The sequence below is a fragment of the Aegilops tauschii genome, chromosome 1 (assembly GCF_002575655.3).
Source record: "Aegilops tauschii subsp. strangulata cultivar AL8/78 chromosome 1, Aet v6.0, whole genome shotgun sequence".
NCBI classification, from domain to species: domain Eukaryota; kingdom Viridiplantae; phylum Streptophyta; class Magnoliopsida; order Poales; family Poaceae; genus Aegilops; species Aegilops tauschii.
The window spans coordinates 446,827,629-446,888,576 of NC_053035.3; the positions used below are offsets into that span (position 1 = coordinate 446,827,629).

The 60,948-nt window shown below is 45.2% G+C and overlaps 5 protein-coding genes and 1 pseudogene across 5 annotated transcripts in view; all 6 read left to right on the forward strand.

Annotated features, from left to right (window-relative positions):
- LOC109749351 (putative leucine-rich repeat receptor-like protein kinase At2g19210) overlaps positions 1-1,874 on the forward strand; it is a 5,816-nt gene extending 3,942 nt beyond the window's left edge. The window contains exons 13-14 of the mRNA XM_020308309.4: positions 34-226; positions 679-1,874. Coding sequence (XP_020163898.1) covers positions 34-226; positions 679-814 — 329 coding nt within the window. The 3' untranslated portion in view covers positions 815-1,874. The remainder of the gene's footprint in view (positions 1-33; positions 227-678) is intronic.
- LOC141038201 (probable LRR receptor-like serine/threonine-protein kinase At1g51880) lies at positions 857-1,168 on the forward strand. Its single transcript, XM_073506407.1, has one exon. It carries the CDS (start codon positions 857-859, stop codon positions 1,166-1,168), a length of 312 nt encoding a protein of 103 aa, XP_073362508.1.
- Positions 1,875-14,338: 12,464 nt separating the features above from the next.
- Positions 14,339-16,131, forward strand: LOC109749342 (F-box protein At5g03100). The gene is made up of 3 exons (XM_020308301.4): positions 14,339-15,217; positions 15,315-15,449; positions 15,593-16,131. Exons 1-3 carry the CDS (start codon positions 14,393-14,395, stop codon positions 15,905-15,907), a joined length of 1,275 nt encoding a protein of 424 aa, XP_020163890.1. The 5' UTR covers positions 14,339-14,392; the 3' UTR covers positions 15,908-16,131.
- Positions 16,132-20,875: 4,744 nt separating this feature from the next.
- Positions 20,876-25,669, forward strand: LOC109749352 (probable LRR receptor-like serine/threonine-protein kinase At1g05700). The gene is made up of 12 exons (XM_020308310.4): positions 20,876-20,993; positions 21,075-22,130; positions 22,267-22,405; positions 22,524-22,595; positions 22,745-22,816; positions 22,896-22,976; positions 23,116-23,279; positions 23,449-23,693; positions 23,776-23,902; positions 24,081-24,149; positions 24,248-24,440; positions 24,901-25,669. Exons 1-12 carry the CDS (start codon positions 20,882-20,884, stop codon positions 25,388-25,390), a joined length of 2,820 nt encoding a protein of 939 aa, XP_020163899.1. The 5' UTR covers positions 20,876-20,881; the 3' UTR covers positions 25,391-25,669.
- A 1,543-nt stretch (positions 25,670-27,212) lies between these two features.
- On the forward strand, positions 27,213-32,620 carry LOC109749347 (putative leucine-rich repeat receptor-like protein kinase At2g19210). Its single transcript, XM_073506408.1, has 13 exons — positions 27,213-27,442; positions 28,208-28,371; positions 28,532-29,087; positions 29,281-29,768; positions 30,026-30,167; positions 30,356-30,427; positions 30,512-30,583; positions 30,673-30,753; positions 30,858-31,021; positions 31,110-31,384; positions 31,481-31,611; positions 31,694-31,758; positions 31,844-32,620. Exons 1-13 carry the CDS (start codon positions 27,213-27,215, stop codon positions 32,521-32,523), a joined length of 3,120 nt encoding a protein of 1,039 aa, XP_073362509.1. The 3' UTR covers positions 32,524-32,620.
- A 20,247-nt stretch (positions 32,621-52,867) lies between these two features.
- Positions 52,868-59,134, forward strand: LOC109749324 (putative leucine-rich repeat receptor-like protein kinase At2g19210; annotated as a pseudogene).
- Positions 59,135-60,948: the final 1,814 nt, after the last annotated feature.

Below are 60,948 nucleotides of genomic sequence, written 5' to 3' on the forward strand. Positions count from 1 at the left end.
GTGGCGTTGAGAGCGTGTGATGTGGATGTGTAGGGCTTGAGTATTTGCACAAGGGGTGCAATCCGCCCCTCATTCACAGGGACGTGAAGACGTCCAACATTCTGCTGAATACAAGGTTGGAGGCCAAGATCGCCGATTTTGGCTTGCTTAAGGCTTTCAATAACGATGGTGATACACATGTGTCCACAGCCAGGTTGGTTAGGACACATGGTTACCTTGACCCTGAGTAAGTGCATTGTTCTAAATTCTTGTTGATTATGCTTTGAAAACCATCTTGTCGATTATTAATTTTTCTTTTTAGTAAAGCGGACTACCTAGGCCTCTACATCACATGATGCACACATGCACATCCAATCTTGCCGATTATTAATAACTAAAGTAATATACTTTGATTGTCTCAAAAGTAGTATGACTCACCTATATGTTCATAATGTATGCTCTACCTTTCCTCCTAGGGTGATCAAATTCATAACATGCTCCCTTAAGTTTGACAGTTGACCTACAAGTGAGTGGTTCAAACCTAAGGATAAAAACCTTTGATTTATGCGAAATCATATTGATTTTTGTCAATTTTCTGCTAATTCTTGTAAGATTTGCTGAATATAAGATATCCCAAACAAACCCATGTTACATGACTGTTCTTGAGACTGGACTCGCTGATGCATTTCATACTCACAGGTACCACGCTACGCTTCAGCTGACCAACAAGAGTGACGTGTTCAGCTTCGGCGTAGTGCTACTTGAGATAGTCACAGGGCAACCACCTATCCTGAATGGTCCAGAGCCGACGAGCATCATCCAGTGGACGCGTTAGCGCCTTGCCCGTGGCAATATTGAGGGTGTAGTGGACACACGCATGCACGGCGACCATGATGTAAACGGCGTATGGAAAGTCGCTGACACCGCACTCAAGTGCACTGCCCAGGCGGCGGAGCAGCGACCCTCGATGACTGAGGTGGTGGCGTTGTTGCATGAGTGCCTTGAGCTTGAGGCTGCGCGTAACCACATGAATGTTGGATTCTACACAGCTGGGAGCAGTGGTAACGTGGATGGCTACGATAGGTACGCCACTGACATGTCTAGTGATGTGAGCCAAAGCAGCTCTGCATTTCAGATGGAACATTTGGGCAGAGTACCAACAATGTCTACAGGTCCAGCTGTGAGGTGAGAAGAGACTGTGATACCGAATGGCCGCCACCTCCCATCCATAATTTATTTTCATTTTCTCTCAAGGGGATTCAAGTCTTTTTGATGATTATTGTTATTATAGATGCAACGTCTGAAATTGTTCACACATGTAACGTGTTTTGTTGGCTTTTCTATACATCTGAATGAGAACGAGATAATGCTTGATAACAGTGTGATAAAAAAAGCTCGTTTTCCCTTTTCTTTTTTGAAAAAACCTGATTAGAATATGACTTCTAACGATGATGGTGATTCTCAATTTATTTCTCTATGAGACGAAGATGAAGTTTCTCTACTCACTAGTCTATATTATATTATTCACAACTATACGTGACAACTTTGTTTTGTCGCTCTAGTGTTTTGCCCACTTTGCTTATGCCATTGTAGAATTTGACATTTCACTTTTGCCTCTCCTAGCTTTTGATAATATATCACAAATGTCAGTCCCTGAAAAAAGCAATAATTTTTCATTTCACCTTTGCCACTTTTAGTTTTTGACAATGTATCACAACTGTCACTCAGGAAAATTTGACTTGTAAAGAGGTGCGCCCCCAACTACTCATATAGAGAAGTTCAACCGGATCCGCTCCTGCAAGCGCAATACCATAGAGAGAACTTTAGGTGTCTGGAAGATGAAATGGCAAATCTTGCTCAAGATGCCAAACTACTCGATAAAAAATACAAAAGATGATTGTTACGACTAATATGACAATACACAACTACGTCCGCCTCCATGACAAGGAGGATCTCCACTTTCTTCGGCGTGAGAGGTATCCGGATTATGTTCCAACTATTCCAGATAGATACAAGAAGTACATTATTCCCCCAAATGCGGTGGATGCTTCAACACAGGCGCAAAGTGCCCCTAACATGGATTTGCTTAGGCATGAACTAGCTACCGCCATTGGCCCCGATCCACTATCGGCGTCTCTGAAAGCACAAGTGCTCCCTGGGTGATTTTGGTAATTAATGTCAACATATCTCTTGTTGGACTAATGCTTCTATCTAGTATGTTTCAGATAAGTTCAACAATGGAGTGGCATGGACTAGAGGATGTGGAATCCCTTCAAAATGCTAAGGACAAAGGATTGGCTCAAGCTCAAAGCTCAGGACTCTACATTTTCTATTTTAGTGATCCAAGATCACATTGAGTCCATAGGAAAGCCAATACTATTAAGAAGGGATGAGGTGTTGCTTAATGGCTTGCTTGCTCAAAGTGCTTAGTGATATGCTCCAAAGCCCTGAACCACTTTCTCACATCCACATATGTCCCAAACCAAAAGTCAAACTCGGACCCACCGAAACTTTCTATCCGGCGCCACCGAGTTCAATTGACATAGCCACTGCCAGAAACCCTAATCAATTCGGTCTCACCAATAGGGATCTCGGTCTCACCGAGATGGGATTGCAAACTCTCTGTTGCCTATTGCAATAATTTCGGTCTCACCGAAATATGCAATCGGTCCCACCGAGATTGCAATGCAAACTCTCTGTCACCCCTTCGTAACGTTTCGGTCCAACCGAGATGAGCGAATCGGTCACACCGAGTTTGCCTGACCAACTCTCTGTTTGTCTATTACCAAAATCGGTCTCACCGAGTTTGTGTAATCGGTCTCACCGAGATTACATTATGCCCTAACCCTAATGAAATCGGTCCCACCGAGTTGATCCATTCGGTCCCACTGAAATACCTAACGGTCACATTATGAACCAAATCGGTCTGACCGAGTTCTCTGAATCGGTCCCACCGAGTTTGGTGATTTGTGTGTAACGGTTAGATTTTGTGTGGAGGCTATATATACCCCTCCTTCCACTCTTCATTCGTGGAGAGAGCCATCAGAACATGCCTACACTTCCAACACATATTTTCTGATAGAGAACCACCTACACTTGTGTTGAGGTCAAGATATCCCATTCCAACCACATAAATCTTGATCTCTAGCCTTCCCCAAGTTGCTTTCCACTCAAATCATCTTTCCATCAAATCCTATCCTATGAGAGAGAGTTGAGTGTTGGGGAGACTATCATTTGAAGCACAAGAGCAAGGAGTTCATCATCAACACACCATTTGTTACTTCTTGGAGAGTGGTGTCTCCTAGATTGGCTAGGTGTCACTTGGGAGCCTCCGTCAAGATTGTGGAGTTGAACCAAGGAGTTTGTAAGGGCAAGGAGATCGCCTACTTCGTGAAGATCTACCCGAGTGAGGAAAGTCCTTCGTGGGCGACGGCCATGGTGGGATAGACAAGGTTGCTTCTTCGTGGACCCTTCGTAGGTGGAGCCTCCATGGACTCGCGCAACCGTTACCCTTCGTGGGTTGAAGTCTTCATCAACGTGGATGTACGATAGCACCACCTATCGGAACCACGGATAAAAAATCTCCGTGTCTCCAAATTGTGTTTGCACACTCCAATCCCATCCCTTTACATTCTTGCAACTAGCATGCTTTACTTTTTGCTGCTCATACACTCTTGTCATGCTTGCTTGATATGTATTGTGAATGCTTAAACTTGTGCTAAAACTCCACATCAACTTAAGGAAACTAAAAACTGCAACTTTTCTTGATTAGAGTCTATTCACCCCCCTCTAGACACCACTTCTCGATCCTTTCAATTGGTATCAGAGCATTGGTCTCCATTGCTTTGGTTTAAACACCTTTGGAGGAAGATGGATGTGTCTACTTTGGGGAGTCTTAGACATAGAGTGCCTATTCTTGATGGAGAGTTCTTCTATCAGTGGAAAAATGAAATGCTTGAGATTTTTAATGAATATCATTTGAACAAGTACATTACTAGCCCTTGTGCACCTCATATTGATCCTTTGCATCCTACACCCGAAGAGGATCTTGACATGATTCGCAATCTTAGAACTATCAATCTTATCATTAGAGGATTGCCCAAAAATTTGATTGCTAGTTTACCAACTCGATTGTGCCTATACTATATGGAGATTTCTTGAGGAACGATTTCCAAATTATTCCTTGAAAAATTTAGACGAAATTCTCCATAAGTCTATTGCCTTGAGTAAGATGAATTCCAGTGATCCTATGTTTGGTGATTGTCTATTTGAGCTCACAAATCTCATGCGTACCAAAGGAGATGTTGGAATCATTAGCAATTTCATTTCCGAAGCTATTAGAATTCATAAAGATAACCATTGTAATGATCATTTATCTAATGAATTACCCTCTCTAGGAGTTGATCAATCACAAGACGATGTTGAACATGGATACTATGATGAGGATGATGATAGTGACTATGACCTTGATGATGCGATGAGACACTTTGGTCTTATGGCTAATCTTCGCGGCTACATGGCTGGAGGAAAAGAATGGGTCCTTGATAGTGGATGTACTGATCATATGACCGGAGACAAAGATATGTTTCGTGAGCTTGCTGAAAACGACGGCCCTCGAAAGTATGTCACCTTTGGTGATAACTCAAAGGGTAAGGTGGTTGGCCTAGGTAAGGTGGCCATCTCACATGATAGCTCCATACAAAATGTCATGCTCATTGAATCTCTTGGATACAATTTACTTTCAGTATCTAGACTTGCTGATTTCAGTTTCAATGTTCTATTTACTGAGGTAGATTGCCAAGTGTTTCGAAGAGACAATCATAAAATGGTCTTTACCGGTATACGTAGAGGTGATCTTTACATTGTTGATTTCACTAAAAAGGCTCAACCTAGAACTTGCTTAATTGCTAAATCTTCTAAAGGCTGGTTGTGGCATAGAAGGCTAGGTCATGTGGGCATGCGAAATCTTGATAAGCTTATTAAAGGTGATCATATCCTTGGAGTAAAAGATGTCATATTTGACAAGGATAGACTTTGTAGTGCTTGTCAGGCAGGAAAACAAGTTGGAGGGAGTCATCGCGTGAAGAACACCATGACCACGAGAAGACCACTCGAGCTACATCACATGGATCTCTTTGGTCCCAATGCCTACAAGAGTCTCGGTGGTAACTCATTTGGTCTAGTCATAGTCGATGATTTTTCAAGATTTACGTGGGTGTTCTTTCTTGATGACAAATCACAGGTCCAAAAGATCTTCAAAAACTTCGCTAGGAAGGCCCAAAATCAATTTGACGTGAAGATCAAGAAGGTTCGGAGCGACAACGGAACGGAGTTCAAGAACGCAAATGTGGATACCTTTCTTGAGGAAGAAGGGATTTCACACGAGTTCTCGGCTACGTACACGCCTCAACAAAATGGAGTTGTTGAGAGGAAGAACCGAACTCTTATTGAGATGGCAGGAACGATGCTTGATGAGTACAAGACTCCAAAACACTTTTGGGCGGAAGCGGTTGAGACAGCTTGTCATGCAACAAATCGCTTGTATCTTCACAAGCTACTCGGCAAGACGGCATACGAGCTCCTTAATGGTAACAAACCCCAAGTTGGATACTTTCGAGTATTCGGATGAAAGTGCTACATTCTTGATAAGCATCGTCATTCTAAATTTGCTCCTAAATCTCATGAAGGTTTCCTACTTGGTTATGGCTCAAACTCTCACACTTACCGTGTCTACAACAATTTCACCCGAAAGGTTGAAGAGACCGTAGATGTGAAGTTTGATGAATCTAACGGCTCGCAAGTAGAGCAATTGCCAATTGATGTAGGAGACAAAGACCCTTCGGAAGCAATCCAAGACTTGTCTATTGGCAAGATTTGTCCAACAGAGGTGAAGGAGAGTACCTCGTCCGTCCAAGTGGAAGCTTCTACCTCACGACAGGGTGAACCAAGAATTGATACGGAAGCATCCACAAGTGGGACACACCAAGACGAAGAAAATGAGGAAGTACACCAAGATGAACATCAACAACCTCCATCTCCACCACGACAAGAGAATGTCAACGTCAACAATGAAGAAGGCCAAGAAGAAGAACAAGATGAAGAATATGTTCCACCCCGAGCCAAGCCAAAGCTCCCACGAGTTCGAGCAAGAATCGCCAAAGACCATCCCGTCGAGCAAATCTACAATGATATCCAAACTGGGAGAATCACTCGCTCTAAAACTCGTTTGGCTAACTTTTGTGAAAATTATTCATTCATCTCTAGCATTGAACCTATGAAGGTTGAAGAAGCATTGGAAGATCCGGATTGGATAAACGCTATGCATGAAGAGCTACACAACTTTGAGAGAAACCAAGTGTGGACATTGGTCGAGAAGCCCGACAACAACCACAACATCATTGGTACCAAATGGGTGTTTCGCAACAAGCAAGATGAAGATGGTCAAGTCATCCGCAACAAAGCACGCCTAGTCGCCCAAGGCTACACTCAAGTCGAAGGTATGGACTATGGTGAGACATATGCTCCCGTTGCTAGACTTGAGTCCATTCGCATCTTACTTGCTTATGCTAATCACCATGATATCACCTTGTACCAAATGGACATTAAAAGTGCTTTTCTAAATGGTGAAATTGAGGAGGAAGTTTATGTTAAGCAACCTCCCGGCTTTGTCAATCCTAAGAAACCTAATCATGTTTACAAACTTCACAAAGCTCTTTATGGTCTTAAACAAGCTCCTAGAGCGTGGTATAAATGCTTGACCAAGTTCCTCATTGAAAAAGGCTTTGAAATTGGAAAAATAGATTCTACTCTTTTTACTAAAAGGGTTAATGGAGAACTATTTGTGTGCCAAATTTATGTTGATGATATTATATTTGGTTCGACTAACCCTCATTTTAGTGAGAAGTTTGGAAAGCTAATGTCGGAGAAGTTTGAGATGTCTATGATGAGTGAACTCAAATTCTTTCTCGGTTTGCAAATCAAGCAAACTAAAGAAGGTACCTTTGTCTCTCAAACAAAGTACACTAAGGACTTACTCAAGAAGTTCAATATGCAAGAATGCAAAGGTATGACTACACCCATGCCTACTAGTGGACATCTTGATTTGACCAAAGATGGTGAACCGGTTGATCAAAAGGTTTACCACTTCATGTTTGGTTCATTGTTATATCTATGTGCCTCTTGTCCCGATATTATGCTAAGTGTGTGCATGTGTGCACGATATCAAGCGGCCCCTAAGGAGTGTCATCTTAAGGCTGTGAAATGGATAGTGAGATACTTAATAAACACACCAAATTTTGGCATTTGGTATCCTAAGAGGTCTTCTTTTGATCTTGTTGGTTACTCCGATTCGGACTATGCCGGAGACAAGGTTGATAGAAAGTCCACTTCGGGTACTTGTCAATTTCTTGGTGGATCTCTTGTGTCTTGGTCCTCCAAGAAACAAAACTCGGTATCCTTATCCACCGCCGAAGCAGAATACATTGCCGCTGGTTCATGTTGTGCACAATTACTTTGGATGACCCAAACTCTTAAAAATTATGGGATATATGTGAAACATGTTCCATTTCTTTGTGACAATCAAAGTGCTATCAAGATTGCTCACAATCCCGTGCAACATTCTCGAACTAAGCATATTGAAGTTCGTCATCATTTCATTCGAGATCACATTGCCAAAGGGGACATTGATCTTAAGCATGTTCGCACCGATGAGCAATTGGTGGATATATTCACCAAACCGCTTGATGAGAAAGTCTTTTGCCGTTTGAGAGGAGAATTGAACATCATTGATGCTTCAAACTTGGAGTAGGAACTCCATTTGGATACATGAAAGGCATGAGCCTTTGACTAATCCTTGATATTTCCTTCATGATGCTATCCATATGTCTTGGATATACTTGCACCCTTGCATGCTATCTAACCCTTGTAGGTACTTGGATGAATCTAAATCCATGAAATTGCAACTCACTCATATCTTGAGCAATTTCTACATCACCAAGTCTCTACACAATGGTGGTTGAAGACAAGGAAGCACAAAACCCTTCAAACATATCATTTGACAAATTCTATGTTAAGTTTTATGATCGTCATTTTGGATACACAAGTGCTCTTCCTTGCAAAACTAACCCATGTAGGTAGATGAACTCAAATTCCAAGTGGTGCTCCCAACTCTTGATGAGCTACATCAACCTTGAGCAACCCACACAAGTTCAACTACATGATCAAGATCAACACCACCACACAAGGTATGTTATTCCATCTTAGAGAAGCTTTACTCCAAGTCATGGGTCAAAGCAACTCCACAAGATGTGAATACATCAAAATGCTTAAACAAAAAATGGTAACCCCATTTTGAGCTTAAACGATGAGTATGACCTATGATCAAGTGACCTCACTTGACTCCTAAGTCAATATACTCTAACATAGCTGACTTTGTCACCGCCCAATTCTAGATGAAGTTCTCTTGTGTTTCTCCGTGCTCTTGCATTTGTCTCATGCATATTTATTTCCCCTTTCAAAAAAACTTCATCTAGATTCTTTTTCTGTTTATTTTGTGTTCTGCATTCTCTACATCCAATTCATTGCAAATCTTTTAGCTAATTCCTTGCAAATCCTTATGAGATCTTAATTGTCTAGTGAGCTGAGGTGACAAGTGTTTTCACTGTGATGAACTCGGTCACACCGGTTTGTTTTCTTCGGTCCAACCGAATTCTTCCGGTGCCACCGAAGCACACAACTCGGTGCTACCGATTTCACTGCAAAAAAGATAGCTTGCCACTTGTTCCTGTATTCTTTTTACTCCAGCTCCACTCAATGATTCTTGTCCTCTACCAGCATCACATTCGACTTGCTGCTTTGCTTTGTGACTCAAGGACCAAACCCATTGTGACAAAAAAACCAGAAGAACCCTTCTTGGAAATTGATGTCAAAGGGGAGAGAGAGATCACATCAAAGCTTAATTATTTCTATAGGGGGAGAGAATACTCAGGGGGAGAGTGTAAGAAACCCCAGATGCTTGGTGTTCAAGAGGAGAGAAGTCACATGTCTTTAAGAGGGGAAAGACATGTTCATATTTGATTGTTTGCATTAGCTCTGTTTCTTTTCTTTGCTCTGATTTTCTGTTCCCTATCTTCTCCCAATATACCATGCAAGATTCAGGGGGAGTAAGACATCTAAGGGAAGGAAATCCTTGAATTCATTGCACATCTTTATCTTTGGGGACATGTCTATATCCAATAGAGTACTCAGTACTCACTCTCTACATGTTATCCCAGTCTTGGTACTCTTGTGGTGTCTTTTGTTTGCTCTGGTTAGTAGGTGTATCTGTGTTATCTAATCTTGTTTACTCAGGTTCATTTCTTCCTAAGCCAACTCAAGACCACAAGGTAAGTATATGCATCACAGTCATGTGCATGAGGATTTCTTGCTGATGTACATATTGTTTGCAAGAAGGACTCATGGGCATGAAGGTACATTTCCTATATTCACATCATTTGCTCTCATGCATATAGCCAAGATACATGTAACACATGGCTTACTCTGTCATGCTTATGCATTCACATGCTCCTATGTTCCATATTTATATGATTGCATACATGTAGGGGAGCCTATGCATGTTATATGTCTTTCCAAAGCTTTACTTGTTATTCTCTATATCTTTATCTAAAGCTTTGATGTATGTTGTCATCAATTACCAAAAAGGGGGAGATTGAAAGCACAAGTGCTCCCTGGGTGATTTTGGTAATTAATGTCAACATATCTCTTGTTGGACTAATGGTTCTATCTAGTATGTTTCAGATAATTTCAACAATGGAGTGGCATGGACTAGAGGATGTGGAATCCCTTCAAAATGCTAAGGACAAAGGATTGGCTCAAGCTCAAAGCTCAGGACTCTACATTTTCTATTTTAGTGATCCAAGATCACATTGAGTCCATAGGAAAGCCAATACTATTAAGAAGGGATGAGGTGTTGCTTAATGGCTTGCTTGCTCAAAGTGCTTAGTGATATGCTCCAAAGCCCTGAACCACTTTCTCACATCCACATATGTCCCAAACCAAAAGTCAAACTCGGACCCACCGAAACTTTCTATCCGGCGCCACCGAGTTCAATTGACATAGTCACTGCCAGAAACCCTAATCAATTCGGTCTCACCGATAGGGATCTCGGTCTCACCGATATGGGATTGCAAACTCTCTGTTGCCTATTGCAATAATTTTGGTCTCACCAAAATATGCAATTGGTCCCACCGAGATTGCAATGCAAACTCTCAGTCACCCCTTCGTAACGTTTCGGTCCAACCGAGTGAGCGAATCGGTCCCATCGAGTTTGCCTGACCAACTTGTTGTTTGTCTATTACCAAAATCGGTCTCACCGAGTTTGTGTAATCGGTCTCACCAAGATTACGTTATGCCCTAACCATAATGAAATCGGTCCCACCGAGTTGATCCATTCGGTCCCACCGAAATACCTAACGGTCACATTATGAACCAAATCGGTCTCACCGAGTTCTCTGAATCGGTCCCACCGAGTTTGGTGATTTGTGTGTAACGGTTAGATTTTGTGTGGAGGCTATATATACCCCTCCACCCACTCTTCATTCGTGGAGAGAGCCATCAGAACATGCCTACACTTCCAACACATATTTTCTGAGAGAGAACCACCTACACTTGTGTTGAGGTCAAGATATCTCATTCCAACCACATAAATCTTGATCTCTAACCTTCCCCAAGTTGCTTTCCACTCAAATCATCTTTCCACCAAATCCTATCCTATGAGAGAGAGTTGAGTGTTGGGGAGACTATCATTTGAAGCACAAGAGCAAGGAGTTCATCATCAACACACCATTTGTTACTTCTTGGAGAGTGGTGTCTCCTAGATTGGCTAGGTGTCACTTGGGAGCCTCCGTCAAGATTGTGGAGTTGAACCAAGGAGTTTGTAAGGGCAAGGAGATCGCCTACTTTGTGAAGATCTACCCGAGTGAGGCAAGTCCTTCGTGGGCGACGACCATGGTGGGATAGACAAGGTTGCTTCTTCGTGGACCCTTCGTGGGTGGAGCCCTTCGTGGACTCGCACAACCGTTACCCTTCGTGGGTTGAAGTCTTCATCAACGTGGATGTACGATAGCACCACCTATCGGAACCACGGATAAAAAATCTCCGTGTCTCCAAATTGCGTTTGCACACTCCAATCCCATCCCTTTACATTCTTGCAACTAGCATGCTTTACTTTCCGCTGCTCATACACTCTTGTCATGCTTGCTTGATATGTATTGTGAATGCTTAAACTTGTGCTAAAACTCCACATCAACTTAAGGAAACTAAAAACTGCAACTTTTCTTGATTAGAGTCTATTCACCCCCTCTAGACACCACTTCTCGATCCTTTCAGTCTAGCCATTGCAGAGTGGAAGCATGTAGAGGAGCGTCTAGAGAAACGATTGAGCAGTTGGAAAGGCAAGCTGTTGTCAGTTGGAGGACGGCTGGTTTTGATTAACTCCATCCTCACAAATATGGTTCTCTATATGCTTTCTTTCTTCCAACTCCCAAAAGGGGTCCTGCAAAGACTGGACTATTTTAGATCTAGATTCTTTTGGCAAGGAGATGGAGAAAAGAAAAAAAATATAAGTTAGCCAAATGGAGCATGGTTTGTAGGCCAAAAGACCAAGGCAGCCTTGGAATTCATGACCTGCAGGTTCAGAATGAGGCCCTGCTCAGTAAATGGTTGTTCGAACTTCTTACTGAGGATGGTGTTTGGCAAACCATGTTGCGAACAAGTATCTAGGCCAAAAGGCGGTGTCCCAGGCATATTGGAAACCTGGTGACTTGCACTTCTGGGCTGGCTTAATGGCGGCAAAGAAACATCTCTTTCACTTTGGGTCATTCGCTATAAAGGACGAGTCGGAGATTCATTTCTGGGAAGACATCTGGCTAGGCAATGCCAGTCTCAGAACAATATCCAGCCTTATATAACATTGCTCGCGATAAGAACAATACTATTACGCACGTGCTCAGTTCATCCCCGCCAAACATTTCGTCCAGGCGGGATTTTATTGGCCCCAGGCTTCTGTCATGGCATAATCTTTTGTCCCGGTTGGATTCGATTAACCTAACACAAGGTCAGGATGTGTTTCGCTGGAACCTTACTACATCAGCGTCTTTCACAGTAGACTCTATGTACCGTGCGCTCACACATTCTGAGGTAGCAGTGAGTAATAACAAAAAAATTTGGAAGTCCAAGATTCCACTAAGAGTGAAAATCTTCATGTGGTATCTTCATAAGGGAGTTGTGTTAGCCAAAGACAAGCTCGCACGGTGCAAGTGGCCAAGGAGTAAGAAGTGTTGTTTTTGTACTCATGACGAGACAATCAAACACCTCTTTTTTCCAATACAAGTTTGCACGTTCTACGTGGTCAGTCATCCAAATAGCGTCAAATTTATATCCGCCCACAAGTGTTGCCAATATATTTGGTCATTGGTTGGATGGTATTCCTAATAGGTTTAAAGCGTTTATAAGGGTGGGAGCGTATGCCTTAATTTGGTCGCTCTGGCTATGTAGAAACGATTTGGTTTTTTAATGGAAAAAATGCTTCTCCTATGCAGGTTATTTTTCGTTGTAGGCACTCGCTTCATACGTGGTCTATGCTACAACGACCGGAGCACCAATCGTTGTTCAAGGTGGTGTGTACGCGGTTGGAGCAGGTGGCTATGGAGGTTTTTCCCCAACATGGGTGGCAACATAACCTCCGATCGATCCACCACCACCTTCGACATAGGCGTAGTATCGGTCTATAGGACCCTACTGTTGCCGATATGTTGGTTTTTATTTCATGATTTTTGTCAGACTTTTGGCTTTGGCCGTGTGCATCTTAGTAATGCAGAGGCCAGGTGTTACTCATAATGTTTTGTATCCCCTTGATGCTACATTCTGAGATAATAAAATCGCCCTTTATCGAAAAAGCTACCGCCATTGCCCTTAGTTAGTGAAGTAATCATGTTCATATCTTTTGATGTGTGATCATTTTGATTTGCAAACTTATATGCAAAGGAAGCTTTTGCTGTATGATGACACATGACAAAACTAGTTTTTCTTCTAAATTATAGGGGGATTTGATTTTTTTGCCACCACTTTCTTTGGACTTTGATAATTTGCCACCCTTTACTTGTAATTGATCTGATGACACTCTTTTGTTTGGGCTTTGATCTTTTGCCACTTTTCAACATAAAAACAAACTTTGGAAATAATAGGCAACATAAGTGAACAAAATAGAGGCCCATTATGCCCTTGTGCATGTTTGACCGAAACATAACACAGGGGAAGGGATGAACTCGTGCTGCACTCCTCTCCTGCACCTTCCTGCTACTCCTCGCCGGCCCTTGCTGCTCCTAGCCTGCCCTTCCTTCCCTACTGCCGCCACCCCCTCTTGCTCCCTAGCAGTAGGGTCAGCAGCACAAGCAGCAGCGGCGGCGACACTCAAGTAGATGCACGCAACAGCAGGGGCAGCACAAGCAGCGGGTGGCGGCGCACAAGCAGCGGCGGCGACGCTCCCCTATGACGGCAGCACACAAGCAGCAGCGGCGGCGGCGCTTCCCCCGCGGTGGCGGACAAGCAGCGGCGGCGGCGCTTCCCCCGTGGCGTCACACAAGCAGTAGCGGCGGCGGCGGCGCCCGGGCCCAGATCGCGTAACCCTATGGGACGAGAGAGAGAGAGAGAGAGAGAGAGAGAGAGAGAGAGAGAGAGAGAGAGAGAGAGAGAGAGAGAGAGAGCCTCACCTTCCTGGGATGGATCCGGCCGCGAGCGTTGAGGACCACCAAGTGCAAGTCGCGGCCGCCGTCGAGAAGCACGGACCGCAACTCGCTGTCGCTGCCGTCTTCGTGAGCCCTCGTGAGTTCTTGACGTCGAAGGGGAACGAGGACGAGCGACTGGAGACATCCCAGTTCATAGTCCAGGGAGAGGGGTATGTTGGACATTTGTTGCAGGACCCATCTGGCAGAGGGCAAAATAACAAAGTTGAATGTAATAGATGGCAATGGATCAATTACAATCTAAGGGGTGGCAAATTGTCAAAGCCCAAAGAAAATGGTGGCAAAAAATCAAATCCCCTAAATTATAACTTGTGTTAACTGAGAAAATTTGTGATCTTTTCTAAAAAAAATTGCTGCATATTCGGCGCTCCATGTACCATAGAAAAGCTCTCTGTACAGTAAAAATCGCAGCAATAGCTCCAGGAAAAAAAAACTGTGCCTGCTTTTTTTTAGGAAAACTGTGCCTGCTTTGAACCCAAACTAACACCACGTCCTGCAGCCCAGCCCATTATTGTGCTCCGTGCCGGCCTCTTTAGAGCCCGGAGCCGAACTGGGCTGCTCTGTGAAGTCTGCTCAGTGTCACTCCTCGGGTCATCTCTCGTGTGCCCTAGACAATGGCGGCGGCGGCGGCGCTTCCTGTAGCCAAGACGGCACCGGATCTGCCAGAAATGGATCTGATTAGCTCTCTCCCCGGTGAGATCCTCAGCATAATCATATCCCTCCTCCCCATAGGCTCCGCCGTGCGCACTACATCCCTCTCCCGCCGCTGGCGCCCTCTATGGCGCTCCTCCCCGCTCAACCTCGACATCTCCCACATCGACGGGTGCGGCCGCGACCGCGCCGCCGCCGTGTCCAAGATCCTCTCCGATCACCCGGGCCCTGCACGCCGCTTCCTGACCGCCTGCCTCCAGATCACCGACCCCGACGGCTGGCTCGGCTCCCCCGCCCTCCGAGACCTCCAGGAGATCGACTTCTGGCTCCCTCGGTACGAAATTCCGATGCCACTGTCCATTCTCCGCTTCGCGGCGACCCTGCGCGTGGCCCGCTTCGGCAATTGCAGGTTCTTTGAGTACGACGCGCCACCGTCGTTTAACTTCCCTTGCCTTGAGAAGCTCACCATGAGATTTATTTTCGTACGGGAAGACACCCTCCACTGCCTGCTCGATGGCTGCCCTGTCCTCGAGAGCCTGCTGCTGGACAGGTGCCACGGCTTCTACTATATGGTCATCAATTCACTAACTCTTAAGAGAATCGGCACAAATGGCGGTCGGCATGGCTGTCAACTAGTTATAGAAAATGCCCCCAGACTAGAAAAATTGATCAGGACTGACCTTCATCCAGAGTCAACCATCCGGCTAATCAAGGCACCGAAACTTGAGATCTTTGGCTTCATGACAGACGACTTTACTAAACTCAAGCTTGGGTATGAAATTTCTCAGGTAGCTGTAACCATCTAATCTAAGATTCAGTATTAAGCGTCACATCATTAGGCTTCTTTCTGATCCTGTTGTATGTTTATGCCTTCTCTGTTATTAGGGAATGGTTGCTGGCAACTTGAAAGCTCTGATGCGCAGCGTCAAGGTTTTGCATCTCACGTCTAGTGGCCCTAATCTTGATGCAGCTATAGCCTTCCTCAAAATATTTCCTTGCTTGGAGAAGCTCTACATCACGGTGACTCATCTTTCTTCGATAGTTTTTAGTGTTAAAAATAGCTTCATGGTCATTTCATACATTTTCCAATGAGTAATTCCTTGTTTTAATTGTCAGGTGGGGGTCAGTTTTTCTATCGTCTAACTGTTTTTATTTTGTTTCAGTCATGTCCAGGAAATGATATGGAGAATGTGCATCACCTTCAACCACAAGATCCTATTGAATGCCTCGATCATCTCAGAGAAGTAGAGTTGAATTTTTATGTTGGCAGCAGATCGGATGTCAACTTTGCCAAGTTCTTTCTCCTGAATGGTAAAGTGCTCGAGTCAATGATATTTGGTGTCAAGGACCAATATACTGAGGAATGGGTAGCTAATCAACACAGTCAGCTACATGTTGATAGCAGGCCTTCTCCAAATGCTCAACTTGAATTTACAGCTGCTGATGGTGGCAACCTTTTGACCATATTCCGTTCTTGACGGATCCCTCCAGTCACCTTGTGGACATTGTGGACAAGGTTGACTAGATTGTTGTGCCCCTTCAGGTTTTTTGGCGCCTGTCCTGTCACTGTGCAAAACTGGAAACATGGCACTTTGTGACTTTATGTGTAATGCTTTAGAGATTGTCATGCAACTATGTTACTTGTCATGTTATTGTGATGTGGCATGTCTTGGCATTCTAAATTGCGACTGATTGCAAGCTAGTTGTTCATTTTGATTCAGCACTTAATGTATGGCTTTTAAATCTTGCATTGTTTGGGGGAAAAAGACTATTTGGTTCTTCCAAAAAAAAAAACTAGCAAGTAAGCTTAATGAAGGACATTTATGTCTCATAGTCCTTTTCTGTGAGGAGCATAGCCTATGCTTTCAGTAACAAGGTGAAGGAGTAAAAGTTAACATAGTTTACCAAAAATGATGGGATGTTTGTTCTTAAAATCCCTATTTGCTCCCTAGTGTTTTGGGATATCAAATTTACTGCTTGAGGGTCCTGTAGCAATACTTGGCTCGTGATGCTCAAAGGAAAGGCTTCATGGGATGTATGTTGGTTGACATACTTCATTCCCTATTACACCAGCTTACTTGCAAAGTTAATCTCCTTTTTTTATTTGAATTAGTATTTGGCACACATATTATTGCATTTCTTCGTATCGGAGGTCCAAATGATGATAACTTTGAAAAAGCTGGAAAATCTGTATGTTCAGCGATACTGCTTTGAATCCTGTAGCAGAGCAACTGCATCTTGAATTCTTGATACTCATTCCTCCTGGTCATACACGGGCAAAAATTATCAAATATTTCTAGTATGGTAGTTTAAGGACCCAGTTGATATTCGATTTATTGTCGTACTCAAATCAAGATTTTTTCTACTTGTGTAATATTCTGAAACGGAGGGAGTAGGTATGATACATTATCCTTTTGCATTCTGACAGAACCAAGTTCCTTTTAAACAACTGTAGAATCGCCTTCATGTAATTTCAGCGGCAGGTGCGTCTAAAAATAATGCATGTCACAGGCACCAATACATATCAACGTGGCCACGCAGCTGAATTTTATTTCCATTTTTTATGAAAACTTCAGGACTTCATTCATTCAGCAGACAATAATGTTTCTGAAGAGGTTCTACAGATTGGTCAAGGCCGTGATCACCGGCGCAGCGAAGCGTGCCTGTCTATTTGCTCGCTCATCCTAGAACGACGCCTCTTGCCCTAGAAATTGCGCCCCTGATTCCCCTCACGCCAGCCGCCACAAGCTGCGTCGCCCGTATGGTAAGGCTTTATTTTGTGAACCAAGCCATTTTTATGCCTACGAGGTATATAATTTGTTGTTGTTTTACTTCAAATGATCCATTTTTGTACTACCTCCGTTTTAGCCTACCAAAACGTCTTATATTTTGGGACGAAGGAATATTTAAGTACAGGTTTATTTTCTGTGTGTTAATTATGGAGTTATACATTGGCTGCCTGCTACGCGTGAGCAATGGGTGTGTTCAGAGATGAACTGAAGACAAACTTGTTCACTCTACTATTGTATAATGTAGTATTGGAATAAAGGAACATTCTTTTCTCTAGACTGCGGAATTGACGCGGATTTTTCATTGTTTTGTCTGTCGTTCTTGGGATATAACTATGCACTTTTAAATCGCTTTCCTAAACCATTAATTCTTGAATGAGAAACAAAGCTCATATAGGTCAATCATAGGTGGACTCATAGTGAGCTTTTGTAGTTTCTTGCATTCGATCTTAGTAGTCAACCCGGATTGGACGGTGCCCTGCATGGCATACCTGACGAACAAGGAGTTGCCAGCTGATGAGGTCGAGCCACGACAGATTGTCTGTCGGGCCAAGGCATACACCATCATCAATGTCAGCTATACAAGCATATCACTTCAGGCATACTCCAACATTGCGTCTCTCCATGTGAAGGGGGGACGATTTTGCAGGAAATCCATTCACGCGACTCTGGACACCATGCTTCTGCTAGATAGCTCGTCTCCAAAGCCTTCCGGCATGATTTCTTCTGGCTAACATCACCAATGACGCGGAGCTTTTGGTTGAACTGTGTCAAATGCCAACTTAACTCCAGGCAGCCCCATATGCCGGCTCAAGCTTTGAGGACCATCCCTATCACCTGGCCCTTTGTTGTATGGGGACTTTGATATGGTTGGACCATTCAAGCTGGCTACTGGCAGAGCACACATATTCTAGTTATGGTCGATAAGTTCACAAAGTGCATTGAAGCCAAGCCCATCAGGATACTTGATGGAGCAACGACCCTATAGCTGACATTGGATCCAACCTCTTGCAAGGAGAATTAGCTGAATACTACCAGGAGGAAGGAATCCGTCTCGATGTTGTGTCAGTGGCTCATCTGCAGTCCAATGGGCAAGTCGAACGGATCAATGGGCTCATCTTGCAAGGCCTCAAGCCTAGACTTCAGGTACATTTGGAGAGCAGTCGGCCGCTGGGTTGAAGAGCTACCTTCTGTTCTTTGGAGTCTACTGACTATTCCCAATAGATCGACGGGTTACACACCTTTCTTCTTGGTGTATGGAGCAGAAGCTGTCTTGCCGAGTGACATTGTTCATGACTCTCCATGCATTGCCGCCTACACAGAAGTTGAAGTTGAGGAGGCAAGACAAGACGACATTGACCTCCTCGAGGAACAAGAGCTCACAATCTCCAGATCCGTTATCTACTTGTAAAACTTGAGTCACTACCATAGCCGCCGGGTCAGAGGCCATTATGTTAAGGAAGGTGACCTGGTGCTCCACCTCATCCAGAAGAATAACGCCATGACAAGCTTTCCCCACCTTGGGAAGGACCCTTTGATGTTAGCAAGGCATAACACAACGGGTCATACTACTTGGTCGACATACATGAGCCAGAGTGGTTCGCGAAGAAGAAACATGATACTTCGGAAGAAGAAACAGAGCACACTTGGTACGTAGCACTATTGCGTCCTTTTTATAATTAGCAAATTTGTAATATTTCGACTATAATCATGAAATAAAGTTGTGGTTCGCTCAAATTGATTTAAGTTTTTGTCCTCGCTCTTTATCTTCTATGATCATTTTTAATGGATTACCAAAGATGATCCGGCTACCTGACGAGGTCCGGGTCAACCACTAGGTTTCTTGCCTTGAGGCTTAAAGTTCTGTTATTTTGACTAACAATTATCTACACTTACTCACAAACCGTCTAAGTAATTTGCATTGGTTCTAAAAGCCTGCTCTATGTTCCGAACGCAGTTTCACATTGAGCACTGTTTGATTTGGCTAGTGTTTTGTTGCTACTCACATTGAGCACATTCCTGCAAATGAAATATAGATTCAAGTTAATTGAGCCAGACTCTGATGGATTAAACAACATAAATTTATATTACACGCCATAAGCTCAAAGCTAAGTTTAATATCGCATTTAGTTCAACTTCAACACACACAGATTCAATTAATACATTTATGAGTTGTTCATGCTTCAGGCTCATCATCGCCAGACGGCTTCAGAGAATTTCCGGCGTCATTCACCTCTTCGGATTATGACTTGTCCTTCCTCCGAAGTTGCTCCTTCTGGCGCAGGCGGAAGAGTTTTCGTATCTCGACAGCTAGATGATGTGTCATGACCATTGGAAAGTGCGGTCTGGCACCTCCCTCACGCATGATTGCCGCCATGGCTTAATGTCTTCTGGGGCTCCGGTAAGTCTTTTGGCCAGCTCGGAGGAATCTTCTACAGTTTCTTCCCTAATTCATATGGTGTGGAGAACTGCTTTTCCGGCGGCCATAAAATCCCTAAATAGTTTGCCGGCTTTTTGAGATCAGCTCATGCATGCATGGAGTCGAAGGTCCGCCTTCGCCACGACCAACCGGCTCTGAAATTATAAGTAAAGATGACTTTGCAAATTTAAAGGAAACCAAGAAAAACTGGAAATATTGCCGACTTACCAAGAATTTCCCGTATTGAGCACTGTCTGCTCCTCGGTTAACACTTCAAGCTCTTCTTGAAAAGATCCGCACAGCCTCTGCGTCCTTGGACTGCTGCTCAGCCGATTTAGTCACCAAGGCATCAAAAGCTTTGCCTTTGATGTCCAGTTCTTTCGCGAGCCGGCAGATTTCTTTTGTCGGCAACATATTTGTCTTTCTCCTTGGCTGCCTTTACCCACAAGTTGCTTCTTTAATTTGTCAACTTGTTCTAGTAGCTCCTTGATGTTGGATATCTGGGCCATAATCTCCTTTGCCTTCTCAATTTTATCTCCAAAGAGAGATGATTTAGCAGCCGACTCGGAGTGGGCGTCATATTTCAAGGTGTTAATCAGATGTCGGTCCACCTCCATGATTTGGAAGTTTAACCCAACCTGGGTTTGCACTTTGCAGCATAATCTCCGGTTGGGTGCACCGCCCTGCCACTTGGACATAGGCATAATGTTGGTCTTCTATGGTTTACCTATTTCCGTTATGCCGTTTTTATTTTCTAGCCAGACTGTTGGGTGTGCACCTTAACTCTGCAGGGGCCTGTTGCTCAATTGTTTTGTAGTATCTGATTGATACTACATTTTAAGTTAATAAAAGTGCCTTTATCGGAGAAGAAAAACAGAGCTGCCACGGATATCAGAAATTCAGAATTCAGAAGTCAACTATATAAGAGCCCGCTGGCATGATTAATGGAGCTGGCTGTCGCGACAATCGCGCAGGGAAAAGGTGAGAAGTCTAGTCACCAAGCTTGGGGCATCCATGCACGTCCAACCAGACCCAGCAGGGCGGTTGACTGACTCAGGATGCAAGTCAACTCATAACCCATGTGATCAGCCCCAACTGGCCGGGTAATTAAGTTGTACAACACCCATTTCTATGAACTGATTGACATGTGGTGTTTGAATTATTAGTCCTAGACAAGATGGTTAGACTTACGTTTGTACCTGCATATAATCTATGTCCTGTGTATAGCTGCTGGCACATGCACCATGGAAGGACAGCGGCGGAGAGCAATGGCGGCCCGGTGGCTGTGGCCGCTTCTTCTCGGCATCGCCGGCCTCGGCGGCGTTCTTCAAGTCCATGGGCAGGTCGATAACTTAGGTGAGCCCATCGTACATGCTTGCGACGTTTCATGGCATTACCTTCACAAACTGCTAAGCTTATTTTTGCGTCCGCGTGCAGGTTTCATAAACTTGGACTGCGGTTTACCAGAGAGCGCCGCGGGCTACGTGGACAGCGTCACCAAGCTGCGCTTCACCTCGGACGCAGGATTCATCGACGCCGGCACCAACTACAACATGTCATCTGAGTACATCACGCCGACGATGGGCAGGAGCTGGCACAACGTGCGCAGCTTCGGCGGTGGCGCCGGCACGCGCAGCTGCTACACGCTCCGCTCCCTCGTGGCCGGGCTCAAGTACCTCATCCGGGCCAAGTTCTGGTACGGCAACTACGACGGCCTAGACAGGGCGCCCGTTTTCGACCTGCACATCGGCGTCAACTATTGGACGACCGTCAACATCTCGAACGCCAACACGCCGGTGATCTACGAGGTCATCGCCGTCGTCCCCGGCGAGTCCGTGCAGGTGTGCCTCGTGAACACCGGCTCCGGGACACCGTTCATCTCGGCCCTCGACCTGAGGCCCCTCAAGAACGGGCTCTACCCGATGGCCAACGCAACGCAGGGGCTGGTTCTTCACACCAGAGCCAACTTTGGCCGGGACGACGGCGTGATCCTCAGGTACCCTGACGACCCGCACGACCGCTTCTGGATCCCGCAGAGCAAGCGGGCGGAGTGGTTGGAGGTTTCGACGGCCAAGAAGGTGCAGAACATCGACGATGACAGCTTCGACGCGCCGTCCGCTGTGATGCAGACGGCCATCACCCCCGTCAACTCCTCCAGCCCCGTCGTGTTCAGCTGGGATGCCGAGCCCAGCGCCAGCAATCCGGATCCCGGGTACGTCTGCATCCTGCACTTCTCTGAGCTGCAGCCCCTCCCCGTCAGCGCCGTGCGGCAGTTCTACGTCACCCTTAACGGCCAGCTCTGGCTCGGCAAGGGCTTCACACCGCAGTACCTCTACACTAACGCCGTCTTCAACTCCATCCCCAACCACGGGTACCACCAGTACAACGTCTCGCTCAACGCCACCGGCAACTCCACGCTGCCGCCCATCCTCAACGCCCTCGAGATCTTCTCCGTCCTGCCCACCACCGGCATAACCACGGCCACTCAGGATGGTAAGCAAGCAGTTATGTTCTTCAGATGCATTTGCTAAGAAAAAGTTTTCTTCAGATGCAACTGTAGGATCAATGAAGTAGTTAATTATACTCAGCTGACAGATTTTTGTGTTGCTGCTGCTGAGAAATGTAACAGTGTCTGCCATCGCGGCGATCAGAGGCAAGTACCAGGTGAAGAAGAACTGGATGGGCGATCCCTGCGTGCCCAAGAATTTCGCGTGGAAAGGATTGGGTTGCAGCTATGCTGTTTCCAGCCCACCAACTGTCACAGGCTTGTGAGTTATATGTTTCGGTTCTGTTTCCTGTTAAAAGTCTTGCGAGTTATAAGTTTCCGAATGTTCTGTTTCCTGTTAAAAGTATATATGTTGAGCTGCAGTTATATATATGTTGCAGGAATCTATCTTCCAGTGGCCTCAGCGGCAACTTGTCATCTTCGTTTGCCGGCCTCAAAGGTCTACAGTACTTGTAAGTACTTTTTGAGCAAATAGAGTACTTGTAAGTATTTATTGAGTAAATACAGTACTTGTAAGTAAGAGATCGTTAAGCTAGTCATTGCAATGCTAATTTTATTGTGAAGAAATCAAAATGCTTAACCGGTTTTTGCAAATTCATAGGGATTTGTCACGCAATAATCTTACGGGCTCAATTCCCGACACCCTGTCGCAGTTGTCGTCGCTCACACTTCTGTAAGTAATCCATGGTATGTGCTTTCCAAATCCATTCGTAGTAAACGTGGCATAAAAAAAACTGTTGTGTTTCTTTCAGAGATCTGACAGACAATCAACTCAGTGGATCAATTCCTCCTGGCCTTGTGAAAAGAACTCAAGATGGCTCCCTAACACTCAGGTTAGTACCCTCTAGCATCAGAATTTTTTCAATGATATGGAGTAGTTCTAAGATCTTATTTGACCTTTTTGTTCAACATACATTTTATATATCTTAATTCATCAGCATGATTTACTCATCCTTCTCTTTGTTTTGCTAGATATGGTAACAATCCAAACCTCTGCAGCAGCGGCGACTACTGTCAGCCTCCAAAAAAGAAGAGAAGCTCTATGGTTGCCGTCTATGTTGTTGTTCCCGTAGTTGCAGTACTAGTGATTCTGCTACTGTCAGTTCTTCTCATTTGCATGAGAAGGAGAAGGCAAGGTAAGAAACCATGCAAAAATACAATACACTGAACTCAAGAATGCAAGTGTTCTTAGAAAATAAAAATTTTCATTATCCCGGGCCTCTCCATCAAAGATGCATATGGCACCTCATGAATGCAAGTGTGAAGTGATTAACTAATATCAGTTAGTGTGATTGCTTTATGAAGGAAGAACAAGCGATAATATCAAGCGGCTGGATGAGGCGAATATCAAGGGACACAACTCGTTGCGATTCGATAACCGCCGGTTCACATATAGTGAATTAGTGGCCATCACAAATGGCTTCGAGCGAGTAATTGGTAAAGGGGGGTTTGGGAAAGTTTACCATGGTTCGTTGGAGGATAGCACACAAGTGGCTGTCAAACTGCGGTCTGAATCTTCAGATCAAGGTGAACAAGAATTTTTGGCAGAGGTGAGAATTAATGTGATTGTTCAAGGTTAAGTATACTAATGCAATTCAGCTTGGTAATGTGCACAGATGTTTTTGGTTTCAGGCTCAGACGTTGGCGAAAATTCACCACAAGAATCTTGTGTCCTTGATTGGCTACTGCAAGGACATGAAATACATGGCTCTTGTCTACGAGTACATGTCTGAAGGAGCCCTAGACGAACATCTTAGAGGTATTAAATTTAATCAAATCATCAGCAACAAGCCCGCAGCAACATAAATAATATTTTTATGTAATATCAATATATAGTTGCAAAAGTGATAAGCATCTTAGAAAAATACTAGTACATGTGATTCATCTTATCCTTTTCAGAATATTTTTTGATTCATCTTATTATATTTGCATTGCAGGGAAAGATAACACCATGAAAACTTTAACCTGGAGACAGAGACTTCGTATTGCCTTGGAATCTGCACAAGGTAAGCTTTTCATTAAGTTTCTCCACATGTCGTTACATAAAGAAGGTGCAAATTTGGATTGTGATGTAGTTGATGATCTGTTATGTGGATGCATGCAGGGCTTGAGTATCTGCACAAGGGGTGTAACCCGCCCCTCGTTCACAGGGACGTGAAGACGTCAAACATCTTGCTGAATGCAAACCTGGAGGCAAAGATTGCTGATTTTGGCCTACTCAAGGCTTTCAATAGCAACAACGATACACACGTTTCCACAGCAAGGGTGGTTGGCACACTCGGTTACCTTGACCCTGAGTAAGTGCACAACTGTCTATTACTCCCTCTGTAAACTAATATAAGAGCGTTTAGAACACTACTTTAGTATTCTAAACGCTCTTATATTAGTTTACGGAGGGATTATTTCAGATTATTTCTATAAAACTTCTCATCTATTATGAACAACTAGAGTAACATATTTTGATTGTCTAAAAGTTAGTACAATTCAACATACATGCAGGGTCGCAATGTAAGATCTACCTTTTTCTCCTAGCTAGGGTGAACAAAATTTCAAAACTCAGTTCCTTAAATTTAAAATTTTGACATTCAACTTAGTCACTTAAACAAAATCCTGATTTCCACAAGAATCAAATTGATTTCTGAATTATCTGCAAATTATTGTGAAATTCGTTTGAGCCAAACATGTCCTGAAGAACTCGACCTGCACGATTGTTCTTGAAACCAGACCCGTTGACGTATCTCACACATACTTTACTAGGTACCATGCTACATTTCAGCTGACCAACAAGAGTGACGTCTTTAGCTTTGGCGTAGTGCTATTGGAGATAGTCACAGGGCAACGACACATCCTGAATGACCCCGAGCCAACGAGCATTGTTCAGTGGGTGCGGCAGCGCCTAGCCCGTGGTAACATCGAGGATGTGGTGGATGCGCGCATGCGTGGCGACCACGATGTCAATAGCGTGTGGAAAATTGCGGACACCGCATTGAAGTGTACGGCACAAAAGCCCGGAGAGCGGCCCACGATGATTGACGTGGTAGCGGTGCTACATGAGTGCCTTGAGCTAGAGGCTGCACACGACAATGTGAATGCAGGGTTTTACACACCCGGGAGTGGTGGCATCATGAACGACTATGGTCGGTATGACACTGGCATGTCTACTGATCTGAGCCAGAGCAGCACTGCATATGAGCAAGAGCATTTGGGCAGTGTGTCTATACTGTCTACTGGTCCAGCTGTTACGTGAGGATCTAGACAATGATTACCTCCACCTCTCTTCTGCGAGCATTCTTTGTTTTCACTCAAGGGAATTCAAACTATTTTACACAATAACTGTCGTTATTATTAGAGGAAGTGTGAATGTACAAATGTTCAGACATTTAATGTGTTCTGTTGGCTTTTCTAGACATTTATTATTAGATGGAGTATATAATACTTGATGTATCTTGATTTTTCAAGTTTAGAAGATGACTTAACGAGGATGAAGATTCTCTATTATATTGGCTGAACCGTACTATATCATCGATAAAGTGTGACCTTTTTTTGATTCAGATGATAGTGTTACATGAAGATGTGATGGCAAAATAATCTTCGTCGAGAAAGCACAATATGATTTGCTAAGAGAAAATACAACCTGAAATAGTGACAATCCTCACGTGTTTTGATGCATAAAGGTAACTAGATCCTCAGATAAAGGAGACGCACTCACCTTGTTGGCTTTTAATGGGATCTGTATGCTGATTCTTCTTCCTGTTGGCGTGGTTAGGACGAAGGCGTAGTGGCCTCAACAACAGAGCAGCGACAACAGCCGACTTAGTCGAGATAGGCAACTTTTTTTTTTTTTTTGCGAATAAGTCGAGATAGGCATCTTCTTCGGAGTGGTTACAACAATACATAATTGACATCGGTGATAGGCAAGGAATTAGGTTCGGGGGAGGGGGGGTGGGGTGGGTAACCTGTGTGCCTCTCAGTAAGGCCGGAAATGACGGCACACCTGGAGTAGGGGAAAGGGGCTTGGTGGAAAACAGAGTTGCAAAGTGGAAGGATTATTTAGATAAAAATTCTTTGACACACTCAGAGAGGCCTTATTTTCATCTGACTGATCAGCGTCAAGGGTGCCCCAAGGCTCTTGCTTATCAGGGACCCTTAGCTTTTGATTCAGAACATAAGAGTTGCTTCGGACTGCAAGAAGGTAATTAGGGACACACACGAAGGAATGAATGGGAAGTATATCGACATCACGCGGGAGATTAGCTTGCTTCGGACCTTGATGTCATCAACCTCAAGTTCCTCCATCTATGCTTTGAGGCCATGTCTGGTCTTAAGATCAACTTCAACAAGAGTGAAGTTGTGGTTTTAGGCCTGCTCAGATGACGATCAACAACGGATTTGGACAACTTGAACTGCAAGTTGTCCTCCTTCCCCATTATGTACTTAGGGATGCCGCTGTCTAATTCGAGGGTACCTTGAGTGAGTTCAGACCGCTTATCGGTCGGGTCGTGTCTAGGCCGGAGCCATGGTGTGGTCATTTTATGTCCAAAGGGAGTAAGACAGTTCGTGTTGACTCCTCCCTATCTAGTCTCCCCATGTATATGGGGTTGTATATCCTGCCGGAAGGGGTTCATAACTAGACCTTTCCCGGTACTTCTAGCAAGTGACGGATGGCCGATAGAAATACCATATGGTCACTAGGCTGATGTCTGCATGCGAAAGGACTTGGGAGGGATAGGCATTATTGCGTCTCATTGCATGAACATGGCTCTTATGCTGAGATGGGTCTAGCGAACACTTCATGGGGATGGAGGATCATGGCTACAACTTGCTCAAGCAAAGTATCTGCAGGGCTGACCCTTCCTTGCCTGTGAGTGTAGGGAGGGGTCCCAATTCTGAAAGTCCATCCAACGGATCAAGCATGATCTGCAATGGGCTCTTTGTCTCCATTGGCAATAGAGAGTTGGACCTCTTTTGGCTTGACCCGTGGGTGGGCGGGTTTCCGTTGTGTATCGAGTTCCCAAACATGTTTACTATCTGCTCAGATCCAATTGTGTTGACTTCCATGAGAGCCCACAATGGATATTGGAACATCTTGTTCTAAAGGACATTTGGTCCGTGGAGACCGTGGACTGTGCCAACTTGTCGGCTGCCCTCCCGCCAATGCTCGCGGACTATCTGGACACCATTTCTTGGCAGCTGTCATCTCTTTCATGAATCTTTCTGTTACGGAAAACACCCTTGTAGCTGAGGATCAAAATCTTTTGTTTGGCAACTGCTATGAAATCGCCTCCCATCTGGGATGGAGGTGATCAAACGACGTGACCCTGGGAATGGGTTGTGTCCCATTTATGAAGTTCTGAAGACGGGGACACATATTTCTCGTCCACGTCGGCGAGATTTCTTTGGAGCTTTGTCCGTGAGGCTCTGGGGCCAGACTGGGAGGCACTAGACCAGTCTGGGTTCCTACAAATCTGTGCGAACCAGACCGGGAGGAGGAGACGCTTCTTCTGGCTTTGTGTTCGCGGCGCTAACTTGAACCCTGTGAACAACATGCAACAAAATGTTGATTGTGTGGATCTTTCTTAGGCGGGCATCTCACTCTATCTTCAAATTCCTTACATTTTTGCAGTACTGTAACCCGCTTTCTAGATAGCGGGATTACGGCCGGTTTGGCTACATGATGAACGTGATGATTGCTGCCTCACGCCGTCTTGCTTCGCTGCCAACTACTTGTGGTTTTTTCTTCTCTTTCTTTTATGTTTCTTTTTCGTGTGTTTGTGCTGTTGCCCTGAAAGACTATTTTATTTTGATACGACACTTAATTTTGTTGTATGAACGTGATGATTGCTTTATTTATAAACCTTGTTTCAAGAGAAGGCAGTGTCAACTCTCCAGCCCCATGTCAACTAAAGTTTAGTTTTTTGTGAGCCGATCGAGTCGTGGCCTCCTCGTGGGTACAAAGTGGTGGCGAGAGAATTCAGGCTAGAGCAGGGCCCACTCTTGAGCGACTTGCCGTAGACACTCCGGGGTGTAGTGTCCCCCCAGGCGTTAACTAAGGTTATACGCGGAGTACCGAGTCCTGTTGGATATGTTGGGCATGTGTGTGTGCGCGCCTGACCACAACGGAGAAATTAACGCCGCGAGCAATGGCGGCCACGCCGTGGCTTCTTCTTCTCTGCCTCAGCCTCGCCGCCGGAGGCGTACTGCAAGCTCGTGCCCAGCCTGACAGTAACGGTATGTACTTATATGGGTTCTCAAAAATTTTCTAAAGATGATTACTGCAAGTTGACAAAAATCATGTAAAATTTCACTTTGTCCTTTGTCCATACTGTATGATCAATTTATCTCATATATCTGCGCGTGTTCGACCGATCGCGTGCTGTTTGCACGGCAGGATTCATAAGCATAGACTGCGGACTGCAGGGGGAGGAGGGCTACGTGGACACGGCCACCAAGCTCTCGTACTACCCGGACACCGGCTTCACCGACGGCGCCGGCACCTGCCGCAACATTTCGGCCGACTACATAACGCCGTCCTTGTGCAAGTGCATGTATACCGTCCGCAGCTTCCCATCCGGCCCGCGGAACTGCTACACGCTCCGCTCCCTCGTGCCCGGGCTCAAGTACCTCATCCGGGCCAAGTTCATGTACGGCAACTACGACGCCCTCCGCCGGCCACCCATCTTTGACCTCCACATCGGCGTCAACCACTGGCACACCGTGAACATCACGAAGCCGCATGTGGAGAAGTCTGTGGAGGCCATCCTTGTGGTGCCAGACGACTTCGTGCAAGTTTGCCTGATCAACACCGGCGCTGGGACGCCCTTCATCTCTTCGCTGGAGCTCAGGCCGCTCAAAAAGACGATCTACCCGCAGGTGACTGCAGCACACGGGCTCCTGCTCTCTGAGAGGATCAACTTCGGCCAGATTGATGAAAACAACGTCATCAGGTGAGCCAAAGACGATCGCAAACTTCCCTATGTTGTTTCTATGCATGCCATGAATCTTAATTAGTACTACCTTTGTTCCTAAATACTTTCGCCGTTCCAAAATAAGTGTGTCAACTTTGTACTAATTTTGGGACACTTATTTTGGAACGGAGGGAGTATTTTTAACCGCGAAGTCATTCGATCAATCGATCAGGTATCCTGGCGATACATATGACAGAATATGGACGCCTGTGGTCAGCTCTGGAACATATACCGAGGTATCGACGACGAGCAAGGTCATACCGGACAGCCTCTTTGAGGTACCGACGACCGTGATGCAGACGGCGATGAGGCCACGAAATGTCTCAAGCGGCATGTCATTGTCTTGGGACCCTGAGCCCCAACCCAACAATCCATCGCCAGGGTACATCATCATCATGCACTTCTCTGAACTAGAGTTCCTCCTGTTCAATGTCACACGTGAGTTCTCAATCAACCTCAACAATGAGCCATGGCACCCAGACAACATCATGCCCAAATACCTCTACGGAGCCGCCATCTACAATAGCGTCCCCTCCTGGAAGAGCCGCTACGACATATCCATCATTCCCACCGTCAGAGCAACGCAACCGCCTATCATCAATGCTATTGAAACGTACACCGTCGTCACCACCACCAACCTTGGCACCGACTCCCTGGATGGTACGTTTTATTGAGATGCAAAAAATGCATATAGATGGACAAGCACACACTGAAAAGAGTTACATATTCATAAGTGGCTTGAGATTCTTTTAAAACTCTTCTAACCTGCTAACTAAAATTGCACAAATATTTCACTAAACTGCACACGTTCAACAGGTGCAATTTTAGATTTATATAGCAGTACACAAATTCTGAGGATCTGAAGCAACTGTGAATTAGCAAAAGTGCATTGAAAAATTGAGAACTACTAACTGCAGTGTCTGCGATCATGGCAATCAAGGTGAAGTATCAGGTGCATAAAAACTGGTTTGGCGACCCTTGCGGCCCGGAGACTGTTATGGTGTGGGACAGGTTGACATGTAGCTACGCCACTACAAGCCCCCCGAGGATTATACGCTTGTAAGTACTAGATCATGAAAGTAGTGATCTAAACGCTCTTATATTTCTTTACGGGGGAAGTAGTTCATATCAATCTGTTAGGATTTTATGTTAGTGAAAACCGTAACTGGTAATATTAAATGGAGAAGAGGGTTACATTTCTACTATCATCAACTGAAACTGACCCACTGATCATTTGCTGTATGCAGGGACTTGTCCTTGAGAGGTCTGAACGGTGATATCTCATCTTCTTTCACCAATCTCAAAGCTATCCAGTACTTGTACGTCTTCTGTTATGGATCTGTCTTAATGTCCACTCTAGTTTGTGCAACAATAATGATAAGAAAGTGTTTCATATCTTGCAGGAATCTATCAAACAATAACTTGGTAGGGTCAATTCCAGATGCCCTTTCGCAGTTAACTTCATTGACAGTTCTGTAAGTCGGGCAACTTTTGTCAAAATTTAGCCATTCCCATGTATTACTTCCGAGTCATGTAAAATTGTCTTAGGATTTCTTTTCTGCAGAGATTTGTCACACAACCAGCTCAATGGAGCAATCCCATCTAGACTTCTCAAAAGAGTTGAAGACGGCTCACTGAATCTAAGGTACCCCCCCCCCCCCTCAAACTGACCCACACATTTTAATTCCCATTCTATCTAACATTATTGCCCACAAATTTAATTAACTATCTCTATTTAATATTTGTTAGATATGGCAACAACCGAGACCTTTGCGCCAATGACAATTCATGTCGGCTGGAACCTAAATGGAAGAGCAATCTTGCCATCTATATTGTCGTCCCTGTGGTTGTGTCCATGATTGTGGTGATAGTAGTGGTAGTACTCTTGTGCTCACTAAGACGTAAGAGACAAGGTGAGGCATAGGCAAGAGCACAACCAGCGAATGATCTTTTTCGCAATCACACTACTAAGTCTAGTTGTATTGTTTGTCACCTATTAAGGATCAATGAATAACTCCGTGGAGCCACAGAATGAAGCCACGACGAGCTATTTGCCGGGAAACAATGCTCATAGGGACAGTTTTTCACTACATCAACTTGAGAGTCGCCGGTTCACGTACGAAGAGCTCAAGATTATAACAAACAACTTCCAACGAGTACTTGGCCAGGGAGGGTTCGGGTACGTCTATGATGGTTTTCTGGAGGACGACACTCAGGTGGCGGTAAAGTTACGGTCTCATTCTTCCACTCAAGGTTTCAAGGAGTTCCTTGCAGAGGTACATGCCTTTCTTTGATTGCACTTGATGTACCAAGGTAGGGATTGTGCCAAGAACTTTCGGGGTAAAATTTATAAATTGTGAACGTTTGTCCAGGCTCATATTTTAACACGGATTCATCACAAAAATCTTGTCAACTTGATTGGTTACTGCAAGGATGGGGAGTACATGGCACTTGTCTACGAGTATATGTCAGAGGGAACCCTGCATGAGCATCTTGAAGGCACGTAAGTCGTTCACATGTTAACTTCAGATTTAAATGTTTCTTGAGATTTCAAATTGACCAAATATAAAACTATTTATAGGAAGCAAACACAATGGAGGACGTTTATCGTGGAGACAAAGACTCCGAATCGCACTTGATTCTGCACAAGGTATGCACTTTAGTGTCGAGTTCGTTGTTGCTTAATGTTTTGTGTTTCCAAACACATGAGCACTGGTGTGTACGGTGATTTCCAGGGTTGGAGTATCTACACAAGGGGTGCGACCCACCTCTAATTCACAGGGATGTAAAGGCCTCCAATATCCTCTTGAACGCGAGGTTAGAGGCTAGGATTGCTGACTTCGGCTTATCCAAGACTTTCAGTGGCGGAAATGACTACGTGTCCACAACGACACTCGTTGGCACACCCGGATATGTCGACCCCGAGTACCACGCAACTATGCAGCTAACAGCTAAGAGCGACGTGTACAGTTTCGGTGTCGTGCTACTGGAACTGGTCACGGGGAAACCCGCCGTAGTGAGGGAGGCGGCACCCATCAACATCATTCATTGGTCACGACAACGGATGGAGCGGGGAAACATTGAAAGTGTGGTTGATGCACGTATGTGTGGCATTTACGATGTCAATAGTGTGTGGAAAGTGGTGGAAATTGCACTCAAGTGCACTGCATGTGTGTTGCCGCAACGACCCACCATGACTGACGTGGTGGATCAGCTGCAAGAATGCATCGAGCTCGAGGAAGGCCGCACCATTGAAGTTGGAAACAATGGCTTCTATACGAGTGGTGGCAGCGACAATCCGGACTTGAGTTATAATGCTTATATTGCTGACCATTCCAGTGATAGTACTACATTTCAGACTGAACACGGTGTCAAGAGGGTGCATTCAATGCCCACCGGTCCTGCTACACGTTGACAACTCCTATATTGGTTTGAGAATTTCGTATGAATGCAACAATAGATCCTACATATATATTTATTCTCTTGAAGGGATCCAGACGAGATACTGAAATTCTTTTGCCGAAGTGAGTGCACATGGATTGATATATCAAAACTCATCAAGAGTGTAGCATGCATTAATTTAATTTGGAAATAGGACCTTGAGATCGATATTTATTGCATGTAAAGTATGCCATTCTTGGTTGTTTCTTGTTAATTGACAAAACTATTGTATGATAGTCATTTCTATATGTGTTAGTTAGTGAGACAAATATATCTGAACAGGCGAATGATTAGAGTAGAAAACAAATATCAATATACACACATAAAAAAATCCGCACAACCATGGTGACCGCAATCATGTAAGAAAACTTATGTAATCTATACATCGAAGTAGAAAGAGAAATGCTGCTACATAACTACTACTAGGAACTCATACTCCAGGTGAAAGTGCATCTTGCCCCTTAGGTGAATTTTTGTAATCAATGTCAACATATCTCGAGGAACCAATGCCTACTACAAGTTCATTTTAGGAAAGTTCGTTGGGGGTGCAAAAAATGAAATGGAAGGTGACCCCCACAAATTTACATGAAGACAAGTGTTTGTCAAGCCCAGGGATTCTTCATTTTTATTTGAGTGATACAAGATCACATTGAGTCCATAGCCACGCTGATACTAACAATAGGGGACAAGGAAGCTATGATGAGTCTTTTTTTCTCTAAGTGCTTAAGGATCAAACTCCAAAAAAACTCAAAAGCCTTCAAACCTCCACTATATCTACCTAACTTTCATACACTTCGGAGTTCCCGAGCTATTTCGGCCGGAATTGGCGAGTGGTTCATCAGATATAGCCGCTGCAAAAGTCTAGTCATTCGGAGTTGCCAACTATTTCATTCGGAACCACTAAAGCACTTGTGGCAAACATTTAGTCGCCTTCTCAGGATTTCCTAAACCATTTGGTCGGAATTTCCGAAGTGGTTACAGAGAGTATGCCACTGACATTGGAGCATACAAATCGCTTCCTTTCAGACTGACCAAGCGATATGAAACTTTCTACCTGTCATACACATCGGAGCATCTGAGATGATCACTTCGGAGCTTCCGAGCTGTGTTAAAAAGTTGGCAATGGTCAAATTTCTAGTCCAGCCTGTTAATACCCTCACCTACGCCATCTGTTCACTCAAAGCAAACTTCAGTCCTATCATATATTCTGAGAGAGAACTTCACCTTTGTGTGCTTATTTCAAAGGGCTTTCTACCTCAACATCCAAGTCAATCCTTTGAGATACAATTCCCCTTTTTTTATTTCCACTCATACTTCTCCAATCCACAAGACAAATCTTGACAGAGTTTGAGTGCAAGTGGAGATTATCTTTCGAAGCAAAAGAGTAAGAGATTCATCATTAAGCAGTCTCACGCCATAAAAAAGGAGACATCTGTGATGATACACGTTTGTCATAGTAGATCATGTTTTCTGTTATCGATGTACATCCATGATGGTTTTATGACATAATCAAAATAGTGATACTTGTGTTGTCGTAGATGTGTTTCATGACAATATTCGTTGTTTCATCATGGAACTGCATGACATAAAATGTCACGTCATGGAAGTATTTCGTCAAGGGTAACAAACACGTGGAAGCCACCGTAACATGCCACCGTTAAGCCATCGGCGTTAACCTCACACATGCTGTAGTGAGGATTGGAGTCACAGAGCTTGTTCATTCTATTGTTGTGTAAATCACGCATGGTGTACCGCTAGACAATTTAGGTTTAAGTCACGAGTGAAACCATAGTTGAAAATTCGCAATCGGGCATGAATCCTTTGGTATTGAAGCAACATCCCTAGTAGTGTCAATGAAACGTCCAAAGAACAGGGAAGCATGGCCATGGCCACCGCACTCTAGTTTTCAAGTCATGCATCCTCATGGATCTGCCGGCCCTGTGAAAAGGCTAGAGATACATAAGAGTTACATGGGATTTACAAACTGATGAGTTTTGATTGGAGATTAAGAGGGAGGAGGGGCCCACCCTCGTGAAAATCAGGGGGGAGAGTTTAGTTAGAAAGAAAGAATCCTAGTCAGCGTGTAATGCGTGTAACTCTTTGCACGTTTAGCATTATTGTAGGAAGAGTGATGACCAGTTAGAAAGCATGTTAAATTCTCATGGACACTCATGTTTCCTTATCATCTCTAGCTAGTTGCCATTTACTAGAAAGGCATACGCCATGCTCTAACCCCCCCTCCCCCCCTCCCCCCCTAGTTGGACCCAGCGTTGTCGCGCAGGCGACACGATCGACAGTTAGATATGCTCCCACTCAGCCCACTCTAGCTTCCACTTCCACTGATGCACACGTCATTGGGAAAAGCCACTTGGCTGATGGGGCGGTAGGGCATCTGTCATGGGGTGTTGTGGTGGTGTAGTACCTGCACAATGAGATTGTAGCTTGGCACCCCGCGGAGGTGGCCGATGTGGTGGCCTACGGTGGTGGACATCTACGGCTGGTGGTCATCTCCTACAACACGGGTGGATGTTCCCGTTTTAAGCGCGGTCTTCCTGATCTGGTTCGCATGGCGTGGCCAACACCGATATGAGGTCGAGGCTGGTACGACGCAATTCCTCCTGATGTAGCGTGGGAGCCCCATTTTGGTAGTTGTTACCGCTACCGCTGCGCCACTTCTTTTGCCGAGGAGGCCAGTGATTTTGCCGTCATAGCGCTAGAGTTTTGCCCCTTGCATAGGTTTATGTGGTGCATGGTAGCTTGGTTCGCGCACCCAGATTGCGATTAAGGACAACATTGCATCTGTGTGTGTGTGGCGGTTTTTGGATCGAAGGTGGTAATGGCTATCACGATATGGTCTAGATCCACGGCTACACACTGCTTGGGAGGACGAGAGGTGCTGCTCGAGGGTCCCTCCATGGGATTTTGTCAACGCTGATTGCGTCTCTCTGGCTGGATTGATGGACCGTGTCATATTTTCAACCTTTTTGTTGTCATGGTCATTCTCAGCATGACAACGACCACGGCCGGACGATCCATGCAAGTGTTTGTCTTTGTATGCATATGCCATGGGATTGAGATCAGCTAGTGTAGGCGACAACTCAGGGTGATGACGGTTCGGTAGTGTCTCTCAAGTGCGTAGTCTTGAGCTCCAGAGTGAAAATCGGACTTTAGTTACTTCTACCTTGCATTGCTCAGAGTTATCTTTGGGGTTGACAACCCATGATTTGACCATCAGTGGTAGGCGACACGGTGTGTCATTCCCTTTCTCCAGGTGGTGTTGTCGAAGAACCTCTCTCACGGTTCCTGGATTGCCAAGGGTGGGGCCTCACTAGTAGAAAAAGGGCCATATGTCCCGGTTCCTAAGACCCATTTGTCCCGGTTGGGGAACCTGGACTAAAGGGTTGGTACTAAAGCCCTAAACATTTAGTCCCGATTCTTACACCAAACGGGACAGATGGGCCTCCACGTGGCCGCTGCGGTGAGCCCAGGCAGGAGGGCCTTTGGTCCCGGTTGGTAGCACCAACCGGGACCAAAAGGCATCCACGCGTCAGCAGCTGGCAGGAGCTGAGGTTTTTGTTTTTTTTGAAAGGGGGTGGTTTAGGGGGTTTTGGGGGGTTAATTTAGGGTGTTAGCTAGCTAATAGAGAGAAGTGTCCTCTCTTATCTCCGTGCTTGGTTTACCAACGCTACTGCTATGCGTAAACATGGCTTACATTGAAGTGAAGGCAACATGTGGTGCATGTCGAAAGTAATACTAATCCTAACTTGATCAAGTTTGGATTAGTACTACTTTCGACATGCAGCACATGTTGCCTTCACTTCAATCCAATCCATGTTCATTTCACCCACTGATATATAATTACTCTTCATGCTCGCATCATGCATCATCATAATAACAAGTCCTACTAATCATCATCATACAACTTCTACTCGTTATTAATAACAAGTCATACGATCATCATCCTCATAGTCATCGAACCAACCCAATATAATTGTTCTTAGCACATGATCAAAAAAATCAGTATTAGGTAGGACCTAAATACCCTCTTTAAGGTAAAATAACATAAAACAATATAGGCCCCGACTCTCCATTATGGAGAATGGAGATCATCCTGTCTCCAATTCTTGCGCTTCGTTTCCTTTTGCTTCCAAGAACCTCCTTACGACTGTCCATACTTTTTTCCATTCTTTGATTAGCATGTGTTCACCGGTTTTAGAAATCCGGTATGGACAGGTGAGATTCGTAGGATGACCTGGCTGTATGTTCAAAACATCAAGGCGACCATTCTGATACATCAAATGAGGCACACAATCCATCGGGATTCTCTGTTCAAAAACATAGTAATAACTTCGTAGTTAGCAATGATGTACTAGTTTTAGAAGTATGCAAAAGATGCACGGATGTCGTAATAGTAAAAAATCTTACCAGGGTATCTCCATAGAAGTTACCGTGGTTCAACACGTGCACTAGTGGCATGTATTGACCATAATTTGGAGGAGTATCATAATAGGTATTGTAATTCTCAAGGTCAGTACAAAATGCGATCATATGATTTTTCTCCTGATAAGTTAATTCGGAGCCATCGGTGTAGTGGGTTTTGTCTACCATCTTCCGCACATTGTTTGAAGAATGAAAATAAGCTGTTAATGGAAATAAGCTGTCAACTATTTTGAAATAAATAATATAAATTAGCTAATAACTATGTTTGAGAAACTCACATAGCGGTAGAATTGGAAGCGTATCAACAAGGAACCAAATGTCCATATTGTCTTGCTCGGTGTCAGGATCACCAAGATCCATGGTGACAAGCATATCCTCATAAAAACCATACATCTTGCAAAGTGCTTCTCAATTTGGGCAACCAAAATGGGTTACGCTCTGAGAATTGTACAGATTTACTTCAAAATCCATACCATGATGGGTCCTTAGGTGAATTTTCTTTGTTTCGAAACTTTCATGGTCTTCAGAACCCATCCTCTTCAAGACATAGCGTCTTGCATGACATGGGATAACCTAGTCGAATTGTAAAAGATGAAAATACACGTTGAAATAGTTGAAGTCGTGCTTAATTACGAAAAAACACTTGTCGTCGTTGCGTACCGTTTCAACATCGAAGGTCTCCCGGAGCTTAATTCTGAAGCGCCGATCTTCGTCCAGGTGAAGGAACCTGTCGCACGGACCTCGGTCGTCGTTGCACCAGGAGCACTCCCCCGGGAGACTTCGTCGTCCGAGTACGACATTTCCTATGTTCATAATTCAAAGATTAAACTTGTACAATTAAATATATGTACTACAAAAACTAAATTAGAACATTATTATTCATCACGGGTTGACTATCGGTCTGTCGAGTCTTTTCTTAAAAACTCTCAGCTCACGTGGTGTATATATTCGACCGTCGGTGATGGTAGCTCCTCCTTTCGTTCCCGAGTGCATTACACCAAATTGTCTAGCACACGGGAACGAAGGAGAAGCTACCCCCATGACAACAGTCGGGATTCTTCATCCTCTCATATATATATGGTGGAGACTCTCCCTCACTGATTCCTCTCTGTCATTTGCGACCGTCGGTGATGGTAGCTCCTCCTTTCGTTCCCGAGTGCATTACACCAAATTGTCTAGCACACGGGAACGAAGGAGAAGCTACCCCCACGACAACAGTCGGGATTCTTCGTCCTCTCATATATGGTGGAGACTCGACAGACTTAAAGTCAACCCGAAATATCATTTAATTATCTTTCTAAAAAAAGGACATATCGAGCGCCTGAAATTTGCCGGAACGGAAATATACATGTTTTTATCTACATCATATGAGCATTCAAACTTGATGGCCATTACATTTCAATGGTTGAAAATATGAGCAAAAACATTTCAAAATATCTTATAGGACTCATATTGACATGGAGATTTGGCTGGTCTCACCTCGAGGTCGGAGGGGGGTCGGTGACGGGGACGACGGCGGGGATGATGGAGGTGGCTCCTAGATTTCTGCAAAAACAAAAACCCTATAAGCTATCAACTAATCAAATGCATACGCCTTGCATAGTGCTCTCTAATTTTACCATTCAAAGTAGGCAGTAGTTTTCCAATTTGAGCATTCAATAAGAAAAACCAAATCGTAAAATAAATTAGTATTCAAATTAGCATGCATTCAATAAGCAAAACTACATCATCTCTTGCGTCCGTACATCGTCGAATATTATCACTAATACACCTCGAATAGTATCATACATATAGCATCGCTAATACAGCTAGAATCGTAGCGCCCGACGGGTGTCGGCGCGGGCGGTGGACATCCAAAGAGAAGGAACCATCACAGGATCATAGCTCCAGTGAGATCGCTGAAGAACCTCCCAGGTATTGGAGAACCTGCCCTCCAACGCAACCATGTAGCGACGGACGTGCTCGTCCTCCTCGCTGACACGGTGACGTACCACCTCCGCGGTGTCCGGAAGCCTCGGCACCGTCACTGGCCCATGCGACCGTCACCAAACAAGGTTCGGGTCAACGACAGGCTGGCTCCTCACCAAGCTACGCCCCCCGGAAGGTAGCACCTCCCAATACCAGCCCGGCAAAGCCCAGTCCTGGATATGGCCCCTCTGATCAAGCAGGCCTCCTCCGCCGAGTCGACGACGAGGATGCGGGATAGGCATCGTTGACGTCGATGCGGGAATAATTGCTTTAACTAAAAAAATAAACTAGTTCTATTAATTTTCTTACTAAAAATAAAGTACTTCTATAGTAAAATAAAGTAGTTTTATTAAATCAACTAGTTCAACTACTAAGCACTTACTATAAATAAAATAAAGTAGTACTTACTAAAAATAAACTACTTCTATAGTAAAATAAAGTAGTTTTTATTAAATCAACTAGTTCAGCTACTAAGCACTTAATTACTATAAACAAAATAAAGTAGTACTTACTAAAAATAAACTAGTTTAACTAGCTAGTTATATTAGTTTTCTAACTAATTCTATTAAACACTTACTAAAAAACATCTAATTCAATTAATCTAAAATGCACACAAACCTAACATCTAATGCACTAACCTAAATCAGAGAATGTTCAAATAAAGTAGTATTGCTTGGTTTTTTAAAGAAATGTTCAAATAGAAAATTTAGTCAAAACGTAAAGGTTTTGCCTAATGCATTCTTCATATAGAAAATTGTTACTCTGTAATTTAATAATTTAGTACTGCGTGACTATACATAATAATCTGCGTGACTATACATAATTACTAGTATATATACATGAAAAAAATACATATATGAAAAAAAAATGAAAAAACAGAGTCGGGGCGGCGGCGGCTCACAGCGGGGCTGGCCGGCGAGGACGACGACGGGGGCAGCTAGGGCGTCGGCGGGGGCGGCGAGGGCGTCGGCGGGGGCGGGCGACGGCGACAGCGTGCGGGGGCGCGCGGGGACAGGGGCACGGGCGACGGTGACGTACGGCGTGCTGGGGCAGGGGTACAGGCGACGGCGACGGCGTGGGCGGCAGACGGCAACGGCGCGGGCGGCGGACGGCGTCGGTGTGGGCTCCTGGGCAGGGGCGACGGAGACGGCGTCCGGCAACCTAGCGGCGTCGAGGAGGTTCGCGCGCGCCGTCGTCGGGAGCAACTGCTAGATGAAAAGTGAAATTTTCTAAGTGTTTGCTATATATACATGAAGCATTGGTCCCGGTTCGTGGCACCAACCGGGAATGCAACCTTTAGTCCCGGTTGGTGCTACCAACCGCGACCGAAGGTCTCGTTTCAGCAGCCCAAAGGGCGGGAAACAATGCAACCCATTAGTCCCGGTTGGTTATAGGAACCGGTACCAATGCAACCCATTAGTCCCGGTTGGTGCCACCAACCAGGACCAAAGGTCGTGTGCTGGAACTGGCACGGTGCGGTGTGATGTTTAGTCCCACCTCGCTAGCCGAGAGGGGCTCGGAGTGGTTTATAAGCCCCGCCGAGCCGACCACTTCGAGCTCCTCTCTACTACATGCTTACGGGCCTAAATCCACTCTCTATGCCTGTGGGCCTATTGGGCCTACTGCGGGCCTGCATCCTGGCCCCACTAGCGGATTTCTAGTCGTATGCAGGTCGTGGTGGCCCAGTAGGTGGCACTTTTTTTATTTTTTTTCCAGTTTTTTGCTTTCTTCTTTGTTTTATTTATTTTATTTTGTTTCTACTTACAGCAAAATACTTACTAGTTTTTCAGTTATTCTTTTTGGTTTTAAGTAATAAAAATTATAAACTTTCTGTTAGTGCCATTAATTTTACAATTTAAATAGTTTAAATTTAAATTATTTAAAATTTGTGTGAATCACTAGTTTGTGATTAACTTTACTATAAAAATAGATTTTGGAGTGATTCCTTTTCCTGCTGTTTAATATTACTGTGTTTTATCATTATATTCAAAAATAGTTTTTGTTATTTTAGTTTCTAACAAAAGAAATCTTTATGATAATTCTTTTTGCCATTAAAGCTTCTAACAAAAAAAGTTCTTTATGAAAATTCTTTTTGCTTTTAATGTTTTGAACAGAAAATACTTTGATAATTCTAGTTGCATAAATTTTAGTTTATTATTTTTGCTATTAGAGTTTCATAAAAGTTTTATAATTCATTCTTTTTTATATTAGTTCATTCTTTGAGCTAAATGACCATGAAATTGAAAAGCACTACATCAATTTTCATTTTTTTGAACTTATTTGAACTCCAGACTCTTTGTGTGTTCAAAATGCACCACTCAAAGCCACATCATCAATTTTCAACCCTTTCTGACGTCATTTGTTATTTTTCATGCATTTACTGATTTTTTGAGCTAAATGACCCTGAAATTGAAAAGCACTACAGATGAACTCTGAAAAGGTTGAAAGTTGGCAGGGTATCATCATTTCACCCAAAAATAGCATGTGCTAAAAAGTAAAGAGGGTTACGGTAAAAACTGGATGCACTTCGTGTACAAAACGGACAATCTCTTTCGAAATAGCAGGGTTTCATACGGAAACTCGTCTGTTACACTACAGGAATCAGCTACTTTGCCGTCTGCCACGGCAGACAGCAAAGGCAAGGATGGCGGACGGCAAAAGGCTCCGGCAAAGTAGGCTACGGTAAAGAGCTTCTTTGCCGTCTGCTTTTTGAAGCGGACGGCAAAGGGGCCTTTTGCCATTAGCGGTGGATGGCAAAGAAAGCCGACGGCAATAAATTCGCTGTTAGTCCGTTAGGTGGCTAACGGCAGTCTTTGCCGTCCGTGGCTGATGGCAAAGAGCCTCAAGCCTTTACCGCCTACCACTGTAGGCAAACTGACCAAATGGGTCAGCTGCCAGGAAGCACAGGTGGTTGCCACATGGCTTCTTTGCCGTCTGCGGCGGACGGCAAAGAGCCCGTTGCCGTCGGTGGCAGACGGCAAAGAGCGTGCATTGCCTCTTTTTTCTGTTTTTTCTTATACCCAACCATTTTCACAGCAAATAGATGATACACATATATTTTTCACATGGCAAGTTCACAGCAAACATATGCGATATCCAACACATATAATTTCATCATACATGCATAGTTCCATCAACCATACATAGCAAGTTCCACATACATGCATCCAACCATACATATTACAATAGTGTCATCCTACCATACATGAATAGTTCATCGATACAAAAGAAACATAGTTCATCCAAACAAGCACTCCATCTATGCTAGCTTCCGTGAAGCGAACGAATTCTGCAAAATGGGAAATAAGAAAGTTAGAAGAATAAGATTAGAAGAAGAAGAAGAAGAAGAATATATGACATTTATGAGCTAATTTAGGTGAAATTGATCGTTTGTGAGCTAACTTAGGTGAAATGGATCGTTTATGAGCTAACCTAGGTGAAATGGATCGCTTATGAGCTAACTTAGGTAAAATGCATCATTTTAGAGCTAACCTAGGTAAGATGGATCATTTATGAGCTAAGTAAGGTAAAATGGGTCATTTTAGAGCTAACTTGGGTAAAATGGATCATTTATGAGCTAAGTAAGGTAAAATGGGTCATTTTAGAGCTAACTTGGGTAAAATGGATCGTTTATGAGCTAACTAAGGTAAAATGGATCATTTTAGAACTAACTTAGGTAAAATGGATTGTTTATGAGCTAACTAAGCTAATTATGCCATTTTTGACATAAGTAAGCTAAGTACATGTCATTATTGAGCAAACCTAGTTAACTAAGCATATTAGAGCTAACTTTGGTCATTTTGGAGGAAACAAAGCTAAGTATAGATCGTTTTAGAGCTAACTTAGGTAAAATGGATGGTTTTGGAGGTCAGTAAGCTTATTAAGTCATTTTGGAGGAAATAAAGCTAAGTCTAGGTCATTGTGGTAAGCATTTTGGAGGAAATAAGGCTAAGTCTAGGTCTTTATGCATTTGTTAAGCAAAACACTAGAGAAACTTACCATGATCATGGAGGTGTAGGAGCGGGCAGGCTCGTGCCGGTAGCTGGAGAAGGATCGTGCGATGCTTGTCTGGAGTTACGCTGCACCAAAGATCATTTCCAATGTCTCGTTAGCATGATGACACTCAAATGTTAAGACTAGCAAGTAATGTCCATTCAAATTAAACTCACCGTGGTCCCAGGAGCAATCATTGCCATCGGTGGAGTGGTCTGACCGGTCTTCTCGCACACAGACTGCACATTTGGTTTTGACGACTCAGTCATACTAGTTAGTAATGAGACAAACACTACATGAATGTTTTGGCTAATCTGCAGAAGAAACTTACCAAAAGGAGCTCGTACATGGCCCTTGCCTGCATGTCATTCCGTGCCCTCTCCTCCTCCAACATCGTTGTCGTCCTCTCCTCCAACTCCCGCTGCCTCTCCGCCGCCTCCGCCAGAAGTTTCTCCGCTCTATCTCTCTCACTCTGTATAGCAGCCTGCAACACCACTCCTCGTTACCATTTGTAATCATTGATGGAAGCACAGACAATGTAATGGAGAAAGATAACTGAGTACGTATAACTAACCTTGATGGCGAGTTGGACTGGCCGTTCACGAGGCCTTATCTCAGGAGCGGAGCTCGACTGGCGTGCCTTGATCTTCGGGAGAGTGCTAGGACAACGGATAAGTCCATCTCCAATGGCTATGGAGCCATGGGACCTCCCGCCACCAGATATCATCACCAGCTCTGGATCAATGGGACCCTGGCTCGGGTTAAAGTCCTCCCCTTTCCTCGCCTTCCCCTCATCTCTATATTTCACGAGCTTGTCGTGGGAGGAGATGTTGGTGAAGTTGTTTGCATCATCGAGGTCAGACGGAGAGAATGCCTTGACTTTCTTGAAAGAGGCAGTGTGGGCCATGGCATACAGGTCGTACACCTCTGGCACCTTATCCGCCTTATTGTAGCGTGCCTGAAAGAGAGAAACAAAGTAAATTAGTAATTAAAGGGCTCAAGGTAGCATGATGAATGAATTGCATGAATCATGAAGCAAACCACATACCCAGTTCCGCCCGAACTGATATAAGTTGGAGCTGCCATGATGGTGTGGCACACCTTCCATTTGGGCACGTTTGTCCTTGGCCGCGTTGTGGACGGCTAGCCATTCTTTTGAGCACCACTCATTGACCAACACCTCCCAACAATCCATCCGATCCGCACACCATCTCGGAGGCGCCTAAGTTAGCAAATAGAAACTTGAGCGGTACGGCTATGAATTACTAAATGAAGGAAGTAAGTACAAGGCCTTAAGAATTACCTTCATGTACTGCTCCTTACTCAGGAACTTATCGCAGCACGCCGGCTTGGGCTTCTTGATACCACGCAAGGCGTAGTAGTCTCGAACAGCCTGCACCCGAGCCTCGTGCCGTAAGTTCTGTAGTAGGCGCTTGCAGACGTTCTCGATAACATTTGCCGCCTCCTCCTCGTATCCCTCCTCACACCTGTAGAATGTCTGCAATCAAATGAGACAATATTGATTAGTACAATTAATAACTAGCTAGTTGAAGATTTTTAAATGTGTAAAGGAGAAATTACCCAGAACTTTCTGATCACCACATCTGCCCTCGTGTCGCACAAGACACCGTCGATAATCTCACCCGGCGGGGCCGGGGCAGCCAAGTAGTGCTCCCAGCTCAACCCAAGCTCTGGAAGCCGACCCTCACCAGGCAATGTGACAAACCCCGGGAAGTTTTGCCGGCAAAGCACTCCAAGGACGGAGTTGGGCCGGCGGACACTATGATGGTGGTCCCAACCCCTACAGCATGACAAGGCCAACACATTAGATATTTGAAGAAACGTGAATGCAGAAGGTACAAAAGGATTAAATGCACTTACCTCTCCCCGTCAGGGAAAATGAACCACCTCTGCTCGCGGGTCACCGGCACGGACGGGAGCCATGTACAACCACGCTAGTAGACGGTGCCCCCCTCCTCCTCAATATCAGTCGGCTCCCCGCCATCATCAGCATGGCCACTCGGCCCCCCAGGCTCATCCGGCCAGGTACCCCATCCAGATGTGTGCTCCTCCGGGGTCTCGTGGGCCGAAGGCGCGTCGACCCAAGGCTCGTGGGCCGAAGGCCCGTCGACCCGAGGCTCGTGGGCCAAAGGCTCGTGGACCGGAGTCCGTGTAGCCTCCTCCTCGGACGAGTCCACCCTAGCAGTCACGTGCTCGGGTGAAACAGCTGGGGGTGGCGGCGAGGAAGGCGCCCTAGCAGTCACCCTACCTCCTCTCCCGCGACCACGTGCTCCAACTCCTCTCTTCTTCCCTCCCTTACCTCGTCCCCTGCTGGGCACCGCTGTCGACGAAGAAGGGCCCGGCGGTGTCGCCATACTGTCCAGCAACGCTCGGCGGAGAGGTGCGTGTGGAATGGAAGACCTCCCACCACGCCCCGACGAAGAAGGGGCCTCGGAGCGCTCCCGACCAGCGCCCACCATCTTTCAACACCTGCCATGACAAAGAGTAAACGAAATTAGTACAACATAAAAAAATAGCGACATGAATAATAATATGTATATCACTTATGTATCATCATCAAGTACAACATAAAAAAATTGAATACCGCGGCGGCCGTCCCCGCCCCGCGGCGGCCCGATGGAGGGGGAGGCCGCGGCGGGACGGGGCGGGGACGGCAACGCAGGGGAGGGGAGGGGGCGGCTGGCCGGCGTGGAAGGGGCGCCGCATGGGAGGGGTGCGGGGCGACGGGGTGAGGGGGCGGCGGCAAGCGGTGGGGCGACGGGGCAAGGGGGGCGGCGGGTGGTCGGGGCGACGGGGCGAGAGGCGGTGGGTGGGCGGGTGGTGGCGGCGGGTGGTGGGGGTGGCGGCGGGTGGCTGGTGGCAGAGGCGGCGGCGGGTGGCGGTCCAAAGAGCACCTTCTACATACTCTTCTTTTCTTCTTCTTTTCTTCTTCTTCTTCTTCTTCTTCTTCTTCTTCTTCTCCCCTCCTCTTCTTCTCCTACACCTACACTTTCTTCTTCTTCTTCTTCTTCTTCTTCTTCTTCTTCTTCTTCTTCTTCTTCTTCTTCTTCTTCTTCTTCTTCTTCTCCCCTCCTCTTCTTCTCCTACACTTTCTTCTTCTTCTTCTTCCCTCCTCTTCTTCTCCTACACTTTCTTCTTCTTCTTCTTATCCCCTCTTCTTCTTCTTCTTCTTCCCCTTCTAGATATTCTTCTTTTCTTCTTCTTATTTTTTCATCTTTTTTCTACTTCTTTTAATTATATGACTAATTATCTAAAACCCATGCACTAAATCTAACACTAACACATATATATCTAGCACTAAACCTAACACTAACAATTAAACAGCGAAAAAAAGAAAAAAATAACTCACCAGACCGCGGTGGCGGGTGGCGGGGGCGGCGGCGACGCCGGGGTGGTGGGGTGGTGGGGCGGCGGGGTGGTGGGGCGACGGCATGGGGTGGGGGCGGCAGCGGGTGGCGGGTGGTGGGGGTGGCGGCGGGTGGCGGGGGCGGCTGGTGGGTGGCGGGGGCGGCGGCAGGTGGTGGGGGCGGTTGGTGGGGGGTGGCGGCGGGTGGCGGGGGCGGCGACATGGGGTGGGGGCGGCGGCGGGTGGCGGGGGCGGCGGCAGGGGGTGGGGGCGGCGGCGGGTGGCGGGGGCGGCGGGTGGTGGGGGCGGCGGGTGGCGGGGGCGGCTGGTGGATGGTGGGGGCGGCGGCAGGTGGTGGGGGCGGCTGGTGGGGGTGGCGGCGGGTGGCGGGGGCGGCGGCACGGGGTGGCGGGCGGCGGGGCGGCTGTGTGGTGGCTCGGGGAGGAGAGAGAGGAGAGAAACAGAGAGATGGATCCAGGGCGGGGTCGGTCTCGCCGTTAGGTAGGTTAGTTCTTTGCCGTCCGCCAAACCTTTGCCGTCAGCTTTTTTTCCTCTTTGCCGTCCGCTAGCTGACGGCAAAGAGGGGGGATGTTAAGTTTTTTTAATCAGCTCGTTAGTGGGGACCATCACCCTTTTTGCCGTCTGCTAGCTGACGGCAAAGAGTAGGCAGATGGCAACGACCGTTCTTTGCCATCTGCCTACTCTTTGCCGTCCGTTTTCTGCAAGCGGACGACAAAGACCTTCTTTGCCGTCAGCTAGCGGACGGCAAAGACTTGGTAGACGGCAAATTAGCTAATTCCAGTAGTGTTACATGGATATTCTAGATCAAAGGTATCATCATAATAGTCGTGGAGAGAAAGTCTTCACTTTTTCTTCGCTTCTGTCCTTTGCTTATTGCGCCGTAACCATGCATAATTTTCATCGTTTAACAGGGTGCTTGGGTCAGCCTTGACTTTGAAGGGAGGAATTTCATGAAACTTTTCATAATGTTCGGACATGTCTGTCTTGCCCTCCACTCCCACGATGTCTCTTTTTCCTGAAAGAACTATGTGGCGCTTTGGCTCATCGTATGATGTGTTCGCTTCCTTATCTTATCTTTTTCTCGGTTTGGTAGACATGTCCTTCACATAGAAAACATGCGCCACATCATTGGATAGGACGAACGGTTCGTCTGTGTACCCAAGATTGTTCAGATCCATTGTTGTCATTCCGTACTTTGGGTCTTGTCGGGGATATACCCCGTGGTATGACCCGGCCGGAAGTATGGCCCGGACGGACTTGGCGCTTCACCGATGACCCGCCGGAGGACTGATGACTCACGAGCCTGACGATTCATGGATGGCCCCGATGGCAGGTTAGATAGAAGACAAGGCCCAAGGCCCAGAAGGCCGGCTCACGTTTATGATGGGCCGGCTTAAGAACAAAGGGATGAGGAATATTTCCTTTACGAGGAAGCAAGACCCGGACTTGTATTCAACTTGTAAGAAAAGATAGACTAGTCCTAGTCCTACTAGGACTCCACATGTAACCCGCCCCTCTAACTTATATAAGGAGGGGCAGGGCACCCCAAAGAAGGGACAAGAAACAATCTTTAGGGCTAGACACAAAGAGCCGGCCGAGCCGGCGATTCACTCATGATCATAATGAGACCTAGCCTCAAACAACATGTAGGGTTATTACCGGATGATGTTTCCCGGGGCCCGAAGCTGTCTAAATCCCTGTCTTGTGTTGTGTCTCTCGATTCCGCCCAACCCCTCTCAAGCTACCGCATAGATGCGTTGGCCTCGCGACTAAGTCCTGACACTAAGGACATCTGCCGTGACAATTCCACGACAGGTCTACCTGTACCCCGCCTCCTGACAGATTGACCCATTTGCACTTAAACAAAGGGACCTTAAAATCATGTCCATAGTCAAGTTCCCATATGTCCACTATGTAACCATAATAGGTCTCATTTCCCCTCTTGGTTGCTGCATCAAAGCGGACACCACTGTTTTGGTTGGTGCTCTTTTGATCTTGGGCAATCGTGTAAAATGTATTCCCATTTATCTCGTATCCTTTGTAAGTCAATACAGTCGAAGATGGTCCCCTGGACAACGAGTATAGCTCATCACAAACAGTGTTGTCACCTCTGAGACGTGTTTCCAACCAACCGCCGAAAGTCCTGATGTGTTCACATGTAATCCAGTCGTCACACTGCTCCGGGTGTTTGGAGCGCAGACTGTTCTTGTGTTCATCGACATACGGGGTCACCAAGGTAGAGTTCTGTAGAACTGTGTAGTGTGCTTGAGACCAAGAATGCCCGTCCCTGCATATTATTGAGTCCCCTCCAAGCGTGCCTTTTCCAGTCAGTCTCCCCTCATACCGCAATTTAGGGAGACCAATCTTATTAAGGCCAGGAATGAAGTCAACACAAGATCCAATGACATCCTCTGTTTGATGGCCCATGGAGATGCTTCCTTCTGGCCTAGCGCGGTTACAGACATATTTCTTTAGGACTCCCATGAACCTCTCAAAGGGGAACATATTGTGTAGGAATACAGGGCCCAGAATGACAATCTCGTCGACTAGATGAACTAGGACGTGCGTCATGATATTGAAGATGGATGGTGGGAACACCAGCTCGAAAGTGACAAGACATTGCGCCACATCACTCCTTAGCCTTGGTATGATTTCTGGACCGATCACCTTCTGAGAGATTGCATTGCGGAATGCACATAGCTTCACAATGGCTAATCGGACGTTTTCCGGTAGAAGCCCCCTCAATGCAACCGGAAGCAGTTGCGTCATAATCACGTGGCAGTCATGAGACTTTAGGTTCTGGAACTTTTTCTCTGGCATATTTATTATTCCCTTTATATTCGATGAGAAGCCAGTCGGGACCTTCATACTGAGCAGGCATTCAAAGAAGATTTCCTTCTCTTCTTTGGTAAGAGTGTAGCTGGCAGGACCTTCATACTACTTGGAGGCATGCCGTCTATTTCGTGCAAACGTTGCAGGTCCTCCCGTGCCTCCGGTGTATCTTTTGTCTTCCCATACACGCCCAAGAAGCCTAGCAGGTTCACTCAAAGGTTCTTCGTCACGTGCATCACGTCAATTGAATAGCGGACCTCTAGGTCTTTCCAGTAGGGTAGGCCCCAAAATATAGATTTCTTCTTCCACATGGGTGCGCGTCCCTCAGCGTCATTCGGAAAAGATAGTCCGCCGGGACCCTTTCCAAAGATTACGTGTAAATCATTGACCATAGTAAGTACGTGATCACCGGTACGCATGGCGGGCTTCTTCCGGTGATCTGCCTCGCCTTGAAATGATTGCCTTTCTTTCGACATTGATGGTTGGTCGGAAGAAATCGACGATGGCCCAGGTACACATTCTTCCTGCATTTGTCCAGGTATATACTTTCGGTGTCAGCTAAACAATGCATGCGTGCGTGGTATCCCTTGTTTGTCTGTCCTGAAAGGTTACTGAGAGCGGGCCAATCGTTGATGGTTTCAAACAACAACGCGTGCATGTTAAATTCCTCCTGTTTGTGCTCATCCCACACACGTGCACCGTTTCCATTCCACAGCTGTAAAAATTCTTCAACTAATGGCCTTAGGTACACATCAATGTCGTTGCCGGGTTGCTTAGGGCCTTGGATGAGAACTGGCATCATAATGAACTTCCGCTTCATGCACATCCAAGAAGGAAGGTTATACATACATAGTCACGGGCCAGGTGCTGTGATTGCTGCTCTGCTCCCCGAAAGGATTAATGCCATCCGCGCTTAAACCAAACCATACGTTCCTTGGGTCACCTGCAAACTCAGCCCAGTACTTTCTCTCGATTTTTCTCCAGTGCGACCTGTCAGCGGGTGCTCTCAACTTCCCGTCTTTCTTACGGTCCACTCTGTGCCATCGCATCAACTTGGCATGCTCTTCGTTTCTAAACAGACGTTTCAACCATGGTATTATAGGAGCATACCACATCACCTTCGTAGGAACCCTCTTCCTGGGGGGCGCGCCGTCAACATCACCAGGGTCATCTCGTCTGATCTTATACCATAATGCACCGCATACCGGGCATGCGTTCAAATCCTCGTACGCACCGCGGTAGAGGATGCAGTCATTAAGGCATGCATGTATCTTCTGCACCTCCAATCATAGAGGGCATACGACCTTCTTTGTTGCGTACGTACTGTCGGGCAATTAGTTATCCTTTGGAAGCTTCTTCTTCAATATTTTCAGTAGCTTCTCAAATCCTTTGTCAGGCACAACATTCTCTGATTTCCACTGCAGCAATTCCAGTACGGTACCGAGCTTTGTGTTGCCATCTTCGCAACTGGGGTACAACATTTTTTTGTGATCTTCTAACATGCGATTGAACTTCAGCTTCTCCTTTTGACTTTCGCACTGTGTCCTTGCATCAACAATGACCCGGCGGAGATCATCATCATCGGGCACATCTTCTGGTTCCTCTTGATCTTCAGCAGCTTCCCCCGTTGTAGCATCACCGTATTCAGGGGGCACATAGTTGTCATCGTCCTCTTCTTCTTCGTTGTCTTCCATCATAACCCCTATTTCTCCTTGCCTGGTCCAAACATTATAGTGTGGCATGAAACCCTTATAAAGCAGGTGGCTGTGAATGATTTTCCGGTCAGAGTAAGACTTCGTATTCCCACATATAGGGCATGGACAACACATAAAACCATTCTGCTTGTTTGCCTCAGCCACTTTGAGAAAATTATGCACACCCTTAACGTACTCGGAGGTGTGTCTGTCACCATACATCCATTGCCGGTTCATCTGCGTGCATTATATATAATTAAGTGTGTCAAAAATCATTACAGAATATCATGGATAGATAAGTGACCAAATTAATAAAAGTTCATTATCACATTAAAACCAATCTACATACATAGTTCTCATTGACAAGCAATAATAAAAGTAAGAAAATTAGACAAGTATCTATCTAAAGTAAGAATTCTTTTCTTTCAGAAAGAAGAAAAGAACAAGAGGCTCACCACGATGGTGCCGAGGACGAGATCGGCGCGGGCGATCGACGGCGGTGAAGACGGGGACAGGACGTGACGGACCGCTAAACCTATGCAAATATCGGGGGAAATGGAGCTTGGAGGTCGAGCTTCGAGAGGAGAAAGCTTAACTAGTGTGGCTCGGGCATTTCATCGAACACCTCATGTGCATAGGAGGTGAGCTAGAGCACCCAAATGCCCTCCCCTCGCCGGCCAGAAAAAACAAAGTACTGTGGAGTGCTCTGCTGCGGCGATGGGGTATATATAGGCAACTCATTTGTCCCGGTTCGTGGCTGGAACCGGGACTAAAGCCCCCCCTTCTATCCCGGTTCGAGCCACGAACCGGGACAAATGTATGTGGGCCAGGAACGAGGCCCATTGATGCCGGTTTATGCCAGGAACCGGGACAAATGGGTCCAGACGAACTGGGACCAATGCCCACGAGGCCCCGGCCGGCCCCCTGGGCTCACGAACCAGGACGTATGCCCCCATGAGTCCCGGTTCGTAACTGAACCGGGACTAATGGGCTGGCCAGGCCCGAACCGAAGCCCTGTTTTCTACTAGTGCCTGATGTTGTTGCCAATTGCTACATGGTGTCGTCCGTTTTGGCATGCCTTTTTGAGATCTTGCTTTTGTCTTTTTAGTACTTTGATCGTGTGCATTTTCGAAGTCCTGACTAGCATTTAATAGTGTTGGTGTACGTTGTACCAAAAGACAAAAGTATTACCGGAAAACTTACAGATACCATCACAGGTCTTGAGGGCTCACTTTGTGTTTTTGTTGTCGGTAGTGTAATGTCGTCCCTTCTCCAATCCACCGCAGCCGGTGTATATAGAGAAGAACAAAGTGCCCAGAAGAAGAGGGGGCCGCCGGGTGTAGTAGACCAGTTCGTGGCTTCGTGCGCTCTCACACACAATAGAAAGTTCGAAGGCAGTGTCAACTCTTCAGCCCATGTCTTGCCTGAAAGAGAATAAAAATCTCTGCAAACCCATGTCAACCCACATTCTTTGTTCTTCTGAACGTATCGAGTCGTGGCCTCGTCGGTAGAGCGACTCCGGACGTTATCTAAAAGAAAGGCTTTAGTACTGGGTCCTGCTGGATATGTTAGCCTGTCTGTGTTTGTGTAACGACTTGGTTAACCAAGGTGGTGCTGATGTGAGAGTCGGACATATCTGACTTTCTTGCTTACTATCTAGATTAAGCCTGCACAAGTTGTTTAATTTTTTAGTCCTCGCAGGCATTTGCACGGCTTACGACAGATTAGATGGAGCTCCGGCGTAGATTCCTGCCAGCTCCTCGGGGTGGCGAGGTTAGGGTTCTCATCGTGTGTACGCAACAACGATATTTGGTGTTAGATTTTTCAGATCGATTCAAGCATTCAATGGCAACGACTGCGGCTTCGGGGTGCTGGTCCTTAGAGGCAAGTGCACGAAGACTTCCCGTCTGTCATCGACAAGGTCGACCGGCTCCGGTATGGGAGCGGCAACAACGGTGCGTCAGTGGCTCGTTCTGGCGGCGGCAGTGATCGTTCGGTGATCCATGAACCTCGATGTAATTTTTATTATGTTTGAGGTGTTTTGTACTTCTGATGAATTTCTATAATAGATGTAATAATTTTGAAAAAAAAGTTGTCTATTTTTTATTAGAAGGGATTGAGTTGAGGCTTCCCATATCGAAGATATGTTATGATCAATTCTCCATTAGCTGCTTCTTGCGTGTGCACCGGAGCAATTAACGCCACGAGCATTGGCGGCCACGCCATGGCTGCTGCTTCTCTGCCCCAGCCTCGCCGCCGGAGGCGTACTGCAAGCTCGTGCCCAGCCTGACAGCAATGGTAATACACTTATATGTGTTCTCTAGAAGATTACTGCAAGTTGCCACAAATGGATCGTGTACAATTGCACTCTGTCCATACTGTATCATCCAACATCTTTATCTGCGTGTGATCGATCGCGTGCTGTTTGCTATATATGCAGGATTCATAAGCATAGACTGCGGAACGCAGGGGAAGGAGGGCTACGTGGACACGGCCACCAAGCTCTTGTACTACCCGGACACCGGCTTCACCGACGGCGCCGGCACCTGCCGCAAGTGCTTGTATACCGTCCGCAGCTTCGCATCTGGTGTGCGGAACTGCTACACGCTCCGCTCCCTCGTGCCCGGCCTCAAGTACCTCATCCGAGCCAAGTTCATGTACGGCAACTACGACGGCCTCCAACGGCCACCCATCTTTGACCTGCACATCGGCGTCAACTACTGGCAAACCGTGAACATCACGAAGCCGGACGCGGAGAAGTCCGTGGAGGCCATCGTGGTGGTGCCAGACGACTTCGTGCAAGTTTGCCTGATCAACACCGGTGCCGGAACACCCTTCATCTCTTTGCTGGAGCTAAGGCCGCTCAAAAAGACGATGTACCCACAGGTGACTGCGGCACAGGGGCTCCACCTCTCAGACAGGATCAACTTCGGCCGGATCGATGAAAACACCGACGTCATCAGGTGAGCCAACGATCACATACTTCCATTTCCATATGTTAAAATTTGCCTAATGTTGTTTCTATGCATGTCATGGACTTTAACCACGAATGCATTTGATCGATCGGTCAGGTATCCCGACGATCCACATGACAGAATATGGACACATTTGGTTGAACCTACCGATATATCAACGACAAGGAAGGTCATACCCGACAGCCTCTTCGAAGTACCGACTGTCGTGATGCAGACGGCGATGAGGGCACGAATTGTCTCAGGCGGCTTAGGATTGTCTTGGGACCCTGAGCCCCAACCCAAAAATCCATCGCCGGGGTACATCACCATCATGCACTTCTCTAAGCTACATGTCCTTCCATTCAACGCCATACGTGAGTTCCACATCAACCTCAACGGCGTGTCATGGTATCCAAACAACGTCCTACCGAAATACCTCTCTGGCACAGCCATCTACAATAGCTTCCCCTCCCTGAAGAGTCACTACAACATCTCCATCATGCCCACCGCTAGATCAACACAACCGCCTATCATCAATGCTATTGAAATATACACGGTCATCACCACCACCAACCTTGGCACCGACTCCGTGGATGGTACGTTTTATTCAGACGCATAAATACTTAAATTTCTTTTCGATAAAAGGGGGCGCACACCGCCCATTTTCATTGCGAAAATGGAGTCTGGGATACATCACTTTTTTTGAAAATTTGACAGGAGCTCTGTCATTTCGATTAGAAGAGATTTAAGTTCACAGCCAAGCAATAATAACACTAGGCTTTGCCTAGGTGAAAATCAGCCCCCTTCATCCTAAACAACTCTATGAAATTATGGCTGCATGCATCGATTGATGCAGAGGCCGGGGCTTTCCTTATTTAAAAAAAACAACTCTATGAAATGTCATTTCCCATTCCCTAATGAGTTCCTTTATCCTATAGATTGCACTTGACACCAAGTTGTAATCCAGCCTGAAAATACGTCCATTCCTTTCATTCCATATTTGCCAAGTGCTGTAAAAAACCAATCCATGAAACTTCTTGTCCGAGGTTGGAACAGCCTGTCTGAGATACATCACACTATCCATTTTACAGTACTCACCACAGATGCATCAACCACACCAGCAGAAGCAGAAGCTTACATCCCTACACATCTAGCCATAGATGAAGGATGCCAAAACACTACCTACAGGAGTGAGACAAGCACAAAGCATCAATATTACAGCCACACACGACAGGTACAAAGCATAAGCTACTAGGACATCCAACTTTCTCACACAATGTGACGATAATATTCGGACTGTAGTATTCCAACTGTAAGTCCGTCTGAAGATATCGTTCACGACCTGAGACAGTCTATTGCCCACCCACGAATCCAGTAAAGAGCATAAGGTAACAATCACAATCATAGGATCCGAAGGAAAGACATGTTGAAAACAGGACTTGTTCCTTTTTTTTTTGCGGGGGAACAAGAGTTGTTCCTTGTTTGCCAAATAGACCAAAGCAGAGCAGCAGCTTGAATAGAAACTACAACCCTATAGTATTTGCTAGTATAGGATGGCAACTAGTTTTGAAAAAGATCAAAGAAAGATAGATGTGTTTTGAGATTTCCCAGTGCCACACAAATCACATTCCAAAAGAATCTTGTTTTTTTAAAGGATGATTACCCCCGGCCTATGCATCAATATGATGCATGCAGCCATATTATTAAGCAAATAGTTAACAAGGTCTGTAGTATGGTACAAGCTCGCGAGAGGAGCTGAAATGCAATAAAGATAAAAGTTGCCACAACTGGTAAAAACATGACAAGATGACTAAACGCCTAGCCTATTATTGGATCGCCATCTAAACCGGTTGTGAGTATCCCGTGCTACCGTCTCTCACCGGTTGCACCCAATAGCCATATGCTCCTTGGCTTCCGCATGACTGAGTGACAACCACGGATCCAAGCAGTTGCTCTGTATATGACCTGCAAAAAATTTGTAAGAGTTTGTATGTTAAGGGTCACATCATTTCAGCAGTTCCATATAGCTTGAAGTAAAGCGCATACTTCGATTCGAATATGTGCCACAATTTCGGGCTCAACTCCATTTATCCATGTCCTAAATAACATGTTAACACTATTTGGAGGACTGACGTTGAAGGCTATGTGTATTGTACGCCATAGGAGCTTAGCGAGTGGGCATGTAAAAGAACATATGAAAAAACAAATGGTCGATACTCTCTGCAGTACCACAAAATTCACAACAATTTGACCCTTTCAAGCCTTTCTTACATAAGTTATCCTTCGTCAGGATCCGTCCTTGGTCACTAATCACAGACATGCTTTGACCTTTACAGGCATTCTCGTCTGCCAAAGAAGTTCAAAAGCAAAAACAGCAGCTCTAGCAATAATATATTGATAAAGTGACTTAACAGAAAATGTACTACATTTAGTTAGAAGCCACGTAACTTTGTGAGACTCCTCTGACAGCAACCTCATTGCACATATCTAGTATTTCATTCCACAAAAGTAATAGTTTCTCCATAAAGGCATCTTCTAAATATACCGCAATCAAAATATTGGTTAAAGACCTTAGCTACACTAACATGTTGGCGGAAAGTTAAGTTGTACAAACGGGGAAATAGCTGACAAAGTGGCTTGCTACCCAGCCAAGCATCTCCCAAAATATTGTCTTACAACCATCACCCACAACTCTTTGACAACGGGCTCAAAATATATAGATGGAGGAGCACACACTTAAAAGAGTTATATATTTGTAAGTAGGTCGGAATTCTTTCAAATTCAAGTAAATTTCTAAGTTGCTAACCAAAATTGCACAAATATTTCACTAAGATGCACATATTCAACACGTGCAATTTTAGACTTACATAGTACTCTCTCCGTCCCATATTAATTGCTGCTAAACGTTTGATCGACAATTAATATGGGACGGAGGGAGTAGTACACAAATTCTGAAAAATCTGAAGCAATGGTGAATAGCAACAGTGCATTGAAAAATGGCCAACCACTAACTGCAGTGTCTGCAATCATGGCAATCAAGCTGAAGTATCAAGTGCATAAAAACTGGTTTGGTGACCCATGAGGTCCGGAGACTATTATGGTGTGGGCCAAGTTGGCATGTAGCTACGCCACTGCAAGGGCCCCAAGGATTAGACGTGTGTAAGTAGTTCATAACAATCTGTAAGGAACTTATCTTTGTGAAATTCATAATTGGAAATATTAAATGGAGAAAGGGTTACATTGCTACTATCAACTGAAACTGATCCACTGCTTAATTTCTATATGCAGAGACTTGTCCTTGCGAGGTCTGAACGGTGATATCTCATCTTCCTTCGCCAATCTTAAAGTTATCCAGCACTTGTACGTCTTGAGTTATGGATCTGCCTTAATGTCCATTGTACCTGTGCAACAAAAAATATAAGAAAGTGTTTCATATCTCACAGGAATCTTTCAAACAATAACTTGGTAGGATCAATTCCAGATGCCCTTTCACAATTAACTTCATTGACAGTTCTGTAAGTCGGGCAACTTTTGTCAAAATTTAGCCATTCGCATGAATTACTTCCGACTCATGTAAATAGTGTTATTAGTTCTGTTCAGCAGAGATTTGTCACACAACCAGCTCAATGGAGTAATCCCATCTAGACTTGTCAAAAGAGTCCAAGATGGCTCTCATTGGATCTAAGGTATCCCCCCCCCCCAAAGTTTTTTATTCCCATTCTATCTACCATTACATTATGGTCGACAATTTTTATTAAGCTTCATATTTGTTAGATATGGCAACAATCGAGACCTTTGCCCCAATGGCAATTCATGTGGGCTACCAAACAAACGAAAGAGCAATCTGGCCATCTACATTGTCGTCCCTATAATTGTGGTGATAATAGTGGTAGTATTATTACTACTCTTTTGCTTGCTAAGGAGGAAGAGACAAGGTGAGGCATCAGCAAGATCACAATAACCATCTGATCTTGTTCCCAATCACATTACTAATTCTAGTTGTATTGTCTGTCACCTATTAAGGATCAATGAACAACTCTGTGGATCCACACAATGAAACCACGACGAGCTATGTGGTAGGAAACGATGTTCATAGGGACAATTCCTCACTGCATCGACTTGAGAGTCGTCAGTTCACGTACGAGAAGCTCAAGATGATAACAAACAACTTCCAACGAGTACTTGGCCAGGGAGGGTTCGGGTACGTCTATGATGGTTTTCTAGAGGATGGCACCCATGTGGCAGTGAAGTTACAGTCTCATTCTTCCAGTCAAGGTGTCAAGGAGTTCCTTGCAGAGGTAGATGTCTTTATTTGATTGATGTTCCAAGGTAGGGACTGTACAAAGAAATTTCGGGGTGAAGTTTTATAAGTTACGAATATTTCGTCTAGGCTCATATTTTGACACGGATTCATCACAAAAATCTTGTAACCATGATTGGTTACTGCAAAGATGGGGAGTACATGGCACTCGTCTACGAGTACATGTCAGAAGGAACCCTACATGAGCATATTGAAGGTATTTAAGCTATTTACGTGTTAACTACAGTTTAACATGTTTCCTGAGAAATTCATACAAACCAAATTTCATACTATTTATAGGAAGTAAACGCGATGGAGGATGTTTATCCTGGAGTCAAAGACTCCGGATTGCACTTGAATCTGCACAAGGTACACAGTTCAATACCAAGTTTGTTTTTGATTAATTAACGTTTTATGTTGCCATAGACATGAACACTAGCGGGTATGGCGATTTGTAGGGTTGGAGTATGTACACAAGGGGTGCAACCCGCCTATAATTCATAGGGATATAAAGGCCACCAACATCCTCTTGAATGTGAGGATGATTACGCGTCCACAATGACACTCGTTGGCTACACAAGGCTAGGATTGCGGACTTCGGCTTGTTCAAGGCCTTCAATGGTGGCGATGATTATGCGTCCACAATGACACTCGTTGGCACACCCGGATATGTCGACCCCGAGTACCAGGCGACGATGCTGCCAACAACCAAGAGCGATGTGTATAGTTTCGGTGTCATCCTGCTGGAACTGGTCACAGGGAAGCCTGCCATACTGCAGGAGGCGACACCCATCGGCATCATTCATTGGACACGAAAACGGATGGCACAGGGCCATATTGAAAGTGTGGTTGATGCGCGTATGTGTGGCATTTATGATGTTAACAGTGTGTGGAAAGTGGTGGAAATGGCACTCAAGTGCACTGCATATGTGTCACCGCAACGACCCACCATGACCGGTGTGGTGGCTCAGTTGCAAGAGTGCATGGAGCTCGAGGAAGGAAGCATCGATCGTTGAATATGTGAACAATGGTTTTTCTACCCGTGGTGGCAGCGCCAACCCGAACTTCAATTATGATGCTTACGATATTTCAGATGGAACACAATACTAGGAGGGTGCGTGCATTGTCCATCGGTCCTACTCTACGTTGACAACGCCTATGTTTTATTTCCAATTTGGTATGATACTATGAGTGCAACTATAGATTCTACATATATATTTTTCTCTTCAAGGTATCTCGATGGAATTTCGAAGCATGTTGAGTTTACCAAAGTGAGTGCACATGGAATGATATATCCAAACACATGAAGTGTGAAGTATTAAGTTTAATTTGAATAAGGCCTCGAGATCGATCTCTATCACTTGTAAAGTAGGCCATTCCTGATTGTTTATTTTCAATTGATAATTTTTTTTGTATGAGGGTCATTTTATATGTCTCAGTCTATGAGGCAAATCAGCCTAAGCTTTTTGTATCTTACTCTCACAAGAGATATTTCACAAATAAGCATACTCCCGCTAATGCAGACCACTCCGTCTATAGTTCATTCATTTTAACTAACCAGTGATTGGGGTAATACACATATATCAATAAACATACATAACGATCAATGATAATCACAATCACGTAGGACAACTCATGTAATCTACACACCGAAGCACAAAGAAAGAAGATACCACGTGGCTAGTACTATGAACCCACAATCCTGGGGTGAACTACTCACATGTCACATGAGAGCATCAGAGGATGCAGCGTTGATGAAGATGGAGGTGAATTCCCCCTCCTATAGAGTACCAGAGAGGAACTGTGGCATGGCTCCGCCTCAGATCATGAATAGCTTGAAGTGGTGATGGCAGAAAAAACCATAGTTAAATAGTTTAGGGTTCCTAGAGTATATATAGAGCTGGTGCACAAAGGGGGAGATCGGAAGCCACCACGATGGACCCACATGACCAAAGTTTTATGACGCAAGGCCGCCCAGGGCTCCAATGGGTGCCATCTTTTGCCTACTTCCGCCCCTCTCGAAGTTAGACACTCCTAATTGTTACTTATATTTCCGAGCTTTAGAACATCCTACAATTAAAGAGGCAAAAACATGCAACTCGCTATCCTTCTGTCAATTTTTCATTACGTTAGTTAAATAAATATAAATAGTTGCATAAAAAATATAAGAATTGGCGTGAAAACTTCAATAGTTATAGATACATTTAGAACATATGAAACACAACTATGCATTATAGAGAATTGGCCGCAGGATGGAGGCGGCAACGATATGTTTTCCAAACCTTTTCATATATGTATCCTATCATATACGTATATCCTTACTGTTATCATATTTAGTTTTTTAGAAGCACCAAGTATAACTTAGATGCATACACACACTAACAGATGTACACACTTGTAGTGAGGAAATGAAGACTAGAGTCATGGAGCCTGTTCATTTGATAGTTGTGTTAATCACGAACCATGACATGCCACTAGACAATCTAGGTTTAAGGCACATGTGAAACCATACTTGAAAATTCGCAATCGGGCATGAAGCCTTTGGTATTCAAGAAGCATCCCTAGTAGTTGCAATGAAACGTCCAAAGAATAGGAAAGGACGACCACGTCCACTGTACTATTGTTTTCAAGTCGTGGTGCACCATATTTCAACCCAACAAAAATAAGTCATGGATCCATATCAAGAGTAATGACCAATTCAAAGGCATGTAAATTGTCCGATAAACCATCACATGTTTTCTGTTTTCCTCTAGCTGGTTTCCATTTACTAGAAATGCATGCACCATGCACGAAAAAAACCCTAGTTGGACTCACCGTCGTCTCGTGGGCT

What these genes read in the sequence shown, in the direction of transcription:
- LOC141038201 (XM_073506407.1), top strand. Translation starts at nt 857, where the DNA reads ATGCACGGCGACCATGATGTAAACGGCGTATGGAAAGTCGCTGACACC.
- LOC109749347 (XM_073506408.1), top strand. Translation starts at nt 27,213, where the DNA reads ATGGATATTGGAACATCTTGTTCTAAAGGACATTTGGTCCGTGGAGAC. An exon ending in GATGAAAACAACGTCATCAG is followed by an intron (nt 29,088 to 29,280) that starts GTGAGCCAAAGA and finishes TCAATCGATCAG; the next exon opens with GTATCCTGGCGATACATATG. An exon ending in CTCAAAGCTATCCAGTACTT is followed by an intron (nt 30,428 to 30,511) that starts GTACGTCTTCTG and finishes CATATCTTGCAG; the next exon opens with GAATCTATCAAACAATAACT.
- LOC109749352 (XM_020308310.4), top strand. Translation starts at nt 20,882, where the DNA reads ATGGAAGGACAGCGGCGGAGAGCAATGGCGGCCCGGTGGCTGTGGCCG. An exon ending in TGGGCAGGTCGATAACTTAG is followed by an intron (nt 20,994 to 21,074) that starts GTGAGCCCATCG and finishes GTCCGCGTGCAG; the next exon opens with GTTTCATAAACTTGGACTGC. An exon ending in TGCCTTGGAATCTGCACAAG is followed by an intron (nt 24,150 to 24,247) that starts GTAAGCTTTTCA and finishes GGATGCATGCAG; the next exon opens with GGCTTGAGTATCTGCACAAG.
- LOC109749342 (XM_020308301.4), top strand. Translation starts at nt 14,393, where the DNA reads ATGGCGGCGGCGGCGGCGCTTCCTGTAGCCAAGACGGCACCGGATCTG. An exon ending in TTGGGTATGAAATTTCTCAG is followed by an intron (nt 15,218 to 15,314) that starts GTAGCTGTAACC and finishes CTCTGTTATTAG; the next exon opens with GGAATGGTTGCTGGCAACTT. An exon ending in TGGAGAAGCTCTACATCACG is followed by an intron (nt 15,450 to 15,592) that starts GTGACTCATCTT and finishes ATTTTGTTTCAG; the next exon opens with TCATGTCCAGGAAATGATAT.